General features: G+C 39.4%; 1 long non-coding RNA gene across 1 annotated transcript in view; it reads right to left on the reverse strand.

Moving 5' to 3' along the window:
- Positions 1-71533: 71533 nt before the first annotated feature.
- Positions 71534-72089, reverse strand: part of LOC137154049 (uncharacterized) — a 3316-nt gene continuing 2760 nt past the window's right edge. Inside the window, exon 3 of the long non-coding RNA XR_010920049.1 lies at positions 71534-72089. This exon is cut by the window's right edge and continues 501 nt beyond it. This is a non-coding gene — a long non-coding RNA (uncharacterized lncRNA).

The raw sequence follows: 72089 nt of genomic DNA on the forward strand, positions 1-72089 counted from the left end.
AGAGAACTTGCCTTTTGTGTACAGCTGGACTATAAAAATCATATTACTTTTTTCCCAGTCCAAAACAGTTTTGTTTTACTTGTCAGATAAAATCCTTTTGAAAAGACCAGTCTTTAGCTCATCTTTGTTACTGGATTTTATTCTTAGCCTTTTTCCACTATAAAATGAGAAAAATTGGCCTTAAAACACACTTAGAAGAATACGTTAGATAGGTGGCACTGGTCCTTCCTTCTAAGGCCATTTTAAACTGAACCTGGCCTGGTGCTGGGGAGAAGAGTGCTGCTAGAGATGCCTTTATTCGGTTACGATGGAAGGACTGAGGTTCTGTTTATGTGAGAATGATAAAGATCCCACCTTCAACTTTGCAAGAGTGGGGTCCAAAGGCCTTATATGTCCACATTTCATGCCTAAATCATAAACAAATTTATTACCAGCAGTCTCTTTCATAAGTAGCAGTAGTAACAATCCTTAGTCACAATCTAACTCTTCATCCATTGACTCAAAGCTTGTGATAAATCCTTTACTATTCTAACAAGAGCACAGGGAGGAAAAAAAATCCACTCTGCCTCTTCCCCACCAAGCACGGTAGCCTTAATCTCATGACCAGGTAAAGAGCCTCATTGCTTCTGGTTTCTTCCACCTTGTCACAAATCCTGTATGTGAGTAATGGGCTTCCTTCCAACAATCCAAGTGCCTCTCTTTTGCTGTGCTCTCCTGCTAGAACTATTCCAATCTAAATGCTCTTGCAGCAGTCTCTTCTTCTGGCTGTGAAAGCTATTCATTTTGTCTGTTTCAAGAGATCTAAATGTCTCTTAGGTGGCGATTAGCAGGGAAAGCTGCGTGATCGATCAGGCTGCTTCAATAAATTCCAGAGACTATGCGCCAGGTTCATTGCCTTGTATTTTACATGGTCACTTACCCTGGTGTAAAGAGAGTGCGAAACATTGTTAAATCAAAATGGTAATGATTCACACCCATTTTGGCCTGGCATTAAATGATTACACAAAAAGTGCATCAAAAGTGATTCTGGTCCAGTATCTTTTTTAAGTTCCTTTCTCAGTCAATATAAGATGGCTAGCTCAGTGATGATGCTGCAATTCTCCTGTCTCATTTTTTACACTCTATTCACAAATTTTATTAAAGTTGTAGTTATCACAAGTCTTTGTCGTACAGAGAATTTTCCCCCTTTGAAAAAGACAAGGTGCTGCCGAGCTGACTCTTATCCTGACATTTCACATAAATATACATTGTGCAGTCTGTGACAGAGCATCCAGGGTCACTTAGAGGTCTTGTGCCAGGATTCATGTCGAACGACTCATAAAAAAAGGTATTGGCAAGAAAGTAATAAATGACAGGTTTATATATTCCAGTGAGCCCTCTACAGTGTGTTGAGAAATAGTCACAAAGGTCTGTTATTTTACATGTCCTAAGCACTCACAACACAAAGCAGGGCTACAGGATGTTCTGTTTGGTAGCATCTGGCCTGAATGACTGTATGTTCATCTATGTTCTACAGTGTAGATTGCTGTACTGCATGTGTTCATACATCAACGTGCAATTTGTGTAATGTTCTATTCAATTTTGTGACAAAATGTCCATTGACTTCAGTTGGAGTTGGATGGAGCTTATGACATGTGCTAATGTCCAAAGAACCCTGTGGAAGGAAACCAGTAAGGGTGAAGAGGGAGAACCTCATGGACGTGTTTGCTTTTTGCCGTCCCATCAGATGGGACAATTGGGCCTACATTTTTTCTTGTATTTAAGCATGCTTATTTAAAATACTGTAGACAGAACTGTGCAAGAGAAAAGTCTGCAGCTATGAAATGTAGTCAGAGATTTGGGTACCTTCAGATATGGCAATAGGGACATTCTGGTTTCATAACTTTTGCTCCCATTCATTATCTTACTTGTGCTGCAACCACCATGGCATTGCAAAAGGGTATGCCTAGCTTTGATTCACTATTGCCATTGACTGTTGCTTCCATTTCCTTCTGTGTCTCAACACACTGTGTTATTGTGCAGCTGTAACAAAATCTTCCACTGACAAATTGCTCTTGGTGGGCCTATTTTGTCCATTTTGGGCCTTACAATGGAGTCTGATCTGACTCCACTGATCACCAAGTCCCACTGGACTACTCACAGCAGTAAGTATTTGTAGATGTGGGCCAAAAGTCTCAGAAGTCTTCTGTTAAAATGAAGGTCATTTTTCTCTGTCTTCAGTTTCTTCTCAGCTAACTATAACCTCTAGGGTTTGCAAAGTACCATGGCTTGAACAGACCCTGTTCTCTGTTTAGTATCCTTTCCAATCAAATGAGCTGACTGGCCCTCTGTGTCAATTTTGAATGTTACACGGATCTTCCCAAACTGGATGATATTTGGGATGTTAGGTGGAAAAAAGTCAGGGTTGTTTTTCAGATGACATTTAATTAATGCCCATGAACACCCATCCATTTAAAAAAAATTTGTCCCAAAGTCAGAGGAAGACTTTGAAAGTTTGCTGCTTAACCATGTTTTCCCAGAATGTCTCATTGGCAAAGACATAAGTATTTGAGAACTTGGCATGAATGCTTTGCTTTTCCGAGTCCACCACAATTTTCTTTCATATTCAAATCAGGTTAGATGTTGTGTTTTCCTACAGCAAAGAAATGTTTTCGGAGATAATAGATTTTACATTGACAACAAGCCATCAAGAAAGAACAAAAGTAAAGTCTCTTCAAGAAACCAGTGTCTCCCTCTAATTTATTGCACAGATCCGGAAACAAAACAGCTCTTAACTCTTCTCACATAGATGCGCTTGGAAGTTAAAAGGTGCAGTACACAGAAAGTAAAAGTCACAATACTTCAAAGGAAAAAACAATCTTTTCTTATACCAAAAACCTTCTTGAAGCAGTAACAATTGCACTTCCTAATATAGGGCCAGATCCTGGAGCAAAGACACTATACCCCAGCTGAAGATCAGTTCTGTGGTATCTAAAATCATGTAAAACCAACTTTTTCAATCAATGAAGTCATGAAACATAAAGTTCAATTGAGTGATAATTACCATCTTAAAACCAGCACTTAAGATGTTGGCTTCAGAGAATCAGAGAAAAATTTGATTTACCAATTTAATTCTATTTAGTCAAAATTGTTTTTAATGATAAATGAAGTAATCTACAAAATCCATAATTACAAGCATGTGTGTCAATGAAAAAAAGATGACATTTAATTCCAAAGTTAAAATTCAGCTTTTCAAAGTGCTCGTCAAAGCCCTACCTGTATCTATAAGTACTTCTGTCATCAAGAAAAATCAGCACCTTGGTCATGGGCCCAACCTTCTCATACAGATTCACATACTTCACATTTCATGTCCTAAGCAAATCATAAGCTACATACAGGTGGTTAAACTAAGAAATGAGACATGTATGTGACACCCTCGTCTACAGAAAAGAATAAAAAACTAAATGAAAACTTCTTTTCACTATCATAGTGAGTTTCCTCAGTCTATATGTTTAAAATGTGTGTGTGAGAGAGAGTGTGTCTATATATAGAGATACACAAAGAGGAAGTTTCTTGAACTCAGAGTAAGAGGAGATTTGTTGCTGGAGACTGGCCTTTAGAAGAACATGGGAAATCTGATGCCACCAACCTCAACTGTCCCAGACTTTGGTAATGTTCACATCCAGATTGCTGTCTGCACATACAGTATAGGAATGACTTCCCTCCCACTGAAATGTAAGCCACCTCTGCAATTTATGGAAAGATCAGTGTAATCATAAAATAGTTAATAATCTCAGACTGGATAACATGGGGGGGGAGGAGGCAATCCAAAGTGAATACATTTTTCACCATACAACTGAATTCAAAATCAAAGCTTTGATGTTTGAAATATTATGGTAATTTTTTTCCAACATCCACATGACTTGGGCAGGACTAGAAGCTAAGTGTCAGAGAGCCTGTTGAGATTTCCATCCTAATTCTATAGACCCAAGAAGTTAGTATAGTTTTGGTATGCTTCAGAGGATGACCCAAACTTTTGGATACTTGTCCTAGCCACACCTGTATTCCAAAAACGTTTAGATTAACCTATTCTCAGATGAATAATACGTAAAATGTGGGACCTGTTGATTTTAGCGTTGCAAATTTAGTTATTAAAAGGTGCTGCTCACATACAAGTTGAACTTGCACATGTCCATGGTGTTAACTGATAGAAGGTCCAATTGTCAAAGCAGTGAAGGTTGATTAACTAAGATTCTGAGACTTATGTGGCTCTCTTACAATATTAATGAAACTAATGTGGAGGGGGAATAAATTCAGAGAGGGTCCATTTTGCCATCCAATTGCATCTTTTAAAATGATCAAGGAAGACCCTGAATTGTCATCCTGCAACAGATAAAGTGTAGTCAGCTAGGAAACAGACCTGTTTTGTTCTTGTGAGGAAATAGAATGTTCATTAGCATATTGGAGGAAACAGTAAGTTATGTAGTGTTTGTACTAAGTACTGTTTCAGTTTACTAGCTCTTTACAACTAGAGTGCCTATGCAGAAAACAAATTAGGGGACTTCAGAAATGATCAATGCCGACAAATAAGATTTAACAGTACCTGCATCCAGATATAATGAAGAGCATATGGAAATATTCATTACCAAGCTTCAATGGGAAAATGATATTTCTTCCCAGATGACCCCGTAAAAAACAAAAATGTTTCCTCTGACTATATGGAGTCTCTCTCCTTATATTTTGTAAGAAATAAAACTTTAAAGTATATAAAGGCTTAATATTACTATCATTTGGAGGTGAACTGATGCAGTTACCATTTCAAATATACTTGAGATATGACCTGAAACCTATCATAAGCTAAGCTTTTATTTTTCCATTTTTCATTTTACTTTGATCCTGAGTATAAGACATGCGCACACAGAACTGTGCCATTAAATTCATAAAATATTATGCTCATTTTTTGGCTGAGTAACAACGTGTGCAAAGCTATAAAAATTGAATTAAGACAAATTTGAAATGCTCTTTGTTTTTCAGTTGTTTTAATTTCCATTTTTCATGTTTTTTCCAGAGGCTGGTTTTAGTCTATTACACAGAGTACCTGTCTGTATCTTGCCCTGTCAATCATTTGTCCCTATATTTTACTGCTCATTGATGCTTGTAAATTTTAAGGCTTTGTATTCCACAATAAACAATATGAAATATATTTGTTGATCACAGAAAATAAGACTTCACTAGACATAGATTCTAGTAATCAGAGATGTAAGTATTAAAATTTCTACTAGCAGACGGTAGCTCAATAAAGCACAGTAGCAAGCCCTACAACCATTATCCACAGCAGATAAAGATTTTTAAACACATCACTTCTTTTTCAGTCATTAGTGTTGTCTTATAACAACATCTTGCTTTGTTTCTTTGATCAAAGCTATGGAGTTAAGAGTTAGAAAATACATTTCACTTTGGTGTTTTCCTTTAAAATCATGTCAGCCTCATAAGCAGGCTAATCTTTGGTGATGTATTATGATGGATTGGATTTACTCATGCAAACTGTCTAGATTTTACAACTTGCCACTCATTAAAAGGAATTATTTTCCCCATGTGAATGTTGGTATATGGGTGAGGGCTAGATATGGGCATAAATGTTCACATATGAGACACAGTAAACACCCCCTTCTTTGGACCAATCACGTAGTTGGTATCTAAAATTACCACTGATCCTTCAAATGATAGTTCCCATTTTGCTGGCATCTTGTGGCTAGAACAATGCCAGGGGGCTGCTAAAGGCACTGTGGATCAAAAAGTGTGAGTTATAATCTAATTTAGAACGCTGGGTTGCAGCCTGGGAGAAAAGTAATCTTTGCATTTTACAGTTCTCCACACAGACTTTCCACAGTGATTTGTCACTTAAATAGTTGGAGTTAGATGTACACACGCACATACACACTTATAAGCCAACGGAAGAAGATTCCCCCACCTCTTTCCAGGGCTTGGGCATAAAGCCCTTAGGGTACCCCTACACTGCAATTAAACACTAGTGGCTGGCCTGTGTCAGCTGATCTGGGCTCACTGTGGGGCTATAAACCTGCTGCCTAAATGCCTGGGCTTGGGCTGGAGCCTAGACTCTCAGACTCCATGAGAGGGGAGGATCCCCAAACCCTGGCTCCAGCCAAAGCCAAATGCCCATACATTGCAATTAATCAGCTGTGGAGCCCCAGCCCTGTGAACCTGCATCAGCTGACATGGCACTGACAGCCGCAGGTGTTCAGTTGCACTATAGACATATCCAGAGGCTTTGCTGGGAGTATTGGCTGAGTAAAGACTGCAGCTTTGGCCCCTTAGAGGTTATTCCTCCAGTCCAACCCTTTCTCTGTTCATTCCTGGCTGCCACGGGTCAGCTTTTATATAAATTATGCCCTGACTTAATTCTTATGCAAAACCATTGCACGTTGTGTAAATGAGGGCAGAGTTTGATATTCCAGGAAGTAACTTTTTTTTTCTTAAATAGAAATATTTGTCTATCACTGAAATTATCGAGCATAGCTGAGCTCCTGTTCAATCCCTGTTCAGTCATATTCCAGTAAATATCTGATTAATTTATTCTCATGTGCTGAGATTAGGAATACTTATTTATTGTCTTAACTGTGTCTACTGCTAGACATCACCTAACAAGCGGTAGCTTTTCCTGGTAATACAAATAATCTCTTTGAAGAGAATTAGTTCTTGGAAAGTGGAAATTCACCTTCCATCAAATTCCATTTTATTCTTTTAGTTCCTGAGCAAATGTGGATTGGATTATAGAAGGAAGGAGAGAAAGAGGAAAAGAGAGAGATTAAAGGTGTAACAGTAATTTTTTTTTGTTCAGCATCTGCATGCTGGAGAGATTACACAATCTTCATCTGATCAGCAGAAGAAGATTTGAAGCTACTAGTGTTAAATCTTCTGATCAGCTAAAAGAAACACTCAGTTCCTTTCCTTGCCACCTACACCAACCTTTCCAAGTCCATAAAAAAGCCACCTAGCTAGTCCTGTTGTCTGCCATCCAATTTTCTAAACAGTCAACACCACACTTCAGTAGCTCTCCCTTGCTATCAGAGTTAGATGTGCAAGAAATCCAATCCCTTGAAAGTATATATCTACTGTGAGAATGCAAGAGCCCCCCACACTGAGATCAGAACAGAAATGCTAAGCCAAATGGCATGCATTGAATCTGGAAATGAACTAATTGTTACAAATACAACTAGTATCTTTTCTATAAATGTTAGCAACAAAATAGGGAATTCTTCACAAAGGAGATGAATTATACAACTGTGTTCGCTTTGAATTAATCAGAATGGTAAAAGGTTAGATACATTAAACACAAATGGCTCTGGACTTGTCTGGGCTTAGCCCCAATAGTACAATTCATTTGTAAGACAAAGAAATGGCTCCGTGGGTGAAGTGATGGGGTATGTCCCAGAGTTTGGGTTTCCAGGATGTGAACATGTAGATAGTAACTACAAGTATTTTAAAGCATCCAGAGGAGGTGAGGATTTATTTGGCATAGTTCAAATGTGTATAACTAGGAATAATAGGATGAAACCAAGGATTTATACTATCAAAAAATAATTGTCTCATGTTCTAGTGGTGAAAACGCAAATATAGGACAAGACAATTGTCTGCTGACGTGAAGTGGTGGGAACCCCATTGCTGGAAACAGTTGAAACTACAGTGACAAGAACACTAGCAAATGGTCACTAGGAGACGTTAAATAATGTAGTAGGCCTCTTCCATCTCTAACATCATGAATATATGCTTCTATTATGCATGAAGGGCTTTCACCAACACAACCCTGGCAGAAGTTTGCCTGGACCTGTGGCACGACAATGCAAAACACTTACAACTCTTGTTCCACCAAGAGCCAAGAACCAGTCAGCAAACCCCAAAGTTGGATGGGACCAGGCCATCAGGAGATGCCTTGATCGTTTCCCAGACGGGATGTTCATAAGGGGCTCCTCTCATGGAGCCCCATGGAGATTGCACAGCGGCCCTTTCTGGCAGAATCCCTGCAATAGGGCAAAGTGTAGCCGCCTGCCTTCCCGCCCATTAACCTCCTCCACCCCCCCAATCAACAAAGACACTTTAGTGACCTAAGGTGGAGCAACAGAGATTGTGTTTTAAACATTTTAAAAGAGAGGAACATGGAAAACTCATTGTATGGCTGGAGGCAAATCCTGTCCCCACCATCACTGACACTGAGGGTACCTGACATGGAACTGCTGTGGTTTTACTGGGTACCCCAAGGATAGGTTGCCTGATCTGGGTCCTACATCATGTCAGACTATGCCCTCAAGATATTCAAGATGGATTCTGGATTGAATAGTAAAATCAACTTGATTACATTAATGAATTCTATTGAGAGGGAAATCCTCAAGACCTTCTTCAGGGACAGCACTTCTGCTAAATTTGTTCTGATTTTAATATTCACCACCTAAAATCTCCCATCTGATATTAAAAAAAGTTGATACTTTGACCTGGTGCATAATAATGCAATGTGAAGCAGTGAGAGTCAATTTGCCCAGCCTCAGCAAGACATGAGGGAATGGAAAACCATGCCAATTTGAAGAGAGAATGAAATGCCTATGCCTTCTCTTTTGTGATATCTGCAAATCACTGAATAGTGTGGTTCACTGCCCAAGTGAGTTATTTTCAAGGAATTTGGCACATCTTTAATGACAAGATATGTAAAAATGAAATGCAAACACACTGCACATATTTCCTTTATGGCTGCTGAACTTTTCATATGGAAAAAGCACCTGTTTTTATTAAACTGTCGCTAGAAGCCATAAGATGTACAAGGCGTACATTGACAGTATGTTAATTTTCTCAGTGCATATACATAGCCATTCCCTTGATAAGGTTGTTCTTCTGGATGCATATGGTTGCATATCTATTTTATAGATGGAAACAATAGCTTCTCACCTGCTATGACTGCTTTAAATGTAATCACAACATACCAACAATGTTATAATATTTCACACTTGTGACTCAGGAAGAATTTTAAAAATTCACATTGGGCCCTATTTACTAAACATTTATGTGCCCATTTATGCATGAAAAATAAGGACTTTGCATGTTGACAATGATTATGTAAATTTCCTGTTTTGACAATCAAGTCCCAAAGGACCCTCTGGTTGAAAGCAATTCCCCTTTAAAGGGACCACCACTTTTCAAATTGGTGGGGTCTTAAGACAATGTCTTTTCCTGTAACAGTAAATACAATTTTCAGTCATTTTGGTGTGCTTTACTCCTAGAAGTGGTATCCTTTCTTGCTTTTCTGAGAGCAGCCAATCAGTGAAATCCTATTCATTAGCTACTTTTGAAGTGATGTTATGGATGGCATTCGTGTTTTACCCTTCACTCCAGGTATGCCTGGGGTTTTGGCTCTAAATCTAGCTGTCTAGGCCAAGCCCTGAATGCCATGACACACGATTTGCAGTGTGCATTTAAGTCAGCAACTAAAGGGTTGATGTGCTTTGATCGCTGGGCAAATGAGCTTAGGTACTTAGGCTGACTGTCTTGCCTAAATAAAGGAACAGCACAGAACATCTGCAAGACTCAGTTCAGAGAACAACTTTCTCAGTTTGGTGTCAACTTCCTGGAATCTTTTCTGTTCAATAGAAGCCAAAATACAAGAGACTGTTTTTTGATGAACTAGTTCATGCTACTTTGTTGATTTCCTACCACTTCTTATATAGTCTATTAATAATGCTTTGCACTTATTCAACTGCTAAATGTATTTTTAAACCAGGAGAGAGAGCACAAACAAAAATTAGCTGATCTGCATCACTAACTGCTCTCCTTTGATCTGAGTTATCACCTTAGATCATTGATTTGTATTATGGGGATATCTAGGAGCCCCAGCATAACCAGGGCCCCATTGTGATAGATGATGTTTTGGGTGTTCTAACATGGGCTTCTGAGCAGTTGCCTGAGGTGGTGTCTACAATGGCGGTTTAGCTATGGGTGTAACTGTGCAGGTGCAGACCCCTAATGTTGACACTTTACATCAGTGCTGTACCCTTTGTTCTGATGCAGTTTGTTCTGGTTTCAAACTGGGGTAAGTCTGATTTGTAACGGGCTGCTTAAACTGATGGAGGTCATATCTAGACTCGGTTCAGTAGAGCTACACCAGTGGCAGAAACCCAGTGTAGACAATGACTAAGTCTCCCAGGGAGAAAACAGGAAAGGGAAAGTGGATGTTTTCCCTACAATTAAGATTTTTCAATCAAAGCATCACGTTTTCTCTTCTACATGGTTCTTCTACCACGTTCATCACAATAGTGAATTTGGTCTTTTTTTCTCCAATCAGCTCTAGGGTTCTGTATAATCAATCTGTTAAGACAGGTTGTTCTAGTCTATGACTCCTGGTCAAAAAATCTTCAGATAAATTAGACAATTCAGTGACATTTTGGTGCACCTTGCTACTTCAAGGGATCCTCCTCTTTCTTCCTGCTGCTGCTGCCATTCAAACCTTAATCTGGAAGATATGTTGGAAGAGTGGAAAGCTCAGGAGCTCTCACATCTTTACCGAGGAGAGAGAGAAGTTCTGTTACGATATGGAGTTGTGTTAGACAAAATTACTCTTGGAACTGCTTCAGGCAAGAGCTTGGGCTGAATCACTCTTAAGAACAGACTCAGGGTTAATGGGGTGAGATTCCCTAGAACAGTGTTTCTCAATTATATTTCGCCGTGGCACCCTCGCGCGGCCATGCCATACCCTCCGCCGACAAGTCCAGGAAATCTTCCCCTTTTCGGCGGCGCGGTGTAGGCTGGTTTTGGCAGCGCGCTCTCTAAGTTGTTTTCCGCGGCTATTCCGTGGCACGCGATTTCTGTTAATTTCGGCGGTGCGGTTCCTTGAGACTCATCTATGTTATGGCATCCTGTCTGGGCTGCCCTGTGGGCCACAGTGCCGCCCTCAATCTCTTCAGTACTACCCTCTCCTGCTTCCAGCCCCACCATCTCTGCCAGAGTTTACATGGAGGTCCTCACAATGCAACCTGATCATAGAAGCATAGAAGATCAGGGTTGGAAGAGACCTCAGGAAGTCATCTAGTCCATCCCCTGTTCAAAGCAGGACCAACCCCAACTGAATCATCCAAGACTGTGTCCTGCTGGGCATTAAAAACCTCTAAGGATGGAGATTCCACCACCTCCCTAGGTAACCCATTCCAGTGGCCATCTTCTGCACTTTCTGCACCAAGGGACTTCTCCCCCAGCTGAATATGAAGTTTTTAGGATGAATTTATGCTGCTTTAGTCCTTTTATACATCATAAAGGGCCTGGAGTGGGGATGAGGACTTTTCCTCTGGTGTTTGCCTCTTTGAGAGTGTTGCAAACCCAGACATAGCCTCATTCCTTCAGTGAGGCAGCCGGAATTGTGATTCAGAATCTGTATTGCATTTGTGTTCGGATCGAAAACTGACACCAGTCTTAAGGGGTAATCAGGCTTTTTTTCCCTCACCTAATTTATATTTTACAAATGAGTAAGATTTTATTTTACAAAATGTCCAGGACATTTGTCTTCTAGAAGACTGGAAAATACTTTGCTTTAAAAACACTAAATGCAAGTAATCGAAAGCTGGTAACAACAGTATAGTAACAGCATTCTCTTTACATTTATAACAAAAAACCTCCCCCCGTGGGATATGGAGTTGGCATTCCTAATTTAGGAAAATGAATCAATGCACATTTGTTGTTATACAAAGTCACTTGCAAAAAGCCTCCAGATTTTCAGACTAGGATCTTAACAGCTATATGCTAGGCACTGTACAAACATGAGGCAGGATTGCAAGCTCTTCAGAGAAATAGCAATAGCCCTTCAGAGGAAGAGGACTGAAATGCTGTACCTCTCCATGCGCAACAGGAATTCTTGTAAGGTGTTGGTGTAAGAACAATTTTCATACAGGGGAATGATAAAGAATAATGACATGATTTCCAGGGTGAACAGTGATAGCAATTATACACCATACATTTTGCAGGGGAAATGTATTGTATAAATAAAATGAACACATTATTTTATAAATTAAGACCCAGCAGCCATGACGCTTTTTTTCTGTCATTTATTTGAACAATTACAATTAACATACACAAAGTTCCTAGCTCAAGCGGGGGGGAATTAAGAGTTGATCCCACTGCCCTGGATAAGAGCCATTTTACTGGATGCTGGCAACAATTAGAATGTCATGAACACTATTTCCGTTTGCAGAAGGCTGCCGCCAGCACACACATGCTGGCTGGTATGAGAAGTTCCAGCACAAGAAAGGAGAAAAGTTATCATATCATAGAAGACTTGTTGATTTCCTTGTCACCTTTTGTGCTAAAGAAAATAAACCATTTATTCAATCAACATATGCTACCAATAAGTTGGTCTAATTAATGGCAGACCCCTGAGAAACTGAGAAGTGTTCTTTATCAGTGCAGAAAAGAAGCATGAGTTGGCTTCTAATGTTTAAAGTTACTTAAAGGAAACTACCTAGACATGCTGAGCTGTGAACTCTGCTTGTCTTTCAGGGGAGGAAAAAGAAAAAAAAGATAACACTGGTTTTATTTCAACTAATGCCAGCACACATAAGAAGGAATATTAAGCACATTTGTATGAAAACAGCATGACACTTCCACTTCCCTGAAATATGTTTTCTTCATAATGCTGGTGGCTGATATGAAGCACAGTCAAGAAAGTTAATCCAAAAGATTTATAAAAGGCTGAAAAAACCTTACAGATAACACTGTATATAGTTAGGGTTTGTTTTTATTTTTTTTAAATCATTCTGTCAATCAACACAACTACCCACTGGTTTCACTGTTCCCTAAAACCAGCATGGTGTTAGATAGCTCAAAGTGAATAATGGTATCGGGTATGATGATCTGGAAGTTACACAAATCAGTTATGTACAGGTAGGGTAATCCTGTCTTTATTAGCTATGCAAAGCTCTTGCCAAAAATAAAGTACAAGACATTTAATTGAAATGGTTGTGTCCTATCACCCACGATCTCAGGTTTATACAGTAAAGATTAAAACCAAATGAATGGACTGATTAGAAGTTTAAGGGTTGATTTGCCTTCATACATTTAGTCGGAAAAACTGAAGCCTCCCTTTCCCCAAAAGAAATTGATGTAGAGAAGAAATGGGTAGAAACAAAATTTCAAAATGTTGAGGTCTGGCATGGAAACTCACAGTTACATTAAACATTTTTTAAAACTTACAATAAATAACTTTATACTTTTCCTTCTGAAGGATCCCAAGCTACTTTACATAAAGAGGTAGATATCCACTACCATGGAAATACAGCAACAACACTCGGGTTGAATCATGGAAGCCATTCTGAACAAACAGTTCTAACAGATGGGATTTTGGGGAATATAAGAATTTTTCTTTTCTTTTCTTTTTTTAAATTGAAGCTACAGGTGGAAATGTAGGTAGGAAGGGATAACATTCAAATGCAGTAAATATAAAGGAGAGTGGACAGTGGTGGAGGATACATAGCAATTAGACAATGCATTTCTATCAAAATGGACTTACAATCAAAGCACTCATACCAAGAAACTGTTCAAGAGAGAATGTATCTGGAATAGGATGTGGACAATGAACTCAATTTCCCACCATGTTCACAACTACTTTCACATTAGTGATGAGGCAAAATAAAAGGGGTTAGAAATGATGGTACACACATATCAATATGCAAGGGTAAAGATACCAGTGATACATAATTTTCTAATGTTCCTACAGATCTTTAGTCTGAGTTTGTTCACTAAAGAATTTAAGAAAGGAAGTTGTCAGTGCCAAAATATGAATTAATATCTATTCCAATATCTTAATATGAAGGTATTCAGATATTTCTAATTTATATTCCAGTAGTTTTCCCCTTGAAATAACTTTTCTCCAGACTCCTACAGCAGGCATTATCTTTCTTCCATAAAACTTGAGAATATAACTGTAATGATTTTCCAAATAAAAAGTGAAAGGCTATCAGTACAAATCTCAGTTTTTATCCCATTGAGATATTATTATGGTAATAGTAATAATTCCACAGAGGAATTACTTAGAATACCCACTCAGCTCTGACCTGACCCAGCTGTAACTAAGATGATACCTTTTCTAAGTTGGAAGAATTTATTTTCATTTTTCAGCTGAGCTCATCTGATCAAAATGCTTCATTGTGACAAAGAGTTCATTGCTGCTGTGCAAATTGAAGTCACTACTAACTCCTTATATTAGGAGCCAGACACTGCTACATGAGATTCAGCCAACAAATTGGGAGCAAAATTTTCAAATCAATGTAAAAAGTTCATTATGTTTGGGCATTAACAATGTTTACATTTAAAGACCCCAAAAGCAATTTGTCTACTTTAATACAGCATTAATAATGAGGTATGGATCCAATGCACCTTGTTTGTTAGTACACAGGGAATTAGGACATGTAGGCTCTTTGTTCTAAACCTTACTGTTCCACTAGATTGCTGAATGACCTTGGCAAAGGCATTTAACTTTACCTGGAAATCCACTGATAATCAATGCAGATTATAGAGCACAGGCGTAATCTATTACCTTCAGAAAATACTGCTCAATAGATGGACAAATGCATTCTGTATTAGTTGTAAGGCGTAACCCCATGAATGGTAGGAATCCAGATTCAGGATGACAAAAAAAAAAATTCACTGTAGCAACAACTGATATCTGAAAGAAAGGAATGCAGCTCCTTGCCAAGTGAAGATGGCAGAATACCCTCTTTTCCACTTCTACACAACCATCCAGAAACAGAAGGGGTATTCAGCAAACCAATTAAAAACTCACCTCTTCAGCTTATTTTCTTTCAGTAAGTTCTTACACACAAACACAACCATAACCATGAAAGACAAGCAAACAGTCTAAGAAAGTTATTTGCCACTGGCTGCTTGGAAGAAAGATGGAGAATATTGGGGTTTTTTTGTTTGTTTTTTTAATTCTTGCTTAGCTCCCCAACTATGGTCAACATATAAAAATCTAGTTTAAACAGAAATCAAATCCGATGGAGTTGGAACTTGAACATTATTTAAGCGAACAAAAGCATGGGCAGATCCGTGAAATAGAAAATACACAGCTGGATATTTACACAGAAAAAGAGGAAGTTCTATGCATATACATAAAAAGCACATTTAGGCTTTTCTAATGCACTTGTTATTTTGATATCTCCGTTATGTTTGTGCATAAAGAAAACATATTTCAAAGTTTTAAAGCATTTATAATCTGAACAAAATCTATGCCCTACGACACGTCTAGAGCTTTTTATATATTCAACGCAGTGTACAAATATTGAATTAAACCTTACTCTCTTCCCCCCCTTTAAAATAAGGATATTAATACTTGCTTAATTCAAAGTGGTAATTGATGTTAACTGGGGAAACAGAGATTAATTGACTTTTCCCAGGCTTCATAACAAGAGAATAAGTAACAGGGAATAATACTTCAGTTATTTTTACTTGCTCAGTCCTTGGTACTTAACTTTCCAGGTGAAGGTAAAAACCCAACCCTATTAAGTGTTTAACATTCACATAATACTGAATTTGGCCCATTCAAAACTAAAGAATGGTAAAAAAACATTACTACATACAATTAGAGTAGTCAAGCATATCTAAGTGGAAAATTCCAATACTGGTATGGTATATAGTAAGCATTTCAGTCTAAGACTCTTCATTAGGTAATAATTCATGTCACACAGTAATATTATATTTATTTTAGCTTGACAGGCATATCACTAATTTGGTTACATTATTTAATGTCACATCTTTGACCTACAAAATATATCTAAGATCTGCTAAATAGAGGACCACCCATCTGCTTTTATACCACACCCCTCATTATAAGTGACTGACAGTCCACCACCACCTTTCATGAATAAAAAATTCATTTGAGAGGGGGAAAAAAAGAGATACACATTCTTCCCCATAGTTTTGAAAAAGCTTCATTGTTTTAAAAGCCCTTGAGTTTTATACAGAGCCTGGTTCAGTGAACATGTTAGATGCAAGAGGACATGTCATATGTTCTACTGTAGCACTGGAGTTTAAAGAGTTGTGTTTTCAGACCAGTTACTGTAATATTTGAGGGGAAATACTACTTTGCTTTGGTTAAATAGTGTATCACCTACTTAATTAGGTTGAAGAAGAGGAGAGGTGCACAAATATTGGAACAACCCTACAGGGCATAATTAGGGACAATTGCTGGGAGAGATCAATATATACACACATGATGCCAGATTTTGCACTCAACTTCATAAGAACCAGTCCAGGAAGACTACCAGTGGAAGGAAGTTTCCAGGTCAACAAATGGGTATAGAGAATCTTTCATGGCATGACTAGGGGAGGGAAGTGCTAGCTAGCAACCTAATCCCAGGCTTCTGTGCCACCTCAAAAGTTGTTTTAAATGGGTATAATTGACAGATTTAGCAGGAGGATGATACAAAGATTTAATGTACTGGAGGCAATGTCCAGATTGCATTCCCATTCATTCATGGATTTGTCCCTGGCTGCAAAAGAGTTATGCCCCTTCTCCTGGCATTGCAGAGGGCACCCTATGGTATTTGGGTATTTGTGTGGGAAGGAAGAGGACAGAGATTGAGAGAATGCGGGGGGGACACAGGCAACTGACAAGTTAATGCAGGCTGAGGCTTTTCCATTATCCAGACCCCTCCTGCATTGGTGAACCTCTTTTTAGTCAGGTTCTAGGGGTAAAGCTGGACAGGAGACACCTTAATGAATCCCACACTTCCTGAGTCTAAAAATATCAGCTGCAAAGAACGCAGAAATGTTAGGTTGCCTCCAGCTTCCTGTAGATCATCTGAGGCCAGCAAATCTACTCTCTCCCCCTAGAACATAACAATCTGGGGAGTTTTGACAAAGAGAATCGCGTGATATTTTCCCTCTTGTAAAGGGTCTCCTGACGTTTCCCTCATAAACGCTATGTTGACCTGGCTCTGTAGAGGTTGAGTTGAACCTCAGCTCCTGAAGTAGATTTTGATGAGAAACTAAGTGGCTGGAGGCTGGAGTACATGTGCTTTCTACAGCTCCAAGAGTTATAAACTGTACTGGTTTTGCTATCTGGTGTGTTATTTCTACAGATGTGTAGATATTATGAATAAAGACAGACTAGGATGAGCTATCCCATGCATGTGTCTACTCATTTCTCTCCAAGTAAGGAAATAACCCACTGCTGGAGTCCAGACCTTCTTGGCAGCTTGGACGCCATGATAATGCAAATTCTGTCTAAAGGCAAACATCTGGTACGCTCATTATACAGAGCTTACAATATCTACAAAGAACAGGGAGGCAGAAATATGTCTCCATATGTGAAGGAATGGTAATAGAGTGCCAACTCTCTCTTTGCAAGTCATGGTATAGATAGTCCATGCCAGACTAGTGCTACAACAGCATGTGTATACTCAGTAAAATTAGTGTACCCAGCAAAAGGATGTCTGTGGGAGATGTTGGCTTAGAGGAAATAAGATTTTAGGGGGTGGAACCCTATCCCAAAGACACAACGTTACAGTGAACAAAACAGTAAAACAATATATAATGTCAGGAACAACTCTGTATTGGCACGGGAATAAACGCTGTTATCTTAATTCCCTTCTTCCCCCGTTATATTTTTTCCTCCAAGAGTATAAATGAAGGTGATTCCTTATATTTCTGAATAATAGTTCTCATTAGCAACATCCATTCTAGGGATGTTTATGTTATTTTTACCGTTCAGGAGTCACTACATTATTGTGGATGGTTTTTTGGAAGAAGTTTTCCCTCTAGGGACACTATTATTGTAATTCAGCTCTTTTGTATAATAGTCAAACAAATTGGAAAAATAAGCAAAGATAAACTGGAGTTTCATGAATACATTGTTCAAGAACTACAGTACCCTGCAAATCACACAATATTTATTGGCCCTTGTGCTAATGTTGATAAAATCTATTGGGTTCTTGGAAAAATAATCACTTCAGTCTCATTATCAGAGAACTGAATCTGGGTCAACAGATGCATTTTGGATATGCACCAATTCTTAAATGATTTAGCACTCTGATCTGTGGCTACAAAAAGCAATTTCCTACGTCAGCAGTACCCTCTGCCTAATGTGCAATTTCATTCCACTGCCTACATTTTTGTAATCATTAAATGTTATAAAATGTCTCTCTTAAAAAGAAGAAAGATTCTGATATATTACTATAATGTAAACCAGTGCTTTGGATTATGGTTTGATACTACTTCAGTTATTTATACATGTTTCAACTCAAAACATCCAACTGGATTTCCAATATCACAAGATTAATCTCACTAAGACTTTATATATACAGATGGTCAGACAAGAAAAATTAGGCAAATATGAAAAATTAATATCCCTCTCGTATAATATAAACTATGATTCGTCTTGTGAAAGATTATAGCTGGAGCTACTAGTACCAAGAAAAACTGACCTAGCAAGCACACTCCCTCTCCTTCGTGGAAAGTTCTCCTTTCTCAGACACTTGAAGGGCATCTTCCCTAAGACAAAGAGAGATCTACAAGCATGAAACTATGCTATTTTTCCCCTTGGATTAATTAGTATCTTATTTACTGAATTCATAAAATAATAATTTATGGCCGGACCCTGCAACCTTGGATTTCTTCATTCAAGAGGTCCAACGGGGAGCACTGCAAAATTAAGCTCAGTAATTTGATATCTAGAAAGCCATTCTGAGAACAATGCATCTTGCTCACTGAATTTAGTTAACATTGTACTCACAGCCGGTGCAAGAGTATTAGGCACCCTAAAAATTCTGCATTTATAATTACAGATTTAATTTACATGAAAAGGAGAATATTATGATACTGATTCTACATTCTCATTGACCTTTCATTCCCACTGCCACCCCACAAATGTTGCCGTTCTAGCTGACCACCTAGTTCGCCTAGTGGTTGCACCGGTCCGGATTATACTGTGCAATACACTTTCAACACCAAATGAAGCCTCATCATTGAACAAAAGGAGAGAGGTTTAGATGGGATCCTAGGTGGGCCCACAATGGACAGGATTTCAGAAAGTGTTTTTAGGTGTTTAAAAAAAAATAGCAGGCAGGGCTGGTCTAAAACAGATTCCCAGGGGGAGTGAACTGTATGCTGTAAAGGACATCAGACTGAACACTGACACACCAACCTGTGGCAACATAGCTGAACTGCTAAAAGATAAGGAATGATGCCAGAGCAGAGTTCTCTGGCAGAATGAGGATCAGAAAGGTCTCAAATATCCAGAAAAAAACAAAACCAAAAGAGGCTGGCATTAAAACACTGGCAGCTTTCACTGTTGTTTAATTCCAAGTCAAATGGGCAAACGATGGGCTAGCTTTCCAATCCAAGCTCAGTTCTCTAGCGAGTTGTGTTCTGTAGCTCTAATTATAAATTTGCATTTGTACGTGCACAAGCTACATTTCAGCGTGAATATGCTTGCATGTAGAGACTAACCTCAGCCACAAAAACAGCAGCAGAGTTTAGTCACCTGAAGCTCTTCACAGTTGACCTTGCAGCTCTGCAATTTTGGTGGCCTTCAGCCATGTTGTCTTTTCAGAAAAGGAGTCAGTGAGGCAGTCCCTTGGAGGTTAACAACAAGACACCAGTGATAATTTGTTTATTTGCTTTGTGGGGTAGGGTAGTGAGGGGTTGTGCTTGTTTGAAAAAGGTTCTTGGTTCTGCTCATATGTTGTATGTTTAGCTATTTGCTTGTATTTCTAGCGTTGGTGAAGCTAGTTTCTTTTGCTTCATTATCTTATTTACTTCTTGAACTTTTTCTCATTTTATCATTGATTACATATTTGTTCATCGTATTTGGATTTTTTCCCCACACCTCACTCTATCCAGAACAGACTATTGTCAGTCTAGCAAATCAGATTACATCCTGAAATAATTGCCCAAAGTAACCCATACATTTCCATAGAAATAGATTATACACAATGGAACAAAATCAACACACAACAGGCCTGATTCACATCTCATACTTGTTTCAGGCCAATCCAACGCTGCTGGGTCTAATCTTTGGTTTAAATTGCACTAATTCAGACACTGTTGGTTTCAGTAGAGCTACTCTTGAGTTACGCTATTTACAACAAGAGGACAATCAAGTTAATTGACTTTGGTGCAGTTACCCTCGGTTTATTCTAGTGTAAGATGACACTTTGGGCCACTGGCCCCAGTTTTCTGCTAAGTCTGAAAGCAGCTGACTCTGAGTGCCATAGGGAACAAACTGAAGCTCTCTGGCTGCTTGGCTCCAGAAGACAGAACAACAGGAGGCCCGCTGTAACCTTTGCCATGGCAAAAGCCTTGTAAGGTAGTTTGTGCCAGTGGGATGTTTGTGCCAGTCATAATCTTCCATTGTCCATATAACCCTCCTCCTGCTCATACAGGGGGTTGTGGAAGATGACTGACAGAAGAGTCCTGACAGATGGCTGACAAAGGATTTGGCAGCTACAAGTGCCTGCTGCAGAAACAACTGCAGAGAAAAGTGACACAGATAGAAAGCCAGGTAGGAGGAAGGAAGCCATGAGCACTTTTGAGACAGAAGCATTAGTTCCTGTCTTTGACTAGGGCACAAGCACTTGTCTTAATTATTAAAGCATCACAAGTTGGCCCAGTCAAGTAATCATGCCAGAGACCCAATTCCAGGGTCCCATTTGCTTGTTCTCATCTCTCCCAAAAAAAAAACAAAACCCTAATAATCTGAATCAAGCCAATCCTCAAACCATTTTGAGGCTTGACCAGCATCTGTAGGAATGATTATTAAATATTTTATAAGGGACACAAAAAGCAAGGTCAAGGTGTTGCTGGTCTATCTGAAAGATGCTCACTTAGTAACAAAATCAAAAGGAGAACATTAAATGATTAGAACATTTTCCTCCTTAACAGGAAAACTCAGAGAATAGTTTACTGTGTTATTAAAACAGTCGGAGGTCAACAGAGCTGGTAGAAAAAAAAATCCCTAATTAGTTTCAGTTTGTTGAGTTTTGGTTTAAAAAAAAATAAATAAAAAAATCAAATTTGACAAAAAGCATCACTGAAAACTCAACATTTGTAAAGTTCCATCTCCACTGATGGCAAAAAAAGCCAAAACCGCATAAAAACAGACACTGGAGGCTGAGACATTCACCTCATGTTTTACCATATCTTTTCACAGTTATTCTTTACAAGAAACCTTCCTATAGTTTGGCCATATATTTCTCTGAAGGAAATGAATGCTGAATAGCTGGAAGAAGACAACAAATAACATCTCCACTTTCCTAGTGGGCTCTTATAGAAGAAACTCAGAATTTCCATTTTGCAGGAAATCGTATCATTTCAACTATTTTGGGGGAAAAATGGTTCTGTTGAAATGACTTTTTCCTATGGAAAAATAATTTTGACGAAAATTTTCCAGCCATCTTTACCATCTTGTTTTATGAAGTTACACTGAACCTGTGCTGACACAAACCTCAGGCTTGCTTTTCTTCTGGCATGCAATTAATGAGCATGCTAGCCAAAACAAGCAGATCATTAACTTTGTGGGAGAGCGAAGTATCTCCACAATGTCTCTCAAAAGATTATCACTAAAAGAGTCACAGTTATGACTAATGTTTATCTACTATACGCCTTGATTTCAGAAGTGAGAATTCACACCCTGATGGGCTTTGCAAAGGCACATTTCCATTATAACATTACACAATGTCCCATTTGTATAATAACGAATCCAAATTTAATTAAACAATCCCAGAGACCAAGCAAGCATCAATATACGTGGACAAGTGGACAAACAGCTCCATTTACATGAGTGTTGCAGTTCACTGAATGTCATTCCAGAAAGCATCTGTCTCAGAAGTCTCGTCTGATTTTTATGAACAAGCCAAACTACGCTTTTCATTTCTGAATGTAACAAAGATCACTTGGCTGCCAACATACTATCAAAGCCTAAAGACCAAATAAATGTTTGGCTTCCCTCCAAAAGTCCTTCCCCTGGTATTATTACTGACAATAGAACCAGAGCAGAAAAAGCAGTGAGATGGCAAATTTACACATGTGCCATGTTTTTGTACATTGTCTACATCTGCTGCTACAAGAGTTTAAGTAGAACACCAGTGAGCATCTTCTGGCAGAAGTTTGATCAATTTTAGTGGTTTAGAAAAAGCCCATAATATTCTTATCAAAGTGTAAAAACACAAAAATCTGCTCCTGGACAAACTGATCTAGGAAATTCCAATTCAAAGGGGCTTTATTCATTTTCTCATGCATGTAGAAATAGACAAGAATGCTCTTTTCTGGATGGTAGATTGGTCTAACCAATTTTGCACTTTTTGTAAAAGCTATATGCTATCAATTAAAAAAAAAAGCCATATCTGTCCTCTGTGACATATGCTCATTCTGCTCTGAGAGGTGCATATAATCCCTATTCATTATAACAGGAGCAGCGGGCACATACTGAGGGCAGAATTTGGATTTAACAATTCTTCTCTTTGACCTGCCCAGTGGATCTCTATTGTATAGTTAAGATTAATTACTAACCTGATCTCCTTGTGACAAAGTGCAAGCATATATACAGCACTATGGCAACAACCACTGAGTCAATAGATACCCTGCCATGTGACAGTGGTATAACATTTTGTAATCTGGATCCCTGTCAGATGATTAGGGCCAGTCCTTCTGTGGATCACACCTTTAGTACACCTTTCCCTTGGTGAATTTCCACCTATGGACCATAAAATTAGATTCACAAGGAGAAAGGAATATTTGTGCAGTTGCCTAGTTCATCACCAACTACAAACAGATTCAGGGCACAATCTTGCATGTCGCTACTTGTGAGGTGCTGAGAACCCTCCACTGAAGTTCATGGGAATCAAAAACACTCCACACCTTGCAGAATAGTACCTTTGGTTTTTGTGAACAGCTTTGTTGGGTCTATTTTCCTCCATTTAAATGAAATATCCAGAGAACCTCAAGAGAGTAGAAAGGGGGCAATATAACAGCCTCACAGAAGAGCAATATTTTGGCATTCTTGTTCCACATTTCATGCTGCCACTTAGTTGTCAAGGCTCAATAAAGCATGAGCTGCATATGTAATTATTTGCCTCTTGTGACATAGGGCAAGTCATTTGGCTCTCACCTTGCATGTTGTCTCATTGTAATTCCCACAATACATGACATTCCTTATCTTTCAGATATCCCATCCCTTGAACCATATGAGAGCTGGCATCCGGCCCCTCAGGCTTTAGGATGGAGTGCTTCTGTATTGTTTGCTTCTGCCTTCATTTCCAACCACGACCCCCTTTTACATTTTTAGCTGATTTAAATTAAGCTTTCCCTAGACTTGAAAGCCATCTTTTTAAGTAAGGAAAAGAGTTTTTGCTTACTAGGCCAGGTTACCAAAAGCATTAACATTTTAACTGCACTATGTGTGAGGCAGCACTTGGAAACAAGGACAAAAAATCCACAATATTGAGCAAAACAAGAGCGGCATGTCTCCTTGACCCAGAAAATATTTGAACCTAGCTTTTTTCAAGGCTTCTTTTAATGTATTCTTTCTTCAAAGTTTGTGGTATCTATGTAATTTTTCAATCAAAGATTAGAAAGGATTAAGTCATTGCTAGACCATGTCTCCCAGGGAGTGTTGGCAAGCATACTTTACATACATTTCCAATGGAAGTGAAGTGCTTAAGCTGTCTCAATAGAGATGAATAGTGGGTCATTTTATTTGCTACAGGATAAAGTCAGGACCAACACAAATGTAAACTGGCTTTAGTTAAACCATCACTGGTCTTCCATTCACCCTGCCTGTGTCTTTGAAGTAGAAAGTTCTTTGGTCAGGAGCTGTATCTCGGTGGCCTAGTCTACCCTTTAAAATGTCAGGTGTGGAACAGCCGCATCCCTGGCCTAGCCAAGGTAGTCAAGCTGAACTAACCCCCAGTGTCAATGCAGCTATGTCGATGGAAGAATGCTACTATCATTCAGGGTGGGTGATGATCCTACATAGATGGAAAAACCCATTCTATCAGTGTCGGCTGCATCTGCTCCCAGAGAGTAGTTATCAGTTGTTCACAGTCAAGCTAGAGGGGAATATCGAGTGAGGTCCCTCAGGGATCGGTTCTGCGTCTGGTTCTGTTCAATATCTTCATCGATTATTTAGATAATGGCATAGAGAGAACACTTACAAAGTTTGCAGACAATACCAAGCTGGGAGGGGTTGCAAGTGCTTTGGAGGATAAGATTAAAATTCAAAATGATCTGGACAAACTGGAGAAATGGTCTGAAGAAAATAGGATGAAATTCAATAAGTACTCCACTTAGGAAGGAACAATCAGTTGTACACAAACAAAATGGGAAATGACTGCCTAGGAAGAAGTACTGTGGAAAGGGATCTGGGGGTCATAGTGGATCACAAGCGAAATATGAATCAACAGTGTCACACTGTTGCAAAAAAAAAAAAAAAAAAAAAAAGGGAACATCATTCTGGGATGTATGGTAGGAGTGTTGTAAGCACGACACAAGAAGTAATTCTTCCACTCTACTCCTTGCTGATTAGGCCTCAGTGGGGGTATTGGGTCCAATTCTGAGTGCCACATTTCAGGAAAGATGTGACCTAATTGGAGAAAGTCCAGAGCAGAACAACAAAAATGATTAAAGGTCTAGAAAACATGACCTATGAGGGAAGATGGAAAAAAATGGGTTTGTTTAGTCTGGAGAAGAGAAGACTGATGAAGGACGTAACAAAAAGGTTATTACAAGGAGAAGGGAGAAAATTTGTTCTCATTAACCTCTAAGGATAGGACAGGAGAAATGGGCTTTAACTGCAGCAAAGGGGGATTAGGTTGGACATTAGGGAAAACTTCCTAACTGTCAGGGTCGTTAAGTACTGGAATAAATTGCCTAGGGAGTTTGTGGAATCTTTGTCATTGGAGATTAAGAGCAGGTTGGACAGACACCTGTCAGGGATGGTCTAGATAATGTTTAATTCTGCCTTGAGTACAGGAGACTGGGTTATAAGACCTCTTGAGGTACCTTCCAGTCCCACAAAATACCTGACTCTTATCATCAATTTCTCCTCCTGAAGGAAATATACGAGCAAGATACTGAATATTGGCTAACCACTCGAGCCAAGGGGCAACATAACTAATAAGAATAGGGATGAAAGTCAAGCTCAGACTCCAGATCTGAATCCAGTGCTGATCTCTGGGCTACGATTGCCAAGAAATGTACCAAAGGGTATAGAATCAATTGAGAAGGTCATCTTTGTAATGAGATACCAAATCCTTTTTTATTTTAGATTTAATTAGCAACTTCTTTCAGAATGGGTTTTTTAAGGCTATGTGTAATGGGATGCAAAATATCCCAACTCTGTTACTGATTTAATCTAGACAAAAATGATGGAGAGCAGGTGTTATTCAAATTCCTTTTGGGATAGTAGGCTGCAAGCTAAAGCTTGCTTCATTCATGCCAATATTATGTCCAACTTTTAGCAAGGAACTTAAACATGTGAATAACTGAAATATTTCAATGGATCTATTTCCACGTTTAAACTTATGCAGGTGCTTAAGTACCCTGCAGAGCTCAGCTGTTGATCATGTTAAGATGCATTTATGGCATGGGATATTAGCATAACTATAAAAAACCAAAATATACCAAGGATTATGCAGCTCCAGTGCATTGCTACTCTACAGCAGTGAAAAGAGCTACTTATGAAATAGCTTTCCTACCTGCAAATTGGTAGCCAAATGCTTCTAGAAGTTATGTGGGTGTTGAATGGCATTCATCTATTGCCAGCTGTTAGCATTTGGTCATTTACTAGTAAAACATTCCTGCCTCCATCTGAATGAGGTGAACATGGGGTCTGACATTTAAGAGTCTCTAGTTTGTATGGCTTTTGTCTTTGTCTGTTTTGTAAAGTTCCATGTACATCTCTGGAGCTATATAAATACAATAAAAGACGATGAAAAACAAAATGTAAGTTGCAATGTTTTCACCACTAAAGTTCCCACCACTAAAGCAGGCTCTGACAACTCTCTGGTGTTCCCAATCTAGCACTTGCTGAAGTTGCTTGTCTGGTGGTGTGAGCCCAACAAAGTACGTGTGTTTAGTTATTTTGGAAAGCTTATAATTTGCTGTTTAGAGCAACTGTAAAACTAAACCACACTACCCAGATTGGCAATGATAGGCCACCACACACTAATGTCTGCAGGAACCCTCCAAATATTCATATATTTGTGGGCCCAAAAAGTTACCACGCTCCAATATCATTTTAGCAAATTTCACATCCATAATTCCCAAGTTAATAATGGAATAATGGCACATCAGCCACATTATTTTCATCTATGTGGTGATACGTTTTCTGGAAACAACTCGATTTTGTGATTAAATTATCTAGAAGAGAAATACATGAAATGAAAAAACATCAGAGTAAATTCATAGTGAACAATTTAGCTAATTTAGCCTTCTATACACTGGCAAATTCAACTTCTTTTAATTTATTATTCCATATTTCACATTTTCTCCTGCAATTAGTCATGCTTATTTTTAATTTGAGTTGTTGCTCCGTTGCAATTGGTCAGATAAATTGGTACTTGCATGGTACTAATTGTTCCCTGATCGGATAAGCACGTCATCACTTCCACAATGAATATTCACTGTTTGCTTCACAATTAGCTTTCTATGAAAAGTTGCAATAGTAAATTGGATAACTCAAATGGTAACAAAAACTGATCACAAGGGGTATTATCATGGCCCAAATGGATTAAACCAGTCAGATACTCCTAAGAAGGTGTAAGTACTTGATTTTTCATGACTGGAAAATAATCAATTGCTAAGAGAAAGTCAATTTTAAGTACTTAGTTTGAATAAGCATATTTGCTAAGGATGCAGCAATCAGGGTTAATGATGTTATATCTTTTATTTAATTAGTCCAAGCCCCTTCAGAAATTAACATGGATCACTAATTCTTTTTAAAATGCTGCTTTTAATTAAAGAAAAAACTAGTTTAAATCATAAGTTGCAAAAAAGTACTTGCTCCGGTTCTGGTTATGCTACCCAGACTTGAATTCCTTTATCATTTAAGATCCCCATTAAGTCACTTGCATGGTATAGATTACAGTTCAATCCTAAAATTCCTCTACAGTTATGTTTCTTGTGTATTTTACTTTGATATCCTGCCTGTTTTAATGAAGAACAGGATGTGCAATAGCTTGTTACTTACGGCAGTACTTTGACAAGGAACCTGGATCTTAATAAAAAACAGGAAATAAAATCCTTCATATTAAATCAATTCCTTAAAAAATAAGCATGTGAATGTCATATTTAAGATTAAAGGTATTTCTCTTTCCAGGAAAGGATCATAATAAGGTGGGCATGTGGCTATTTCAGAAACTGCACACATTTGGTAAAGAGCTTATAGAAAACAGTGTCAAATCCCATATTGAACCCAGCTGCTGGTACTTACTTTTTGATGTAAGGCTTACTTCCTGCAGATATACATCAAATTAAATTCTTTACTAAGCTCACAATGGTGTTTTCCCTTTAAGCGGAAAGGCAATACTTACCTGAATGAAATATTATCTCTCTTTAATGGGTTTCTACAGCATAGCCACATTTTACATTTAAAAAGGTGCAGTGACAGTAGGAATGAATAACGACGCGCCATCTATTAGAACCATTTTATTTTCTTTCTTTTTTTAAATCGTGATAGTTTGAATGAAGCAAATTGGGGTTTGTCACATTGATGGTATATCCAGTCTCTTGGGAGATATTGTCAAGGGATTGTTCCAACAACATCTGCCAGCCAAATCTACAATAGGTTGATATTAGCATCAGGGCAGACTTTAGAAGAGTTCCTCTCTGTATCAAGGTGCAGATTGTTATGGTGGCAAATGCTACTAAAACACAACGATAATGATTTTCTGGGGGCTGGGGCTTTTTCACGACTCCAGTGGCTATAAGGACCAAATACCATTAGATAGAAACAAGCAAGTTTTAGCTTCTAATTTTGATTCAGCAACAACTTCAAAATCCTGCTTGAATTGACAAGAGAATGTTTTCTATCTATCTGTAAGGCCAAAGAGATCTGCCTTCAACAGTGAGGTATGGCAGGCCAAAATCCAAGCTGAGGGGTAACATGTTGTAAGATAGACTCCCTTATATTCAGTTAGGCTCCTCAGACTTTAGATTGTACGTACATCCACATACTAGTTTCTAAGTCAGTGTAACTTAGAAGTCAAGGAGCTGGAAGACTGTGCAAGTTAAAGGGGCAAGACCATCAGTGAGCTTCTCTTTTTGCTACATTCTTCTCCTCTGACTCTTAGCTTGCAAATTACGCCAAGTGAGACTCACATCAATACTGGACTTGTCCAGCTGAATCTAAAGACAGGGTATAAATTGTACACTGACTGATAGGCAAGAGTCCAAGTAAGCCTAAAACAGTCTTCTAAAAGTCTAGGTTTATGTTAGTCTAGAGCCTAAATTTGTGTGGAGGTGCAAATCTCACCAGTTTGCAGCAGTGTACTCTGGACTCCCTTCCCTGCAGCAATAGCACAGGAGGAAGGTGAATGAATTGTTCTCTAATCAGCCTCCAGTACCACTGTTAACAAATAAGGAGGAACAGACAAGAAAATGAAAATAGAAAGAAATTGTACCTACCCACCTACAATGCTTCCACTTAAAGCCCTTTCCATGTTGAAAGATTCTTTAAATTAAAGAGAAATGTTCATACTTAAAATGGAGAATGACAATAAGGCCAATAATATCTAAATACAGAAGAGAGAAAAACCCTTCTGTCAGGTGTTTGTGGCAGTAACTAGGGCCTGGTTCAACACCAAAGGTAAGTTTACACTAGAGCTGGAGGCATAATTTCCAGCTCAAGTAGACAGATGCATTCTAATTTTGATCAAGCTAGTAAAAATAAAAGTGTAGCCAGGGCACCATGGGCAGCAGGATAGGCTAGCCACCCCAAATACACATCTGGGGTTCTGGCCAGGATTGTACTCAGGCTGGCGAATCTGTCCTGCTGCTCCCACTGGAGTAGCTACACTTCTATTGTTAACGGGTTAGCTGTTCTATTGTTCTATTCTTAACAGGTTAGCTCAGTCAAATCTATCACATACAAGCCTACCTGAGCTAGAAGTTACCTCCAGCATGAGCATATCTTTTCATCTAGGGAAGCTTTCTGAAAAGGTGATCTATGGCTCAAAAGCCTGCTTAAAACATCCTCCTCTCCCAAGCTTTAGGAACTTAAATCTGAATATCCTCAATCACCTTTCTGAGTGTTTCTTCCCCACTCCCAAACGCCTCCATTCCCTTTTATGTGAGAAACCAAATGAAATCAAATGATCAAAACCACAAAGAGAGGAACATGGCAAGACCCTCGGTCCTAGTAATTAAACTGTATGCCTTCTTAGGGGATCAGAATCTGAGGAAGGCACACAGTCCTTATCCACACTTCCAAACTTATGGTTAAGTGGGTAGAAGCATGGAAGCTTCCTCAGCCTGTCTGTTTCAGTCCATCCAGCCAGATCTGTGACTGCTTTGCTAACATCAGTACAGTCCCATAGAAACTGCTCCTCACAGGGTTGAGAATCTCTGGGTTGGAAACGCAGAGCAAAGAGAGACCCCTGGCCAAAGTCCTTGCCCTCTAAACACAGCCCTCAGTTCCTCTTGTGCATTTTGAATTTCCTACTTAACCAGCATCCTCTATGTGTCAGCTCATGGTGACTGACTTTCCCCAGGCTGTGCCTTTCACAGTTTCTCCCCAAAGCCTTTTAGTTATGGGCCTTAGACATTTAAAGAGTGATCATTGTATCTTAGCCTCATTGCCCAATGTCTAAACTGTAAGGCGGGAAAGGATTAGTTTATAAATATTTGCTTTTTTGCATGTATGAAAAACGTATTGAGGAAAACTTACGCAAAGAGAGGAGTCTGTATTTTGTACTGAATTTGGCAAGGTATAGAATAAATTCTCTTTTAGGAGGATTGACAGTATTGGTCCAACTCCTGTGAAGTTCCTGTCTCAGACGTTCATGAGCTTTCCTCTACCAATCAGCAGCGTCATTGTCATTTGTGGCCATGCTCTCTCCTACAGTGCTTTGAATTGCAGGAAGACACAAACCTTGAACCGGGCTCTGCTTTCCAGTTTTTATTTTGACACTGGAGTAAAAGCTAACACATATATAGAGAGTCTTGTAGGGCCAAGTCTGCTCAAGTTTTTTTTTTTAAAAACAACAAAAACAAAACAAAAAAACCCCAAAACCCCAAACAAAGCTTCCAGGTGGATCCTGACAGTCCTTCCTTTCCCCCAATATCATCAAGATTTACCTTGTTTAATCTATTCTTGAGCCCTCATAGTCAAATGTTGAACAAGTATCCAGGGCAACTTGGAAGAGTGGCACTGTGGTAGAGCTATTTGCAAAACTATCAAGCTTTTTGGTCATATTCACTCTGCTTTAGTACTATTGTTCCCAGCACTCAGCTTCAGCTTTAAGTTTAGGCTGCTTGGAACAAAATTAGTTTGCCTTGAGCACTCCTGTCTGTGCCATTAGAGTCTTCATATCACAATACTACAGCAATTCATAATACTGCATCATATCAAGGAAGATTCATTCATGACTCACTAAGTTATCCTGAACATCTGGCTTGCAGGATGCCAGACAGTCTTGTGAACATCAGAATTATCAGAATTACCCTGCCAACTTTAGGCAAGTGACAACCCAACTTTGACCAGCAAGATCACTCCATGCTTTAAGAACCCTATAGGAACCTGCCTTTAACCTAGGGATAAGGTCAATTCTAACTTCTCAGACCAGTATGGCACCAGCACTAACTTCCTGGGCAGCTATCTCAAGGCATTCAAAGTTTGGCACGAATGATAATTTCCATTACAAGTTGTTCACTGATTGCTCAGTCCACTTTTATGCAGCTATGATACAAAGCCCAAAGAGATCAGATTGAGTAATTAATTCACAAATTAATATTTTGCAAGACTCTAGTTCCCAATGTCAATGACAAACTGGAACACGTAATACTGTAATGTGATAACTACCCCATCAGCTCTCCCGTGCAACAGACCCTTTGTGGGAGAAACTGGACTGGTAAAATGGAAAACTTCAAGTAACCAAGAGGACTCAGGGTTCTGAATGTTTCCAGCACATTTGTATCATTGAATTCGATCAGCACCTCCCTATCTGAATAGTAGGTTATTCTCTCCTCATTATTGTGTATATATATTGTGTGTGTATACACACACACACACACACACACACACACACACACACACACACACGCACGCTACAGGATGGAATCATAACTGCTATCATTTGGTCATAACCACAGCTATCTTGGCCACCATCCTAGAATTCACTCATGGGAGTAAGAGAGGCAGCCAAGTCATCCCTGATTATGTCTTATTTAGCTCAACCATTTAAAGAACTAAACTTTCCAGTACTCTGCTCTTCTAGTTCCAACAAGCCAGATCCTCAGTGGGGTAAGTCACCATATGGAGCTATGCTGATTTACAAGTCAAGGGTGTTTATATGGATGAGCTGCGCTTTTTGCAAGTTGGCATTCTTTTTATTCCCTGTGCAAATTGTTTTGCTCAGGTTGCAGCATGCAAAGCCATCACATTTCTATACAATATATAGCTGGAGAGGAAGCTGATATGTCTGGCAAAATCAAACACTGGCTCTGTTGAACATTTTATTTGGTTAGTTCAACTGATGAAGTGGACTTCCCATGGCCCTATGGGTGTTTGGCTGCTCTTCTCAGGGAATTTTCTGGATGGCTTCTCTAGTGTCTATTTATCCCCTTCAGTTAGCTGCTTTTTCTTTCCTCAAAGCTACTAGTCTTTTGCTTTTGATGGACTGCCTGCCTCAGCTGCTACCATGCCAAAGCTGCTTGAACATTTTTGTATCAAAAGGGACACAAGCCAATATGCCAGCCAGGCGCCACGCATCTGACTCATCATCTTCAGCTCAATTTAGGAGGCCTTCTTCCAAGAAAGACCTAGTTGCACTGAGCTAATCTTATTTCATGTCCCCCAGGTGGGCTGCTTGCCACACACATGCCTAAGCAAAAGCAAGACTTGAGGCTCCATGATGCTCACAGTGGTGCTGACAAAACCCTAAGCCGGAACTCTAAAGGGCAGTATTAGGCAACATTTCATAGCACAAGCATGATTAGTTCGGTGGTGCCAAGAGACTGAAGCTCTGGGGAGGATCTGGTGAAAAAGGTCACAAAATAATTAAATAAATAACAAATAAATTCAATTAAAGACGAGGGACCAAAAGGATACAAACAAACCAGGAATAGCTGCTAAATCATTGCTACAGTTAAAAATATTGGAAGGGATTAATTTTTTGGTTAAAAAGCTTGACTTAAGTGATATTCAGCTCCCATAAGCCTTATTGCTTTTGCAATTTAATATCACTACAATTTTCAGCTGTGCACTTGCACAATATCTTTTGAGCAATGCAGACTAAAGAAATCATTATGGCATTTGCACTTGTAGGACACTTATAAACACAAACAATGCATGCCACTGTATTTATCTCTCCAACATAAGCTATAGCATATTTATTATGACTGCACATTGAAATAACTGAGTTTCCATATTGTCAAAGCTGTTTTATAGCTTTACAGATTTTATTCTGGTCATCACTCCAGAGAATAGATTGGAAAAATAAGCAATCTGATCAGAAAAACAGGTGACAAACATTCCCTTCTACAGCATGGATCACCCTACACATGCACTATAGATCAGATTATATTAGCATTAATTTGTAGGGAACTCCATGTGATATTGCTAAACTCAAGAGTTGAACGGTGTGAAACTCAATGCTTTTGTTTCGCAGGGTTTCATGTAAATAATTCCTTAAATTTCAATATGTATGAGTCTGATATCACGTTGAAATTTTAGATAAGTTAGAACTGACATAGAAGTTCATACCAAAGGCATTCAAAGCTGGGAGTGTCACATTTTTTGTATGTAAAATACAAGCTTTTCTTTGAGGTTACAAGTTCTTTGAGGCAAATACCATATTTGTGTGTTCAGTTTGCCGTGCTAAACACAGTGGTGATGTTCAACAAAGCTTGAAATCCACTTAACAGACATGGGCTGACTTTCAGTTTGCAAAAACCCAAGCAAGTGCCTGTGGAGTGAACTGTGATCTTAGTTACACCACTAAGTAGTTTTACTGCCCACAGTAAAACAGAAGTATATTTCATAAAGCTGAAGACACCATTTGTATTTGAAATGGATACCATTATCATAGAGACAAAACCAAAAGAAAAATGTTATAAAAGCTCTTCAAGTATTTAAGACTACAGCTAGGTGGAAAAAATTTTCCTGTCCTGCAAGAATTTTCAAGGTTTTGGATATTTTTTCTGTCCCAAATCAGCACAATCAAAATCTTGAAAACATTTGTGAACAGAGAATCTGGGGGAAAAAATAATTCAAAGGGTCCAACAGAAATATTCCAATAATTTTTTAAGAAATCATTTCAATTTCACTTTGTTAATATGTTTATTGTAAATTAACTTGAATTTTGAAACAGTCATTTTAAACGGAAGGACAGAATTTTTTTCACCTATTTCAAAACTTTGTATTTTATTTTTTTCTCAAAAAGGGAAACAACTCATTAAAAACAACCCTTTCCTGGGAAAAAATTTGGTTTTGAGAAATTGGCATTTTCCAACAACAAAAATAATAAAAAATTGCCAGCTAACTCCAATTACGATAATCTACTATATGTAGTAGTTATACACCATCACTCACCATCACTACAACACATAGTAATGGTGAAGGGCAAACTTCTTAACCAGTTTCAGAAACAATTTGCTTGGAATTATTATACAATAGAAGATTAGTGATAAATGCTCCATTACTAGCGACACCACCTGCAGCTGTGAGCCAAGCTCCCTTTGTCCAAAGAGTAACAGCTTCGCAGGAAAAAATCTAAGATGAAGCAGTTTCTTTAAAACAGTAGTGCCCCTACCTGCTTTGCCCCTCCTGCACTCACCTTCCAGTCTCCCTTACAACACAACCTTCAGCAACAACTCTTCCATTCATATTGATCTTTCTAATAAAGATTAAGAGTTGGAAGAGCATTCATTTTAAAGAGACCCAGCCTCCTCCCCTTCCCAGCATGTTTTCCTAAAAGGAGATGGACAAGCAGGCCTTCTTTCCTTCATTCTTTAGGGAGATGTACCTGGTTTACACCATGCCTAAAGGCTATTTTCTTTTGGTAAGGATACATTTCCCAGGATCTATTTTCTGCTCTGTTTACTTGAACATAAACACCAAACAAAACAAAAAAATTAAGTAGATGTGTGAAAACCTACTTTTTCTCCCCCGTTTCCCCACAACTACAAAATGAAAATTAAAAAAAAAAAAAAATAGTAAAAGGTTTTATATTTTCCAAAAGATTGGTTTTGAAATGATTTTCAAAAGACAAAATCCATCGAAGCAGGGGTTTTTTTGCCCATGAAATTTTTTTTTTGATAAAACCAAAATTTTTTGAGAAAAGACATTTTGCTGAATATATTCATAGATTCCAAGGCCTGAAAGGGACCATTGTGATATTCTAGACTGACCTCCTGTATGACACACACTACAAAACATCCCCAAAATAACTCCTAGATCAGGTGATTGAGGTAGGTGATGACGAGATGATTTAGGCATGTCTCTAGAAGAGACCATGGGCATACCCTGTAGTAGTTCTCCTCCCCTTCCCACCTCCTGTCCCTCCAGCTCAAAACATTAGTTTCTCTATTGCTTGCTGCAGGGTAAAGCTATGTTCCCAATGAAATAAAAGTGATCTTACTGCCCTGTGGCTGCCAGTACATTGAGAACCCCAGTTTGTTACTCTGAAGTTTGACTCCTATTACAAGAATATTGATTTTAGGAAGCTGTTTTTCTATGGAAGGAATCTTTGAAGTGCTAAACTAACCCTTGAAAGTGAAGTGCTCGGAAGGATGTACAAATGATCATCATGAAATGGGGACAAATGATTTGGTGAACTAACCTGAACCTGCTCTGTGTAAAGATATTTTTCTGCTCGGAAACAAATCCCTCTATATAATTTAGTTTCAAATGCGATCACTGAACTGTTTACCCAAGTCTGGACTCTATGTGTGAAGTCTTGGTTTGTTGTTCAGGAAACTGACATTTTATTATTGAAGTAGTACCCAAAATGTGGTAGTCCTCTTCCAAACGGAGATCAAGACAATCTCAGGCCCAAAGAGGTTGCAATCGAGTGTAAAGTACTTGAGTTACTAACTGTTTATAAAAATAAAAAACAATAAAAAAACCAAAATTGTTGACAGTACTGTGTATGTGGGGGGGTTGCAACTGTATTAAAAAAAAGAGAACAGATAACAAAAGTAAGGGAATACAGATGAGCTGAAGCAGTACAGGTTGAGATACAGTAAGTGATCTCTTGATTGAAAGCACTATACAAGGGATAGGTATTGTACCTATTGCTATTATATGAATTGTATCAGAAAATGATCTTCCCAAGCTACCAGTAGGTGTCCCTACGGCCTTGTCTTCATTAGAAAAAAAAGTTTGTTCTTAATATTTGGCTCCCTTTTAGTTTTTACTTCAAGCTGCTGACTTGTGTTAAAGGTATAAGCTGCCTTGTTTTCATTAGGATTTTACCTCATGATATTCACTGCATGTTAACCAACATAAATTAAGGGCACACCTTTTTTTCCCCCTCAGAGAGAAGATGCATCCATTGTTATGTTAAATTTCATTCTCACTTTCTTTCACTTTGATAACTCATTAGATAACTTGATAATACTTTGATAACTATTCTATTGTGGTTAGTCTGTTAGGTTATGGAATGTGCCTCCAAGTGTAAGTGTTTGAACATCTTTGTTTTTATGTACCCGATTAAATATCTTCAAATGGTGGGTGTTTAGTATCCTTCAAGGTCCCCCCAAAACTGAGCCACTCAAAATCACTAGTCACTTGAAAATGCCAGCGCTTGTCTATTCGAATTCGTATAAGTGATTGACAAAGGGCAGAAAGCACCTGCAAACCAAGCTTTTGATCCCTTAGTTTTCAGCAGGTGTTGGGCACAAAATGAAGATATGCTGGGTGCATATGTTGTAATGAATCAGATGGCTTGAAATGAATGCAGTTTTATTAGTTAATTCAGGTAGTTCAATGTATTTGCCCACTAGATGGCGCAGTGAAATAAAATAATACAGTGCCTAACTCCTCAATAGAGAATCTGTCCCAAGGGTTCTTGTATGCTGGTGATGAACGTCATAAATATTGTGTCATTATTTCTTCCCATGTAAATTTTGGATTATTTGAAATCAAAGTTAAAAGAAAGTCTAAAAATCCTTTTGGTGTAAAGTTGAATGGCCTTTTTTTCCTTTGATAATCCCAAACGTTAGACATTTCAACTTGAAGCTTGCAGTACTAAAATGCAATTCTCTAAACATGAAAGATAAATGGAGTTTGTGAGGTAACCATTATAAAAATGGTGTTCTAGCAATATTTTAAGAGGAGGCTCCCACAATCTTTTCTGCTTTGCCTGTGATATATTATACTTAAAATTCTGTATGTGTGTTGATGGAAAAGTTGTGATTCAAGCCAATAAAAGCAAGAAACACCAAATAGATGAGATAAATTATCCTTAATTCTCTGCATGTCACAAAATTCACATTGCTCAGTCACAGTTTATCCATTTTTCTCCTTTGGTGCATATAAAAAAGTACTTTATTGCATCATCTAATTACATAAGTGAGTTGTATAAGTCTTTGCCATCTGCAGTGATACAGGCATATGCATAGGTGATGCACTGTACATATCCTAATTAGTCACTACCTCTTTTTCTTTCTATTAATTGTACTGACTTATTAAGGACAACTGTTAAGACAGCCAGGAGCTACGGAGTCCCTTTGGTAGAGGTTTACAGGTTTATCTGTGATGTCAATGACAAATTTTTTTCATCAACATTCAAAACAAGTCACTATATTCAGAGGGAAGGAATAACATTTTCCATTGAACTCAGGTGTTTCAACCAGCTTTGTCCACTGTAGTCTTCTGTCTGTCTCTATGTCTACAGAAAGCACAGGAGTCAGGCCTTGTGAGGCCATCTTTAATTATGATGCATCATATAGAGGACTTTATTTAGAACGTGATTGAATTAATTATAGGATAATTAACTTGGGTCCCAGTTCAGCCATCATCGAGCAACACTTGATCCTAGGAGTTGAAACCAGCAGAGCTACTTCTGGAGTAAGGACTAATCCCTTAAATATACAGTGAGATACTCTCTTATATTGACATATGAAGCTGCGCTGGCATATCTGAGGAAAAACACACCCCAATTTGCCTGTATTAGCAGCATGGCTCTCAGCAGCACCATTCTGCTCTGCAGGAACTCTCTACATGAAAGTGTCATATCATGCCGAATCCCCTCACCCTGACCAGTCCATTGCCAAGAGTTTTTATTACATACCTTAAGTGATGGCCTTAAAACCAGCTTTAGCTGGTGGAAAGTTATGACAGCCACAGATGCTACTTTCTAACTTCCTCCCTCCTGTTGAGAGTTTGGACTTACTGTGTCATCAGGAAGCTTGATACATCTTAGTTAGGTCCTAACAATTTCCCTTCTGATTGCATCCAGATACACACTTTTTAGGATAGTGCTCTTTTGGACAGCCTCTCCTATTTAGCACAAAACTCTGCCAAAAAGTATACCTGGCAAGTATTATGAATCGCAATAACAGATCTGATTCAGAATCCTTATGATAGTTAACTGCATTGCTAGTGAAGTAATGAATATACCAGACCCATAAAACTATTTCAGTCATTTTCTAAGGGTGTGGCTTTTCAGTTTGCTTACTTTTTCATCTGACCTTACAATATCAGGCTCCTCATCAGATTTCATCAGAAATCTCAGTTGCCACTAGAGGGCACTTCAAACCAAGTTGTCATTTCAAATTACTGTAGTAGCTGCAACCTACAAATATGGAAAGTTTTACTAGGCCTGGGGGGAGGAGGGCAGGGGGAAGTGTTTTTGGCTTCCACGAAGAGGGTTGATTATCCCATATAACTTTCATAATATAAAGTCCTTAGAGATGGGCTTGATCCAAAACATCACAGCTCAAAATCTGGATCAAGACCTATATTTTGTAACTTGGGTCCAACTCTGAAGTCTGCTTATGATACAAAAATCTCCTTTTGCTCCCATAATGATGTTTGGAGGCAGGCTATGAGTGAGCTGTGGCCAATGCTCACTACTCGAGCACTGTTGTTTCATTGGCTCAACCTTACTGTAAAGGAAGCAAGGGACAAGCAGTTCTTTGCCATCTTGCTTTTAACTTGTTTTAAACCTGGAAATCAGCAAAAGGATAAAAGTTATGAATAAAGATGGGAAACAGACAGGAAACGACTATTTCTATAAAGACCTGAACTGCAACAGAAGTGCTTGAATATTGCATCAGTTACCACTCGTAATAATCCGAATTTGTACGGCACTTGAACTCACAGCAAACAGTTTGGAGTAAGTTATGTCTTGCTGTTTGTGAATTGTCCATGAGCCAGTTTTATCAAATGTATTTGATATTGTTAGTATTATTTAAATATTTAAAGCAATCCTCAAGGCCAGAGGATGGTTCTGTTCCTCTCATGAAGAGTGTACAGTAAAGAGACAAGTGGTGAGGCAAGGAATGCAGCTTAAAAGCAGGATGGTGATTGGTCCCCACATCATAGTTTGGTTGGCACTTCAACTCTTCCCTCTACATAAGTAAGCAGTCCACTAGTAAGTCAATGAGATAATTATTTAGCTAGTTTCTCATAGCCATCACAAAAACAGTAGGGGTGACCAACTCACTGTGGCTTGGTAACATATGAAAACATTTGGCACTGTTCTGTAGGCTGGTTCCTACCTTTAAGAAGTTTCCCCTGAGAGTTCTCCTGCAGATCTGGGATTGGTTCTTTAGCAGCCACAGAAGCAGTCTGCTGCCTCCTCTTTAATGGGATGTACCTGAAAAAGTCCAGGTGTCCACTTGGGTAGGAAGACGGTTATAAAAGAAGTCATAGGAGCCTACTGGGGAGAGCTCCCTCAGATAAACCTCTGCAGAGTAAGCTCTGCTAAGAAGCTGGTAGTAGGCTCTCTTTGTGCTATGAGTGACCCATAGATTGTCTAAAAAGTCTTTATGTGAGACTGGGAAGTTATTTAGTATTTTTAATTCATGCCCTTTGGACATGGTACTGATTAAAAAACCCTGTATTTCATAAAGCAAATTGGGAACAGAATTTCCCCTCTCTGTTCCTTCTCAAGAACCACCATTTCCACCACAGTGACTGTTCAGGTGGGATTTAAAGGTAGTGGCTCTGCACTTCACTTCAGGGAAAGCTTTCCATGCACAGGGTGTGGCATGGAAAAGAAGAAGAAGGTGTGGGAGAAGTAGACAGTGGTGCAATACTGGCTCCACTGGCAAAGTGGAAGCGGGGACATGGTATTCCAATAATTCTAGTCTACATATTGTTCACAAGCAGTTTGTTGTGAGTATTTGGTGTTTAAAGTTTGAGGTGCTCTTTTTTTAAATGGGTCACATGGTTATCAACATTTAAGATATTATTTACTTCTGAGGCATATACCATGTGGTTAACAGTTTCTCTTTGTTTACTGGATAACCGTTACCCTTGGCTGCAGTCTGCTGCAAATACTCATGTTTACATGTTCAAAATTTTCTGTCAGCAAATATGCTCTAATATTCACTTAAAATTCACTGTGCCACGTAACTCCTCTGCCAGAATATTTGCTGAGCGTAACCCCTACTCCAAGTGATCTCAGCTCTTACTCAAGTGAATAAATTCACAGAAACATTTGAGGTATTTGTCTAGCTCTGCATAGGATGTTTCCTACTGCCTTTGTGGTAGGCAAACAGATACACAGGGGTCACTTCATCCACCAGTGTGATGCAATCACTTCTGCCTCTAAAAAGGCAGTTATAGAGGCCCTGATCCAGCAAGATACGGATTACCCTTTAACTCTCAATAATGTCAAGAAAGCTGACTATGCTGACAACTTCTCAGGATCCTCACAGTAGGGTGACTAGATGTCCCGATTTTATAGGGACAATCCCGATATTTGGGGCTTTTTCTTATATAGGCACCTATTACTCCCCACCTCCTGTCCCGATTTTACACATTTGCTATCTGATTACCCTACCTTACGGTACCTTTAAGAGTCAGGCCTTAGTCGTACAAAGCAACATTATACAACATTTATATTTCTTCCAAAACTTACAGATATTTACTATAATTTTGGATAGTCTTATCTAACCAAGATGCCTTCTTGAATCCTGCTGTAGGTGGACATAGATATAGTTAGCTCTATTTGAAAAAAAACTTTTAAAAACAATCTTGTTAACATATATTATTAAAATTCTTACTTAACACCTTTAGAAAATGAAATGTAAGTTTTAAAAATCGAATTTGCTTTGAGCCATATGCACTGTAGTTACACAGTTAAAGCTGAATGAACTCCAAAAATTAGACTGTTCATTTTCACTTACTGGTTCTCATAGAATAACGTGCGCTGAGCAACTGGGTAAACATTACCGCAGCAGAACATTTAACTGAAAAAGAAAATTAATTCAAACTTTAAATGGTTTAGTTTATTTTGCTTGCCACAAAGGAACTCAGATCATAGTGTTGATAAATCTCATAAGTTTATTGTAAGTCTCACTATACTCGTTTTCCTTGAAGTCCCAGCTCCTACAGTCATGTGAATAAATACATCTCTGTTGCAGTGTTAAAAAGTAAATTTCCTCATGGTTATGAAGAAAAGCTTGAAAACATGAATCACAAAGGCTTTAAAACTAATAAAAACTGACTAGGGTCTGATCTGAAAGTCTACTGAAGTCAATAGGAGTCTTTCTACTGAATTCAATGGACTTTGGGTCAGGCCCCATATGTTAAATAAAGTCCCAGTTCTTCCTCTGAGCTGTACTGTAGCATAGCACATACTGTAGTATAATTGATTAGTCATTTGGCATGTACTTCAATGGCTATAGTATGGCACTTTTGCATTATTCTAACATGTTTGAGAGCTGAAGCTACAAACAAAGTCTCTAACTGCTGCTGTGTGTATATAAGATAACTGGAGATATTGCCAGAAGCAGAGTGAGATCTGCTGACTCATTGGGTCTGGCCTCCAGATTACCCCTTGAATAGTCATTTCTATCTTCTGCTGTCTTCAGGGAAGGGTATATAAAACGCTTTTTATGATGTGTTATTACATGAACATCCTTGAAAGAGCAAAAACCAGCATTGAGGCATTGGGCATCAAAGCTCAACTTAAATGGACAGGTCATATTTTCAGCATGGGAGATGATAGACGCCCAAAAAGCATTTTCCATGACAAACAAACTCAGAAAGCACAAGAAAGACAGTCAACAAAAATTATTCACCTCATGCTGCATAAATATTGATAAATTCAAGACATAGCCAAGGACAGACCTGAATGGAGAGCAACTATCAATAAAGATTGTAAACACTCTGAAGAAGAAAAACTGATTGGAAAAAAAGGGCCAAGTGTCATGCCAAGTTTCATTCCTGTGTGGCATCTGTTTGTGATCTTTGCTCCTCATGGATCAGACTATATGGCAACATGAGAATTCATGTGACGGTATGAAATCATCACCAGACACCACGGACAATCATAATACTATGGGTGGATACTTAAAAGGAACAAGGGCCTGTCCCAATTGTCATTGGTGTCAATGGAAGTCCTCCAATTGACTTCAATGAGCATTGGATCAAGTCCCAAGGCACACTCTGCAAATAAGACCACCAATGTGAAAGTTTACATCAGAGAGGTTATTTCTGTGGGGTGGAGGCTGTATCCCATAAATTGCTGAAAGGCTAATTCTGATTCCAAGAATCATGATTAGATCTAGTCAAATTCTTTCAGCTAAGAAATGGGTTTAGTTGAAAACAAAAATGGAACTTTCAATTAAAATAAAGAAATGTTTAATTTCAAAACACAAATTTTGTTTTTGTAACCTCTTTGGAGATGGTGCTCCTGAAATACCATACTGAGCCTCTACGGGAGTCACCCCTTCACTACAGCAACAATGGCTACAGAAAGGCAGGGCTCTGTCTCCCAGACTGCCTAGAGTCCAAGCCAGAGAAAGAACCAGACAGCAACACTACCAGAACCAATCAGTAGCCAGAATTCAGCCACGGGGTTTGTCTTTTATTTTCAGGTTTTTTTTATTGTGTTTGGAGTAGAACAGGGAGAGAAAAGTCACAGCCAGGGAGAACACTTCTACCCTGCAGATTCCTACCCAAGGGAAGACTGAGTTCTTTGGGGATTTCTGGGACATTGTACAGTGTCATCTCAGCAGAGACCAGAAACCCCAGAGGCTCAGGAGAATCACAGGCTACCGAGAACCAGACTAGCTGGACATTGGGATCCAGACCACAAAGCCACAAGGAAAATCTTATCATTCTTGGTGTGGATACATTGTAAGAACGCCCTTGTGTATTTAATTTGCTAATTTGTCTTCAGCACTGTACCACTCATCAAAGACTGAGGCTAAACTCTCTCTTGCCTAGGCAGTTGATAGGAGGGAGCACGAGGTGATTTGTATTGGCTGTAAATGTTAGGAGGGGTAAAGTTGTGTACTGCTGTTTTGCCTTTTTTACCCTAATCCCCTTTTCCTGTGTCCATAATCTTAAATTCCCCATGCCTTAGAAAGCACCAGTTACTGTTTTATTACTCTGAGGATTGTGACAGCCATTTGTAAGAGATTGCGTGTTAAATATCTTCCAAAGGAACAAGCATTCTGTGTTCACTGAACTAGGAAGGGTTTCCTTGTATGAACCCAGGACCTATAACCATGAGGAGAAAAGGAAGATGGCAGACACACCTCTGAGTAGTGTAACATGTTCTTTTAGTTTTTGAAAACCAAAAAAGCTTTTGATGGTTTTTTCCCCTTTTCCTTCCTTTTTTCCAGCACTAAAGGGAAAAAAATGAGCATCCATATATATTTTCTTTTCCGTTTCAACTTGCCAAAATTTCCTCAACTTTGGAAAAGCTTGAGTAATGAGAGGAAAAATGAAATGATAGCTTTGCCACTCTACTTTTTTAAAAATTGAAGACGTTTTGAAATTTTAGAAAGGAAAGGGGAAAAAAAGGAGAAAAGCTGTGGGAAAGGAAAACCCTGGACATTACTCATCATGTTGAACTCAGTAGCCCCCAAAAATACAATAAAATAAAATAAAAAAAGAGGGGGTGGGATCTAAAAGAGGATACACTTTGAAAATTAGAAAGCTTTCAAAAATATTTAACGGCAAACTTGTTTTATTGTAAACCGAGCAATATGGATACAATTTAGAAGTTTTAGAACTGTTCATTAAATTGTTTTTCCTTATTTTTGCCCAGCTCTAGTCATAACTCCTTTTCACAAGAGTAGGATTATGCAATGCCTGATGTAACATGAAGATTCTACCATTTCACATGGATGGTAAAGGGATTATTTCTTTCCCATGAGGATGTGATGCCAAGGTTGTGAGGACTGCTCATTAGCAAGGCCACAATCATCCAGCCAATCCAGCATTCTGCCGGTATTATATTTCTAATCTAAATGCTGGTGTTGTAAATAGAACTGATTTCTTTTATCCAATGAGTTGTGAACTTCGTTGCTGGAAGTGAGTTAAGAGGGATTGGGGTGGAAGCGTGCCAGTATTAATATGTACCCACAGGGTGTTGCTGCAACTTCATCAAATGCAATTTCTACTAAAAAGATACTAATGCACAAATCACTTTTGAGACTGGACTAGCCTTCCAAAACTTTGTCAAATCAGGTGCTTAGGGCTAAAAAAAACATCACTGAAAATATTTAAGACTTCATAACACCTAGGATTCTTGTCCAAAGACCACAGGCCAATTGTTACACACACAGGAAATGTGGTTCTGGAGCAGACTGCAAGCCAGTTACATCCATCCAACACTATTGAAATCCATGAGGTGACACAGGCATAACTGAGGACAGAATTTGGTCACAGATGTCTGTGCTATCTGCTAATTTGTCAACAACTGTGGCTTCTGATGGATATTTAATCAGAAGACAAACTCCTCCCTATAATTCTCTTGACTAATTGTGCAATAATATATTGTGCAGAATATTTTTTCCTAACTCCATTTTATGCTCTGAAGCATAATGATTGTTAGCCCTGGGAGAGAGAGGGAACATTTGTATTTCTTGGTCCTAGCTAGCATAACTACAGATGCTATTCATATGCACGTTCCATTGTTATAATATAGGAAAATTGGAGTATTCGCAATTTTTAGATCAGTATTTATTTAAAAAAAAAAAAAAAAGATTGTAGCCATTACAAAAGCCTCTAGTTGCATTTACAGGTGCAAGAACGAAGGAATGTGTCTGAGGTTTGATGCAGCTCACTAGTTAGTCTTTGCTTTAGGCTGTACCTAAAGGCACAATCTTTCCTGAATAAGCACCTGGTGGAAATAAGCATTCCCTCGGTGTCAGAGAGGCTTTGTTTACATTTCCACACTGTATCAAATATGTTAGGGGAAATTTTATAAAGAAAAGAAATATTGGAGTAAAACCCTGAAGTTCTTACAACATTGGATGTGCTCGGTTTCCCCTAGGAGGCCAGCCCATGGAAGAGAATGGGGGCCCTCAGGCATCCTGAACTATAGTGTGCCATCATAAGGAAATGTAGTATAATGTTGAACTGACTCAAAAGGACATGTTTCAGGTCAGTTCAACAATCTGAAATAGTTTTATTCAGGTCAAATAGACCCAAAATGAAGTTTTGTTTCAGCATTCCCAATGGAAAATTGAAGGGGGGAAAAAAAACAAAAAAAAAAAAAACACCTCACAAAAGGTTTTTGTTACAGGAAATTTTGGTTGTGGAAATTTTCAATTTTGAGAAACTCCATTTTCCATCAAAAAATCATTCTGAAGGGAAATTGCCAACCAGTTTTCATCTCATGAATATAAGAGACCTTATTTCAGCCATGATAGCTATGTGTAATTAAGAACAGATATTTGTAAAGCATTTGCTGTTTTTCTAAGCTTTCATTTTAGTTGTGGTACATTTTACTCCTCTACTTATTGTGATACACAGTGCCTGAAAAGGTTGCATCTGAACCTTTTTTTGCAACTGCAATGGAAATATCAGTATATTTTTCAAATGTCTGATAATAGACTAAGCTTTTCATCCATTCACAAGTGTGATGCAGGACGGGGGATTAAGGAGATAAAGCCCAGCACTATAATGACCACATATGTTAGGCCCGTTTATCCTCCTACACAACCAGGTTCTCAGATTCATACACAGGCACACATTGTGGAGCTGTACTGCCCAAAGAGGAATGCAACAAATTGCTATCAGAACAGTGCTATCATTGGCTAAAAACACTCTATAGTATCTGGGTAACAAGGTACATTCATTCACAGGATTCAGGGAGTTCTGAGGAGTGCACAATGTTGGGAGATTTCTGAGAGAACTGGTTAAATGAGATTTATGGGCCCTTTATGCTGCCAACTCAGCACAGAGGGGATGTACTGAGTCTGAGGACCAGCCGAATAGCATCTCAACCACCTTTAAGAGTTGTAATGACCCACTTTGGCCCAAATCCTGAATCTTACTGAACCAAATGCATTGAACGTCAAAGGGAGTTTTGTCCAACTAAGGACTGAGCAAAAACTGAATAATAATCTCAAGATTTAGTACTCAGCCATTAACAGTATAGATGCAGGGAACTGGTTTTTTTGTAATCTAAGGGAGAAAAAGAGGGATGGACAATCCAGACTTTTACCCTGAACTTAAACTACTTGTTACTGGAAGTTCAAAAATGTTCAGCCAACTCCTCTCTTTAATTTCTCTTTCTTACATCTGCATTTCCTGGTTGTGGCTGGAGCTGGAACAGATAATAGCAGGGCAACACAAGCATCTGTTTTCAGAAGATTCCAGTTCAATTTAGCAGATTGAAGGGTTTCACATAATTCTAAAGGTGTCTAAGGGTGAAATCCCTCCCTTTATACACAAAGCCCAAGTTAATTAGATTTGTTGAGGAGGGATACAACTAATCAACCTCCTTCCCCTCAAACACACACACCAGTTGAAAGCAGCAGACAGTGACTCTCTGATCTGCCCACAGCCACTCAACTTGTACCCCTCATCTGCCCATGTAAGGGTCTTTATCTTATGGCCAACATGGAGGAAGAGGTTGCTAATTTTCCAAAATGTCTATTACTCCAAAAAAGGAACATCAGGGACTTGAAGAATTTCTGGACAAATGCACCACAAAACCAATGATATATCCAAGATACATAAATGATATTTTCATCCTCTGGACAGATGACCTAGACATCTTCATTGAGTCCCACCACAGATTCAACGACCACTATCTGTCCATTAAACTCTCTCTGGAACACTCCCACACTATCATCAACTTCCTGGACAGCACAACCAGCTTCAACAAAGGATCCCTACAGACAACTATATACAAGGAACCCACAGATCACAACACCTACTTTCATAGATCCAGTAACTGTGCAGACACACCAAGAAATCTGTTACCTACAGCCAGGCTCTCTGATACCACAGAATATGATATGCTCTGAGTCGAAAGTCCAGGATATACACTTTAACACACTCTAAACTGCCTTCACCAAATAAGAACTCTCCACCAGAGAAGTAGATCACAATGGAATGAGCTACCCAAATATAAGAAAATCTGCTTCAGTACAGAAATACAACCCACTCCTCACCCCTAGTTATCACCTACCACCCCACACTGGAATCCCTGCAGGGCATCATCAAACAATTACAACCCATACTCAATGGGGACCCCATCCTGAAAGAAATCTTTTCTGAAACCTTTCCCCTTCCCCTTCCCCAACCCCCCACACCTTTTTTGTCCTCTGAGTACAAGTGTGTTAAGAGACCACTTCACCTTGAATGGTCCCTTACCATAAGTGCCAATTACTTATGCTAAACTATCTATTTGATCTTGTATTTATTTGTAACATTCTTAGTACTGTTCCCAGACCTGAAGAAGAGCTCTGTGTAGTTTGAAAGCTTTTCTCTCTCACCAACTAAAGATAGTCCAACAAGATATTACTTCACCCCCTGGTCTCTCTAATATCCTGGGACCGAAATAGCTACAACAACACTGCATACCTGAGGGACTGTCAGTCCAGAAAGGAATGACCAGATAGTCTTATTAAGGAAACCGACTTAAGTGGCAATTGGGGGCCATAGAAGAAGCCTTAGGTTCCAGAGAAGAACACATTCTGCCTAGAATCCAGTCCAAGAGGCCCTTGACCAACAGGACCAGAGATACTCAACCTTGTTTTCTCTAGACTCATGGGGCTGTCAGTTTAGTGTTCCCCGGAGAGAACGAGGAGTGTTTGTGAGTTAATGCATCTGAGGGGGGAAGAGGTGTGAACTGTTTAATACCTGCAACTGAGTCATGCATCCTTGTGTAAATTTTGAGGTAGGTTGGAGCCCAACAAACCCTCTTTGTGAAGGTGCTATAGTAAAGTTCCCATTCAGTTATGGATGGGTCACCCATGCTAGGATGAATTTTCTGCTAAGGGTCCCATCCTGCAAGCCAGTGGGAGCAGCATTAGAGCCTAAATATTCAGAAAAGGCTTCATCTTTGCTTCCTCATCCTTCTGGTTTCTACCTATTCAAAGTGTTTTATGCACAATTATTTGATGCCCCATCTTTCTCCAACTGACTTCAACAAGAGCAGGAGCAGATAGACTGAGAAATAGAAGTTAGCTTGCAGTGTAAAGGTTAGTATGTCAAAGTCATTTGATTTTATACAGTACCACCTTAGAATTGCTCTCAAAGGACTATGCAAACTTTCACTGAGAGGAAGTATAACGACTCTATAAATATACATTTCAAAATATTCCAAAATTTTGTATTCCTGTCTGTAAGTCAGGTAATAAAACTAGGGTGTAGGGACTTTATAGAGAAAATCTTAAAGGAATAAATTCAGCTGGAGTTGTCAGTTGAAGATGTTTTATTTTTGGTCTTAAAATAATTTTAAAAATCTCCTTAGTGGAAGCTCTAGAGAACATATGAAAAAACGTAATGAAAAACACAGTGAAATATGTACAGTTGACCTTTGATCAAAGACTGTGGAAGTTCAGTTTCATGATTATTTTTAGTACTTCACATGTGCATGCATCAAATTTTATTCTGCAAATTGAACTTTAATATTGAATTTTAGAAATGTTGTGAAGACAAAGTTGTGTCCTGCTTTGATGCCTCTCTGTCATAATAACTTCCCTGAATTCATTCAGGGGATCTTAATTTCTTTAATGTGTGAAGATGGCAAATCTTCGTTTTGCCTGATGACACCATTTTAGTTGACAATTCTCAGTAAAACCAGGATATTGTAGTTAGTCGTAGGCTCGCCTACTCAACTGTTCCTTTACAATAGGATTTTAAGAGGCAGCGAACTAGAGGAAGATCAGCTCAGGAAATGGGAGATTTAAAAAGGAGTATCATTCTTATTTTCTCCCAAGTGCCTTTTCTTTCTGGCTGCTGAAATATTTGAGGGAACCTTCCTCCATCGACTGAGATTTTCTTCTTCCACCTTTTCACAGAATAAAGGAGGTGTCTTCAAATTGTGAAGACCCTTGTCCTAGTAGAGTGAAGTTACAAACTGCATTAACAAATACCAAAGACTAAATTACTCACTGGTGTTTACAGAAAGGGGAGACATTTTCCCATGCTAGCTTACTTCTGCAGGAAGCAACCGTAATAGGGTTGCACCCCTGAGGTTGGAAAGGCTGGCCAGGAGCTGTGTGCTAGATTGTACTGGTAGCATGGACACACAGCTCCACCAGCTCTATGCAGTGGATCATGCCTGCAGGCTAACCCAATGCTAGCTAGACACATAGGACAGATGCCACAAAGAACATTGCAAAGTACATTCCAGCATTATGCCTGCTTCTCCATTGTGCAGTCACCTTGCCTTCTGCCACTGCTCCTCCTCTTTCCCCTCCTGGCACAGTGCATATCAGATGTTCTATACAGTAGTCATAACTAAGGGCGTCTACACTTAAAAAATCTTAAGTTGACCTATGTTGGGTCAATTTATAGCCACCACAGTAATTCTTCTGTCGGTGGTGCGTGCCCTCACTTGGAGCACTTCCATCAACTTACAAGGGGCAGCATGGGGGGGCTGAGAGCCTTCCTGCCAGGAGCCCGGGGGCAGCGCAGTGGGGAGCTGGGAACCCGGGCGGATGCAGCCCGGTTCCAAGCAGGGAGCCAGGAGCCTCAATGCAGCCAGGCCCTGGACTGCAGCCTGGCTAGAAGTGGGGAGCCAGGACCCCAGCAGGCCCAGCACGACTTGGAGCGGTGAGTCCATGACCCACCCAGATTTCTTGTCATTGTCACAGCTGTAGCATGGATAAATTGACAAGAATGACAGCCAGCAGCCAATGTAAGTAACCCACAGTGTCCACTCTAACAATACCATCATAAGCCCTAAGCCTCTCGTGGAGGTGGAGTTATGATGGTGGTGTGGTAGGCACTTACATCAGTGGGAGAAAGGCTGTAGTGTGTGCACGGACATAATACAACTAACGTTGTCGTGCAGACCAAGTCTAATTCACCATTCTCACAAACTCCTTTTGCTGAGGATACCTCTGAGCTCCAGTTTCTCACATGGAAGGTCACTTTTTTTGTGGCAGTGGCTTCAACTCATAGAAGGTTAGATTCAGACTTTTGGACCCCGATTCAGGAAAACACTTGAGCATGTGCTTAAAATCCCATTTAAAAATCAGTGGAACTTCAGCACATGCTTAAAGTTATGGCCCCTACATCTACTCCACACCAGATTTTACAAGGAATTAGTGGCACTATGGACCCATGTCACATGCCTTTTTATGGCTGTGCTGGATTTCCATCCTAATAACCCGGATACACTATGCTCATTCTTGTCCCATGCTGCTGAGGGCTGAACAGAAGAATCTGTGGGGTAGTGGTGATACTCTACCAATCGCTGCCGAGTGCTGCTGGAGGTCCCTTATGAAATGATCACCAGTGGAATACTTAAGTTATGCTTCTAACTGCCACTTGTGCTAATTGTACATTCAACAAGTGAAAAAACACTTACATTGTAATCGAGGCCCTAAGTATGGACAGATAAAATATCACAGTTCCAAGTGAGTTCAAAACTTAAAACCAGATGCATGTGCAAAAACAATTAGTAATACTGCTTCAAATGCATCCCCTTAGCATTGAACACTTACCAGTTGAAGCCTATTAAAACAGTCGCTGGGCAGTCAGTTTGCATGTTGATGTTATCCTATTGCAGTATCGCACTGCTTCCTATGTATTGAAAATGACAAATCGAGACTGCGAAGCACTTTCACTGCGAAGCACTTGCCTTTGGTAACACTCATTTCTTTCCTAATGTTTGTGGAACATCACTTTGGAATTGGCTGTGTGGACTTAGCCTTCGAAAGTGCATTTCAGAACTTTTATGATGTGTAATGTAACACTGTCCAGACCGGCCAAACCCCTCAGTTTGCTGCATCACACAGTTTATAGGGGATTCCCACTCAGATGGTAAAACCTTTTCTCCCATTATGCAGTTATCCCAACCTCACTGTAGTCGCTATCAAAACGCTAATGGAATGGGAATCAGTCATCAAGACAACAAAGAAAAGAGACTGCTCGACTAAATCAAAGGAACATTTCACCTTGGATTTCTTTTTAAAAAGAAGTAAATATACACACATGCTTCGAAATCCCAGACTAGGAACATATTCCACAAGGCAACAACTTTGAGTAATAAACGTGTTAAACGTACATAACATCTTTCACCTGGGGATCTCCAAGCACTTAATCAATTTAGAATGTCTGATTCTTTACTTATACTGAGTAGTGTTACTCCCTCTGTGAGGAGTCCTTTTATTTCAGTGGGACAATTTATAGAGTACGGTACTTCTCAGTTTGAGTAATGGTTGTAGAATTAGACCTGAAACCTAAAATACCCCTGTATGATAGGTCATTATTGTTGTTATTTTACAGATGGGGAAACTGAGGAATAGAGGTTAATAGACTCGCTCTAAGTGACAGTGAGTATAACATATTCAGGTTTAGAACCCAAGAAGTTTAGACTTCCACTCTTAGTCTCCAACCACTTTACAAACTCCCTGCCAGAGAGGACTCCTTATTGTCCTGCAGGAATAAAGAAAACGTGGGCATATTTAATGATGTAATGAGTTAAAGGTGAGAAAGAGAAGTGCAAAATCCTATAGATAAAATAAACTGTTCTGTACAGTGGTCATATTACACCAGATAACATACATCTGGCTTGAATTGCAGGAAATAGCATAACTGTACTACTTAGAACCTGAGTCAAAGTTTGGATGTGATGTTAATAGACCCAAACTCAGGGCATGTTCACAATTAGAGAGCCCACTCAGTCCATTGGAAAGATCTGTATGGCAACGTATGAACCTAAATTTCAGTGCAGAGGTGGTTGTTTCTGGCCTATTAGAATATACAAGTATAAGAAGTGGACAAATCTCCAACTATTCCTCTTCATATCTTCACATGAGCTTCACATTCACATTGCTCCACATGAGCAATCAGTCATGGAAAGCTGCCACTGTAAACACGTAACTTCTCTTGTTGCTGCTTTTTTTTTTTTTTGCCTTTTTTTTTTTTTTTTTTTAAATATAATGAAATTTTATCATTTTCCTCAGCTATAGAGGTGTGTTATTGCCATGTCTTTTTGGCTAGTGCTCAGCAATTTATTTATTTAGTGTGTGTTTATCGCACATTGTATAAAGTAGCTTAACAACAAGACATTCCTTTCTAGTGAAACACTGGCTTAGGCTTCCCATCAGAGAGCAGAGGACTACTGTGGTGAGGCTGGGATAGGGAGAAATGCTATCACCTAACATAGAAGCTTTTGTAGCTGGGATAAGGGGAGACCCAGCTTGATGAAGACTGTGATGCAGTGATCATCTGCATTAAATGGAGAATGTAAAACATCCAAATGTTCTAAATTCAGTAGTGTTAAGCTACTAGTGAAGTATTTGGGTCAAATGCATTCATTTCCTCCTCTCCCTCTGATTATGATCATGAACAGTGATAACCTAATGTTACAGTCAGAATGAAATATCCAGGTTTGCTTAATGGCTCAAATTACCACTACTTCACATTCAAACCCTTTAACTGCACGAATCAGGGTTCCCCCTCCCCCATAGGATCCTCCTGCCTCTATATAGCTACATAAGTCTTGTAGCATAAACCTTGGACACAAGATTCTCCAGGAGGCAATTCAATGGGAAGCTTTGTTATAATGCATGATGGGGAAATAATTATTTATTTATATATCTTTAAATTCAACAAATTGACATGCATTATAAGCCAAAAGCTTGCCAAGGTAGATTGTACAAGCTGTAAACCTGAACATTAGAATTATTTCCCCACTGAAGGATTTCAACATTCTTTGAAACAGTGAATGAGCATTACTGTTTTCCAGTGGAGTGCCTGGCAGTTCATTTTGTGCCAGTTTCAAGCAGTTAGCCCTGAGTTCTCTTTCACAGTGATGCTGTTTAGTTTGTGCTTAGGGGAAGCTAACTCTTCCAGTTCATACTCAAGTAAAATTACCATTGACATCACAATAAAAAGCCAAAGTTAAGTTGAAAGTGCAGGATTTAACCTTGATTTAAACTGTCTGGGGCAGTGACTGTCTATTTAATAAGTTTATAAAGTACAAGAAACAAATTGGTCACTGAGCACCAACACAATGTAAAGTATGGTGATGATGATGATAAATTGCTCCTATGGGGTTTTGTTCATTTATGCAAAATGCTTTCTTACAATATGTAGTAACTAAGTTCCCAAAAAAAACACAGAACACAGAATAATTTCCCTTCGCATTGGGGTATTTCTGTAGAAGGAGGTAATGCAAACCATTGTGACATCAAGATGTGAATGTTCCATGACAATGCTAATGTGATCAGAAACACTAAATGGCGAGATACAGGAAGAGCCACTAAATGATTATAGAAAATTCAAAGTTTTTGAACTAGCAGAGCAGCTAGTTAAAAGACAAGTAGAAGTGGGGGAATCTTAACAGGAATATAAATGGACTGAGAATGTGGAAGGTTAACATTTCTGAATTGTACTAACTGGGTTCATCTTGTCTTTTATAACATGAAAGACTGCAATTAACTTTCTAAAATGATCTTTACAGAAAAGAGTAACGTATTTTGCTTTGTGTCTGATGAAGGACATACAGTGTTATTTCACGTGTGGTTTTGGTGACTGACTTTTGATTAGTGCTTTAGAACACTAATATAGAATTATCCTGGATTTATGTTGCTAGGTTTGACCACATTGTGTAAGGACTTGCAATGTAACCTATTTCTACTAAAGTGTAGAACGTCTGCTAAGGAACATATATTTAGTTAATTAAAAGCAAATGTCCACACAAGGAGTGCAGCACTTTCAACTTGAACTTTAAGAGTCATAAAACAGTTAGAAGAATAACCATTTGCAGTCACTGAGTTTCAGATTAAGATACTTGTAATCCCTTTACCTTGGACTACACCAGATTTTGTACAGGTATAAACTCCCATGGCCAACACCCTGCATGCCCTGGCAAATGCTCTGTACAGTTCTAACATCTCTCATCTTTACAAAATGATCAACTCTGACAGCTTTGACCCTCTTCCAGTGAAGAAAATGGCAAAAATCCAATTGACTTCAATGATACCCTTTATTTCTCTGAAGCACAAAGACTGACTGTTCTTCAGTCTCCTATACTCTCTCTTACAGACAGCCCCCCAGCCTGAGGCAAATACTCACCAGCAACTGTACACCATACAACAAGAACACTAACCCAGGAACCTATCCCTGCAACAAACCCTGTTGCCAACTCTGCCTGCACATCGACTCTAGTGACACCATCACAGGTCCTAACCACACAGCCACACCATCAGGAGCTCATTCACCTGCACATCTACTAATGTAATATATGCCATCATGTGCCAGCAATGCCCCTCTGCCATATACATTGGCCAAACCGGACTGCCCCTAGGGAAAAGAATAAATGGACACAAATCAGACATATAAAAAATGGTAACATCCATAAGCCAGTCGGAGAGCACTTCAATCTCCCAGGACACTCTGTAGCTGACTTCAAAGTTGCCATACTTCAACAAAATCTTCAAAAACAAACTTCAGCGAGAAACTGCAGAGCTGGAACTCAGATGCAAACTTGACACAATCAGACTGGGTCTGAATAGGGACTTGGAATGGTTATCTCATTACAAGAAGTAATTGCCACGGTTCACACATTCTTTCTCACCTTCTAATCAATGGTTGTGAATAGGCCTCATCTACCCTAACTGAATTGACTTTGTTAGCACTTGCCCTCCCCATTGTTATGTTTCTCACCCTTGGATGTACATATATATATACCTCCTATCTGTGGTTTCCACTTCATGCATCTGACGAAATGGGTTGCAGCCCACGAAAACTTATGCCCACAGAAATGTGTTAGTCTTTAAGGTGCTACAGGACTCTCGCTATTTTTGCTATACTCTCTTGGTAACTCTCAGTCTCCATGCTTGGACTCCTCCACTTCCAGAAGCTTCTCTCTACCCCAGATGTTCTATAACTTCCGAATATAGACAGAGCAACTCTAAATGGCTGTTAAGCTATACCTTCTATGGTTCTCTTTCTAATCTTCCTGCTAAGTTTCGACATTGCATCCACCATCAAATGGCACAGAAAACACATTCTAGCTCACTCATACTTAAATTAACCATTGTTTTAAATCAGGCTTAGTTTGGAGTTCTCAAATTTGTATGCTATTAGAGACCATTTTAAATTTCAAATAGGCTAACACGGAAAGATAGCCACCAAAACAAAGCCAAAACAAATTGTCAAAGTTAAAGGAATTTGTGCATTCCAGCACCACAATTGTGGATATAGATTGGTCATCTGCATCTGCGATCACTCAGTTGGATGTACAAGTACCTCTTTACCCATTTTGCACATTTAACTGCACATACCCATACAAGCAAATGCCTAATTGTAAAACCTTGGCTTCATTGAAGTCAAATGTACAACTCCCACTGATTTAGATGGACCAGGATTTCACCTACAGTTTTGCTCACTGAATTGTGTTCATCTGATTTTGAAAGTTGGATCCCTGCTGTTATTAAAAAGTCCACATTAAAACTAGGCTTCCAAAGTTCTCTCAGTAACTATTACAGCACTCTCTGAACAGAGATTTAAGTCTGGAAAGGGAAGCTGGAGACACAGTAATCTTATTTAATGCTTCAGGCAATTAAAAAACTTCATCATAACCTCTATAAAGCAACATAGTGTCATACTCTCAGTAATTAGAAGTAACTCAAATAAACTACACAAAGGAAATGGGGAATAATAGTTAATCAAAACATATGGTTTCAGAATCACCCATCTTGAGTAAAGTAAGAGCACTTTTGTGTTAAGATTACAGCAATCCCCTTTATAAGATTTCTAAACAGGAACAAAATACTTGGACATCATATTTCATTAGGAAACATTCCATTCCACACATTTGTTTTCTTTTCTCCTTTTCAAACACTGAGAAATCCAGATACAGTATTTTACAGTCTGCAGTACCTCCAGGGTCTCCTGGCAGAATATATAAAATAATCCTACTAGGAAAAAGCAGTAAATGTGCTAGAAAATACCACACTTATGATTTAGCCTGCAGTAAGCTTTGCACAGTTCAAATATTAAGTTAGCCCAATGACAATATCTGCAGAATTTCAAGTCGCTGTGCCAGGGTTGTTTCTTTACTTTGTGGTTTGTTTAACTTTGCCAAATGGCCAACGCAGTTCTATCAGAGGCATTACAAGAGTCCAGTATGCCCAGAAATATGCAATTACTTGCCTCTTCTCATATTGTTTAAATAAGTCTGCTTATTGTGAAAGAATGAAGCCAAGTCGCTATAAAGCAGACTTGATAAACATAATTATTCCTCAGTTCCTTTGAGTTCACTTACCCAAACACAGTTTAAAACATGTTTCATTACTCAGTAGCCTGAAGTGAATAACTAACTGCTCACTCTTTTATAATGTGGATCCCCAAGGCTCACTTCATCCCATTTAAAGAAACATATCTAGTTATTTTATTTCCATATTTGTCTTTCACATTTTGGGCCAAAATTCCAGGTGTAGCTGAAACTGTGTAACTGTACGCTGATAGAGCTATGCTGATTTACACCAGCTGAGGACTGTCCCGGTCATGGTATATGCTTAAATTAGTCTTGCAGATATTTCAAGAAGGCAATTGAATAGAGAATACTGTTATGTCTTAGTAACTGTCATCAGCCTTTCTAAACAAGTGACATACATATTGAATAGAAAAATAGTAGGTATGTTCCACAATCAAATTCTAAAAAACATGAAAAATATTTTTTTTTGCATTTTTTTAAAATGAAAATATATGGGGAGGAGGTGTGGCAGGAGGAAGTGTCACAGGACTCCACTCACCACGCTAGCGCCTCCTACTAGCCATTTTGGGGATTAGCTCCACAGGTTGGTATGCCCTCTCCCAATGGTGCCTCGCCTGCCATCACTTCTGCTCTCTGACCCGCATCACTCCAGGGACCACAGCATCGTCTACATGACATAGCCCTCTGGCCATGTCACCGTCTGCGCTCCTCCGTTCTGGGGTTTAGTACTGCAGTCCAAGTGTCCAGCCACTTCCCCAGTGGCGAGTAGGTGAAAGAAGGCATGACCAGGGCCCCCCACTACTCTGGGTCCTAGCCCAGGATCCCTGTAGATGGCAGCACACGCTGCAGCCCCTAAAACTCAGTACATTTCCCTGGGCCATTTCCCCATGGCCCAAGCACCTGCTTTGCCTTCACCTCAGGGCCTCCAGGCACTGCTCTGTCCAAGATACTTGTCCTTCCTGTTCCTAGGAGCCAAAGGTTCTATCCTGCTACTGACTCTGCTCTGCTTTGCAGCTCTTCTCGTATGGGCAGGCTCTTGGATGTCCTCTGTGCAGCCTCCCTGGGCTGTTTTTAACCCTTTATGTGCCAGTATGGGGCAGATGCCCCATCCTGGGGGAAGACTTACTATCTTTATTTTTCTCTCTCTTTTCCCTGTAGGAGAAAATGGGGAGGAGAGTAAAATGAAAGTGGGATTTTTCCCACAGAAATGAAGGAAAAGCTCTTGGAAAAATTTGAAATTTTTCATTTCAGTTTTTCTTTTGTTGAAATACAAAATTTCTACTGCAAGAAAACATTTAATTTTTCATTGAAAAGCTACTTTTACTGAAAAACCTTTTCAAGACAGATTTTGACAGACTTAAAAACTTGAACAACCACACTTTAAATATGCCTTTTCTCTCACTTACAATGAGTTCTATCCGGAGTAACTCCACTTAAGTGAATGGAGTTACACTTATGTAAGAGAGGAAAATCAAACCCATAAATTTTAAATACATATTATCTGTCAGAGCTTCAGCTGGTGTAAATCAGTGTAGCTCCACAGACTAAAAGGTCTTTTGACTGTAATGGAGGTATGTTGATTTACAACAGCTGATGACCTGACCTTATATATGGGTTTGCTCACTAAGACTTAATACATCAAATAATTCAGGAAATGATGTTTCTGTTTGAGAAGACTGGACAGAGGTGAGTCACAGCCCCATTGTTTGCACTAGGGATGACCAAGTGCACAGCCATTTGTGCAGTTTAGTTCTTGGTTTTATTTGGTTTAAGTTTCTTTGCTTTGACATAAGCAGTTTGTTTTTTTTTTAACTTCCTGTACCATTATTTTTAAAAGGAGGCCAACATAACAGGAAAATATGGACTTCTTAGAACTGACAGACCAATGTGACTTTCCAGTCCCTTTCTGTGTTCAACTCATGAGGAAACAAGTCCTCTCTGGGCCAAAGCAGACAGTAATGCATATGACTGTTGAAGGGGAAGGAGGGGCACAGATAGCTATGGTGACACCAGCAAGAGCATTCCATGTCCCAGCAGGTTCTGAGCTAATTTGGGACAGATGATGGCCTAAATATTTAGAAAATTTAGTTTGGTACCAAGAGATAAATCCAGACCAGGAAGGGAAGAGGGAAAGAGAAACAGTGTGCATTTGTAATGAATTAGTGTTAGAAACATTAAAAGAACATCCAAGCTCTGACACTAGTGCCACTGAACTCCATGGCAATAACTGTACTCTTAACACATCCTTATTTTTCCAACTCCAAATCCACTTAATTTAAGCCATTTTCTTCCTTTCAAAATTAGATGCAGACTACTTTAGTCCTTCCCAACACTTTTTTAATCCATGTTTGTGTTAAAAACATCCTATTAAAAATGGGCAATTTTTAATTAAATTCTGCATAAATTAACATTAAGACAGCAAGATAGGGAAAATGATGAGTAAATACACTAGTACAAATATGCACATGACATAATTCACTAGCACTCAAAACTCTGCAAAGCAACTTTTGTCAACTGCAGCTAAGTGCATCTCCAAAATTCTGAGAAAGTTTAAAATCATATGCAACTAAGGAGTTAAAAATAGTAAATCTTATGTATGACCATAGAGCACTGTGGGTCCCCCCCCCCCTTTCTGTTTGTGTCAATTTTTCCATTAAAGGGGGCAATAAACCAACCACTATATGTAAATGTCATCCTGTGGTCTGTTTGTGATTTCAGACCAGTTCTGTAACTGTGTAACTCCACTAACATTTGAGAAGGTACTTCTAATTTATACCAGTGTAATTTGGACCAGAATCCAAACTCCTAATCTCCACAGTGGACTACATTATCTAACAATGAAACTGTAAACACTGGCATGGGAGCTGTCCACAAGATGAATAAAGACACAGACTGCATTCCAAGGACAATTATCAACAAACATTGGGAGAATCAGATGATGGTGACAATGTAAGATTTGGGTTCCAGTTGTCACTTTAATTCAGAGAATAGAACTTGGGAGATGTGGGTTTTACCCCCAAGTTCAGACAGACTTTCTATGTGACCTTAGGCAAGTCACTTAATCACTGTTTTAGTTCCTTGTTTGTAAAATGGAGAAAATATTCCCTTTGTCTATTTGGATTGGAAATTCTTCAGGGCAGGGATTGTCTTTTATGTATTTGTACAGCAACCAACACTAAAGGGTCCCAATCTCAGCCAAGGACTCTATAGGCTATTGTGATACAAATATTAGTGGGATAAAGGAGTCATTATAGGCCTAGCATCTGGCAAAGAAAAAGACATGACAGACCTAGCTGTCCATTTCTTAACGTTGTTAGACAACATCAATTCTCTCTTCCTCCTGTGCACAGCCAAAGTGATGGTTGGATTCAAGTGCCTAGTATTAAGAGAAGAGCTGTGGGTATATGCTATTCCAGAATGTGTGCATTACACAGCAGGAGTAAAGGATATGAGACAAAAAGGTCCTGTTGCTGCGATCACCAATATTTAGTGGAGTTAATGTGATAGACTAAACTGGTTTCAATAAGGCATCTCAAGTTCTCCATACCTGAGTCCTTATTCTATTAAAATATAAAACCTCATTAATATGCAGTTCACTAATTCCCATGCCTCAATCTGTACCAAAAAACTGCCCAGCACTCCGTTCAGCCCCCCCCGAGATTTAATTTGCAAAGGCTGCAATGTCATCTCAAGGCTTCATTATTTTTAAAAAAAAACATGTTGCAGAACATTTACTAATGTATTATGGAGGTTCACCCTAATCCACTGTAAATGAACAATAAAGCAAGGATAATTGTAGGTCTGTTCTCTTCAGCCGCATACTTGGTAATACACAAAATTCAGTAATAGCTCTCTCCATCATTACTGCAAATTAGCGAGGTTCTGTTGTATTTAAATAAAAGAGGTCCTTTAATGGTGGTTTTTGTATTGCAGGGGTTAGTCATTAAAATGGAAAGTGTTTTAAAACAATGACTTTAAAAAAAATACAGAGGAATGGTTCTCTCTATTTCTCCAGGAGTATAAGGTACCGAAAGGGGTCACATCCATTTCCCACTGCATTAGTCAGCAGAACTGCCTGGTCACATAGAGGGCAAGTAGAAAATTGTAAAGGGGTGCAGTGGCTGGCATGTGGCCTCTGGATGCCTCTCCATGTGCCAATGTCACCAAGGTCAGTGAAGTCCTGTGCTGGCCCTTCCCATAAACTGTGCCTAAATAGCTTAATCTACCACTAATGGAGCTAATTCAGTGGGCCAAATCCTGCACTCAGTGCTGGTCAGTGCTGGCAGAGAAACTTAAATTCAGTGAATTTAAACCATTGCTCTGGAGAGCAAAAAATTTACTCTCTTTCTTTTGCACTAATTTTCCTGGATACTCTGATTCATTGTATGGGCCTGAGTCACTCCTGTACTTCTCCAGGTTTAGTCGATTGCAGCTAATGGGGTTACACAGGCATGAAACTGGAGTAACAGCTTTGTGAATCAGGCCTTCTCTTTTCTAACCAAACCTTTTTTCACAAAATATATGAAAGTGAATAGTGTAGAGAGTTGAAAGAGGAAGGTGATTTGAGATTGTGAGTTGCCTGGGTTGCTCTGTTTAACTGCATCGCTGTACTTCAGTTACAGTTGGATAATATTTCTGTTGTAGCTTTAAGTTGCATCAAGGATATCTACGGAATGTGAATAAATATGTTTGTTTTGTTTTTGTGTGTGTGTTTGTTCAAGTCTAAATATAGCACTATAAAAAAATCTAGAAACTGAAAAACAACAAAGTGAATTTTCTTTATTTAGTTAGTTATGCAGGAAAAGCTCTAGACAGAGTGCCAGATTCTGCCTAGAGCTACTCTAGTGTAAATCAGGAATAATTTAAGTAAAATCAGTGAAGCGATGCATGATTTATACTGGTGTAACTGAGAACAGAATTTGGCTTAAGGTATATGAAGCTGTGGATTTAAAAGCAAAAAAACCAAACAACCTAATTCTCTCAAGCAGTATGCCCCCCACAGACAAATGCAATAACTTGTAGATTGGCAAAGGATGTACTGTTGGAGAGAGAGAGGTCCCACGGCAGCCCACAATAACAAATTGCCACTGTTCAGACTAATAAGAACAAGCATTTAGCAAAGCTGATGCAGAGAACTGGGGAGATCTTTATGTGGCAGTAAGTGACTGCAGCAAAAGAGACATGTATGGCATTTGGAACAGTACATGGAACAAAGGTACAGCTCTCCTCCCACTGTGAAAGAGCCTCAGGCTGTACACAAAGTACTGGGCTTTAATCTCTCCTGTATTGCTCAGAACAGAGATCACTTTCATTACCAGAGAAATGGGCATTTTTTAGTATTTATTTATGTTCTGGAGGAGCATGTAGTACAGGTAATAGCTTGCAAAAAAAAAAAATCAGGTGTCTAATATTTCATGTATGTCACAAAACATTAAAGAAAAAGATCTCTTACTAAATTACTCACAGGGATGAGAGACAGTTATAAAATAACTTCATAATCAACCAGTTGCACTGGCTGCTAATCTTTTTTGTTGTTTCAACGTCCCATTCCTAATGGAACGCTGCCATGGCATATCCAGCTGAGCCATCACTCCACTATATGGTTAGTGCATTTCTGCTAAGCTTCCCTTCTTTTCCACATGACCACTACAACGTGGACGATGGGCTTCAGTCACTTCCTCAGACCCCAAGTAAGAGCCCAAATGTGCTCATTTACATGGGTGTTAATCAGGGATACATGCATTGATTTCAGTGGACTCATAGCAGTGTAACAGGTCAGAATTAGATTCTCTTATCAAGGGATACTCTATGGCAGATTTAGAATAACCATGATTCTTCCCTGATTTACATTGGTTAAACTACTGTAGCTTCAGCAGAGTTACTTCTGATTTACATAGGTGTTTGATAAGGCTGTTCCTGATTAGAACAGCACACTTGTACAGGGCTGGACGTTATTGATGAATTATTATTTATATGGCTCCCCAAAGTGAACTGGGTGTTTTCCAAAGACATACATAAAGTACCTGCCTAGAGAAGCTTTAAATCCAAGCATCAGGCTCACTAGCTGCTTTAGGAGTTGTAGCAAGGGATTCGGAAGGTCTCCCTCCACTTTCTGAGCCCCTGTATAGTGAGCAGGCAAAATGCAGTCCTCATGCTCCCCTAAAACAAACACCAAATATCCACTAGGGGTGCACAACACCTAAAAAGAGGTTGGAGAGGGGGAGGATCCAAGTCTCTGCATTCCTCAGCACTAGCCATCAGAGCCGGCCATCAGCATGCTATACTCCCGGAATGGGTATAATTTTTTGCCTTTGCACAATGGGTTTTGCAACGTGTCCCACATGACTGCCCACGGAGGCCAACTTGGAAGGAAGAGCTAGAGCAGAATGCAGCTGCCCAGCCACTGAGGGTATTTCTACACTGCAAGCCCAGAGGGAGACTGCAGCTCAAGTAGACATAGTCTGTTTAGTTTTAATCTTGCGAGCTTGGCTCTCAGAGCAGTGAAGCCACAGCAGCTTGCACTCAGCACAGGCTGTACAAGTTCATCTAGCACACCCTCCCAGGGAATTCCTCAGGCAAGACTGTCCTGGAGCCACAGACTCTAGGCAGCTGCTGAGTGAAACTGACATTCTGCCAGCTGTTGAGGTCTCAAGAAACAGATTTCCTTTCGGGAAACACCCTGTTTCTGGGGGGATTTTCAGTTCACAGGAAATTTTAAATAATTTGGTTGTGTTCCAATTCGGAACAAAAATCAGATTTTGAACACATGAAATTTCCCATGAACAGGAGATCCTGCATTTTGGCCAGCTGTACCTGGGAGTGCTTTTTAATCCACATAAATGTGCTCAGAGCAATACTGGGTACTTCGTACCTCGTATGTGGGCTGTGAACACCAAGTACAAAGGCTGTCTTTCACTACTTGGAGCAACTGCATTATAGGACTTGGCTAGCTCCCCTTAACACCATTCTTCTTGAGCTAGTTCATAGTCTGCCATGGGCTCGCACAGAGCCAGCAGACGTACAGCATGTGACCTTTCATCCCCACATGTGTTCTTAATGAGCTTCCCAAGAAACAAAGCCTGCGCGGCAGCCTCAAGCCTGATCCTCTCCTCTGTGGCTCAGTGATGCTGTATTTGGCACATGAATGTGGACTGTCGAAGGAGGCACGTGGTACCAATGTGGCATTATGGTCACAGCGGAGTTTGCAAAAGGGATTATACAGGCTGCGTACCAAAATTGTTCCCTTCATTACATACAGCCCGATGTGTGAGGCGCCCACTTGCATTCACGCTGCTAGTATCAACAGAGAGCCTGACCTAGAAATGGCACGTCTATTTTCTGCATGATTTAGTTTTTGAAAGAGGAGAATAAGTTACGGTCAGCTGTTTCATTGCCCTTTCTTTTGCCACACTTTACTCTCCAACCTGCCTTTGTCCACATACACCTAACCAAGTTCACCAGGGATGTAGCTCTGGAATTTAATTTGGAACATAGCCTCACTCTTCTTACATATCTCCCTGTTCCAGAGTGCGCTCGCCCCCCTGCAATACAATGGGGCATTGCAGAAGCTTTGGCTCAGTTTCCGCTCAGTTTGCTGCAAGTCCAGCTAGTCTCCAATGCTGTCCAGGCTACTTAGGTGACTTAGCCTTCCACGTAAGTCACAGTGGATACCCACATCCACAGGGCATACATTCAGGCCCGTCAATACTTCTTCCTCCCCTCTGTCAGGAAGGAATACCACATTCCTTTTTCCCTTTGACTCAAGGGGCCCTCTACAGCACAGTCCCCCATAGCTCCAGAGGTAAACGGTAGTGGTGCAGCGGCTGACTGGCTTTCTGTGGATAGGATGCAGTGCTTAAACTTGTTCGCACTTTTTCCTCAGGTGTTCTGTAACTAGCCGCAGTGAGAAGAGGGTGTATGACATGGCCATTTATACCTTCCCTCCTTTCAGCTGAAACACAGCTCTCCTGCTGCCCAGGGAATACTGCTGGAATCTGGCTATCAGTCCACATTAACCACATGATATCTGAAAGGGCCATAAAACGATTCAACCAATAAATCACTGTTGGGGAGCCAATTGGGAATGCCCAATAAATGGAAGAGTAAATACGGAATTCAGACTAACTATTTACCCCAGGGCATGAAAACATACCGAAACTTTCATTTCAAGAGCAACTATGGCAGAGGCTTCCAGCATTGATATAAACACCATCATAAGCAACAGAAAAAAAGAGCAAGCACAGGTAATGGTGGGAAATATCTCTAGACCCACCCAGGCCCTAAATGGTTAGCCTTTTACAAAATGTATTTCCACCCCTCTGCATTTCATTGTTCTGGCTAAAAAGGAAAGCAGAAGGGCCAAAATACCACAGCAAAGGCATTGTGGCATTTCTGGCCTGACTAGAGGAAGTTCAGGAAAACTTATGAGAGCTAATCAAGGACAAGCAACAGAAACCTATAATATGATGTGGCCACCAGGAATACCAATCTCAGAAACAAGAATACTTGCAAGCATAGAATCATAGAAATGTAAGGTGGAGATGGGGAGACAAAGTATACCTAGAACATCCCTGACAGGTGTTTATTTAGCCTATACTTAAAAACCTCCAATGACAGGGATCCCACAGCCTTCCTTGGAAACCTATTCCAGTACTTAGCCATCCTGATAGTTAGAAAGTCCATGCCTCCCTCCCACCCATCCCCCCCAATATCTAATTCAAGTCTCCACTGCTGAAGATTAAGCCGATTACTTCTTGTACTACTTTCAATGGACATGGAGAACTGTCCTTTTTATAACAGCCCTTAACATATTCAAAGACTTATCAAGTCCCTTCAGTTCTTCTTCACTCAAGACTAAACTTGCCCAGGTTTTTAACATTTCCTCACATTTCAGATTCTCTAAACTTTTATCATTTTTGTTGCTCCCCTCTGGACTCTCTCCAATTTATCCACATCTTTCTTAAGTGTGGTGTCTAGAACTGGACACAGTACTCCAGCTGATGCCTCACCAATGCCAAGCAGAGTGAGACAATTACCTCCCATTTCTTACATACGATACTTCCGTTAATAAACTCCAGAACAATATTAGACTTTTTCATAACTGCACCACATTGCTGAGTTTGATTCAATTTGTGATCCACTATAATCCCCAGTTCCTTTTCAGCCATAGTACTTCCTAGCCAGTTTTTCCCCCATTTTATTTTTTCTTCCTATGTGCAGTACTTTGCACTTGTCTTTATTAAATTTCATTTTGTTGATTCCAGACCAGTTCTTCAATTTGTCATGGTCATTTTGAATTCTAATCCTTGTCACAGGTCAGGGCAATTTCATCTGTATTCCCCCTAGATGGTCCAGCCAGTGCACCCACACTAGGCTCCTCTTCTCATCATGCCTGTCTTGGGAGGAGACTGGCATCTCTCTCCCTTCTGACTGGCGTATTTCCAGACTGAACAATTCCTTGCCTACACAGTTTTATTCCCCGGCAAGGAAGACTGTCTCAACAGGCAAGCGTCTGCACTTCGTTTTCTCTTCAGAGATTATGAACAATTGTGATTGCCCATGGTTTTACATTACCACACAGCTTTTCTAAGCAGGCACATTTATTCTTAGGGTAAAATAATACAGAGAAAATGTTTAAAACAGTAAAAGAACCTACATGCATGATAATAAACTTATCACAATCACCCCTCAATCCAACCAGGGCTCTGGCTGGTGATTAGTTCTTCAAACTGCACACAATGGTTTTCCCTGTGGTCACAAGTTCATCACAGCTTCAGCTCAGAACCAGCACCCTCATAAGTAAGTCAGTTACTCATTTATGCAGTTCACCTTTCAACTGTCCTCATGTTACAGGTGATCATCAGACAAAAGTTTCCCCACCCCACCCCAGGACAAAGTTTCAAAGTGGAATCCATACATGAGATTGCAGTCCTCTCCTCCCAAGTACTTTGTAGGAATTTCACTTCACATGTATTGTCCCAAAAGAGAATTCATGTCTGCTGCATTGTTCAACAGAGTTTTCTGAACACGGAGAGACTGCATTAATCCTGGCTTTCTCCTAAAGAAGCAATCCCACAATAATACCTAAACATTTGCAATTTAATTAAATTAACTCCTAAAATACTAAAACTTAATTCAGTAAGGATATTGCAGGAAATTGCCATAATTGTCACAATCCTGTCTTTCAAAATGCTAGCAACTCTTCCCAGGTTGGTTTCATCCAAATAATTTTATTAGCATACTCTCTACTCCATTATTCAAGTCATTAATGAAAATACTGATCCAGATCCAGTACCAGATCCAGAACAAACCTCTTCAGGACCCCACTAGATACACCCCCCACCCCAGTTTGACATTGAACAGTTGATAACTACTCTGAGGATGGGCTTTCAACCAGTTGTGCACCCATCTTATAGTAATTTTATCTAGACTAATTTCCTTAGTTTGCTTATGAGTCGGTCATGTAGGACTGTGTCTAAAACCAAGTTAGATTGTATCTAGAGCTTCTTCCCTAACAGCTATGCCAATGACCATGTCAAAAGAAATTAGTTTGATTTCGTATGACTTGTTCTTGACCAATCCATTTTGGCTATTACTTATAACCCTATTGTCCTCTAGGAGCTTACAAACGGATTGCTTAATACATTTATTCCAATATTTTCCCAGGTATCAAAATTAGTCTGGCTGCTCTATAATGCCTCAATTTGAAGATACCTGATCTTTTCCAAACCACTTAGGCTCACCCCTTTTTTTAAAAGATATTTTATGAAATATAAAGCAAACCAGTTCCAGGTGGAACACTGTGGTCTCACACTCCTGAGCAATAAAACCATTTCAATGAGGTGCTTCCCTTTTTGAATTTGCACACACCAAAATCCTTTAACAAGTCATATCTGGCAGTAAGCAATGTATGCAAGGGAGCCGATACCTTTTTAATAAAAAGAAGTCATCCAAGAAGATGGTTGCTAGTAACTCACACCAGTAGCCCCAGCTCAAATGATTATGCAAGCTGAGTACACAGCCCATTTTCCCCCCCTTTTACCTTCTTAGAGGCAGGCAGGCTGGCAGCCTGCAGCAGGCCCACGTCTATTTGGGAATGCCACGAGGGAGCTGAAACACTTCCGACTTATCAAAAGAGGAGAACATTTTACAAACAACCTTGCACTTTAATTACTGGCAATTAGAAAATCCTGGTTGTGTGTGTGTTTACAGCTCAAAAATGTTAATGAGTGCCAGTTGTGTCAGCAAGTTTAATGAAGCTCTTAAAGCCAAGCTCGCAAAACTTAAAACATTCACAACATACTACGATCAGTGTCTTGGGGGGCTTTCAAGACGATTCACAGAAGTCAAAAGTGCTTTAATAATCTCCACCCAGTTCCCTGTGGACTAGAGTTTGCATCACAATCATGTGCACCCAACATGTTTGGCAAGAGACATTCCTAACTGGCAGTTTTATGGAAGACTGGATTGCATCAGTAATACTGGAGGTCATTATCTGAATGATAACATGGAATTCCACAGCTGGGGATAAAAAGAATAACCCTTGTGTGATAGTCAGGGGATAAGTGGATAGGAAATGGAAAAAAAGGTTAGATTGTGTGGATTGGTTACCTTTTAACATATGGTATAGTTGTGTTGATAACTATCTCAGTAAATTAAAGACTAAAAGGAAACAGCACTGGTAAGTAATTGATTTTAGAGTAAAATTATATGAAAAATACAACAAGAACAAAAACTAACTTTGGGACCTAAAAGATGATACATTCCATTACATATATAATGCTGATGATGAATACTCGCTATACAAGTCTCCATGTGCCATAAAGGATAAGCAATAAAATCAAGTCAAAGAGTTGAGAAGACAAATGACAAAGCTCTGTGCATCATTAATGAATTATGAGGATAGAAAGGCAGATGATAGCCCTCCATGCATATAATGACAACTTTGACTGATGGTGCTTCTCCAGGCCTGAGTGTTTAATAAGATGTGTTAGAATTAAAAATTTAAAAATCAAGTCTGTGCGCTTCATAAAATATGAGGAAGAAGTAACTCCTGCCAAAGTTAAGATGTCAGCACTGCACATATGATTAAAGAGTGAGATGTCTCAATTGATGCAAATGCACTTTATGGCAGTATTCTAATACTAATAGCAAAACAAGCAGTACAATCAGTAGCTTCACATCTTGTTAACTTAAAGGAAGAATTCTGATCCCTATCAAAAGACCTGGGGAGCCCTGTATCTGCTAACCTTTTTGCCAGATACTTTATTTCATGGTAGTACAACAGTCAGTCATCTAGTAGGACTTTCTTCATATGAGCAACAAGTGCGTTAGAAAGAAGATCTAAGAGCACATCTGGCATGCCTGCTTAGAGCACTGTCAAGTGTGCAAGAATTGAACATAATTTGGTTTTTGTGCATAGAGAATGTACAGTTTTGTGTGATCCTTTCAGTAACTTGTGCTCCTCAAATTGAAGAGATGGCAGCAGTCAGAACTTGTTCTTCCTTCACAACCACTGGCAGCATCTTTATGCTGAGATCTCAACTCCACTGGATTCTAAACTAATGCCAAAATCTCTGCACCTACATCAGGAGGCTATGGTGAATTGAATTTCAATCCTCATCTCAGTTTAATGATTTATCCCCCATGTTCCCCTCTCCTGCTCAATACACGTACTCACACAAGGTCTTTCCCATTTTCCTGGTTCTTTTCCTGGAATTCTGTGGTGTGGGAGACTTAAAATGGAAATGCCCAAGGCCCATTGGAGAAGTAAGTGGACCCCTCAACAGGTCTTAAGGGGCAAGGGAGAACAACAGTAGCATATGGTGTAGAGTTCTTAGTTGGAGAGGAAGTCAATGTGGAAAGAAACCAGCATTGTGTGGGTGACAGTGCCTGGGAGAGGCAACCATGAAGTAGACTGTCTTACATTTTTTTCCAAATTGGTTTGGGATCAGTGTTGGGTCCGATTAAAGTGCTGAGGTTTAGTCTGCTTCCCCTTCCCCATTAGGTATGGCAAGAGAAGGCTCAGCTCTTTTGTTAAACTAGTGTCACAGAGTTCCATAAAAATCCCCATTCCTTAGGGACAGCCTCTCCCGTATCATGCACATATCTGAGAGCATGGTGTCTTCAGAGATTGCCATTACTTGCTTGGATATCCTCATATCACAGAGAAAGAACTGGCTATGGCCACATATAAATAAAAGCTAACCCTGCTATATATTGCTACATTTTAGGTTAAATAATGTTAAATCCAACAGCTTCAAAGGTGCTAAAAAGCAGAAAATTGGAGATCATCCCCGCTCTTGGCCCCACGACTTTTATATAATGCTACAATGCATGAACATGGCATGATTCTGATCTCACTTACCACCGGTGTAACTGCCTCTATCTGAATGTAATCATTCCTGATTTACACCAGTCTAAAGGAAAACAGAATTAGGCCTGCAATCCATGGTCAAGTCTGATTTACAATAAGAAGTAGTTCAGGGTTATCTTGAATTTAGCCACTAGTTTTCAATAATACCAACTAGTAGTTACCATTCCAAACAAAAACATGGGAGTTGTTAGTTTCCTGAGTATTTTTATGACTAAGAAAAATATTTAGCTTTACCAAATATGGGCAGTTAGACTAGATCAAAATTCACATGTTTTTGTCTTCATCATATCTTGAGGATGTTGCATTGTTCTTGAAAAAAATCCAGCAATAATGTACTCATTTTTTCTTTGTTATCTTTGAGTCACTCAAAAATGTGGGCTTTTCAAAATGTATTCCATCTCATTCATTTATATACAGAGCAGGAGTCACTTCCTAGCCTTCCTTTCACTGCCATTTCTTATTACTATAATTTCCATGTCATTCTTTTTAACTGTTTAAAAGTGCAAGATGCAAAATATTGTAAACATTATATACATGGAGAAGGGGGTAAGTCTAACACCAGGGTTCAGTATTACCAGCACACTCTGGCTACTTTTCACTACTATGCAAAGCAGCCATAAATGGAGTTTAACTGGCCAGGTCAGATGAGTTAACAATTGCTTTCCATCACCAGCCAGAATAAAGCTGATGACATGGACCGGTGCGTCTGGCCCTTAATCTATATATAAAGTCATACTGAAGATCAAAGACACTGCTGACAGCCCTTAGTGTTTTGTGAGCCTCCAAGCTTTGAGAAGGTTCAGTATCCATGTGCTTAGCTGAAGCTCATTTGAACCTAGGTTTCGAAAACTAGGATGGAAACCTTGCAAAATATCTGGCAATTTTGGTTTCCAGGCAAGCTGGAAACAACATGGGTTTGGTAAGAATTCTGAATAAGGTGGCAGTAGGAGATGGGCCAGTGAATTTACTCCATGTCCTGGGTTTCAATATACTAGATACCTGAAGCTGGATCCTTGGTGTTAGATTTAGCCTTCAAATTCTAAAAAAAATAAATTGCTGGATGAATTCTTTTATATTGTGACAATGGCAACGATTTAAAGTAATGCATAAAATGGAGGGATGGAGATCCCAGGTGCTAAAATGAACAGAAGAAGAAACAGGATGCTGTTACTCTGAAAAGTGACTGCAAAAGTGAATTATGGGATCTTGTGTTTATGACCAACTTGTGACTTTGCTTGTGTACAGCAAGTGGGAGGAGTAACTAGCATGGCCAATGCTGTTCTAAGTTCCAAGAGGGTGTGTCCCATCAAGGTAAGATAATGGGGAAGGCTCTACATGTATCCAGAAGGAGCATACTGATTTTTTTGGGGGGGGGCACATTTTTTAAAGAAACTAACTCTGTCCATCACACTACTGCTCTTGCTGCTGAGATATTTTGTCTACAGTGGCACAGCAGAAGTACCTCTAGCCACCTCTTGTCTGTTACAGCTCTTCAGGCTCCCTAGCATGGCTAATGTGCTTTAAGGCACCGTTTAGCCTTCAATATACAGTATCTCAATGATTTCCAGATCAAGACTACTCAGATTACAAGTCAAAGGATGATTTCTTTTTCAAGCTGCTAGGTCTGCAGACTCAACTTGGGATCTGAAAGTCAAAGTGTGATCCTTATGGCTCATGCATCACCACTAGTAATAAAGATCTGGCAAATGAAATTTAGCTAATTATGTTGATTAAGTGCCAGGTGGAGCAGAAAACCAGCTGACTTGCCCATAATTGTGTCATCTCTGCATTGTTTCAGTCAATTGAGTACGCAGATGTGACTCAGCCATATGGAGTGCAGGACGGATGTATTACATAGCCCCTTTCCTGACCGGAATGGCATTTTCAAATATGTCACTTGCCCCATGCAAACTAGGAGCATGGGGGCATCATGTGGAGGAGTGGAGTTAAGAATAGCAGCTGGTTTATATATATATATATATATAGAGAGAGAGAGAGAGAGAGAGAGAGAGAGAGAGTGAAAATCTCAAAGGAATTAAAAGGTTTCAGTACAAGGGCCCTCACTTGCTCCTCAACAAAGCAAATGGTAACACGCACATAGACAGCAATGACGACAGGACCCTACCCACCAAAACTATTGGGAGCAAAATTCCACCTAGTTATTTCACCACAGTATGACACTTGATCACCAATGCCTGGTCAGAACAAAAGTGGCTTGTTTGTCTTTCCTGGAGCACTAATAATTTTGAGGGTCTTGTTCTTCAATATGTAATCATGGGGCAGGAAAGGCAGACACTACAGTGCTGACCATAAAGCACGCACACCCTTTGCGGCAAGGTGAGCCATACAGGTAATCCAGCAGGGAAGACTTAGCAGACATCCACTCCCTTGATTTTGTTATAAAAGAGAGAGGACAGGTAATAGATTTGGCCTGGAGGAGACTGTAGAGATAGCTGAGTCACTAGTGGTATGGAGGGAGCTACTGTGGATAGTTCAGAGTATTTGTGTCTCTTAAAAATATGGTGCCACATAACTAACTGAGAACAGGATCCAATAATCAACCTCACAACTCCTGGTGAACCCCCTTATAAGGGTCATGAATGCATATTACACTCACTTTTATCTCCTTTCCACAATGTCTTGCCATTATCCAGAGTTTTATTACAGAAACGTATTGATATTGGACAAGCTGACTTGGCCAG

This window comes from Emydura macquarii, unplaced genomic scaffold, assembly GCF_026122565.2.
Source record: "Emydura macquarii macquarii isolate MOO-44397 ecotype Brisbane River unplaced genomic scaffold, CSIRO-AGI_Emac_v2 contig_295, whole genome shotgun sequence".
NCBI classification, from domain to species: Eukaryota; Metazoa; Chordata; order Testudines; family Chelidae; genus Emydura; species Emydura macquarii.